This window comes from Scyliorhinus canicula, chromosome 9 (assembly GCF_902713615.1).
Source record: "Scyliorhinus canicula chromosome 9, sScyCan1.1, whole genome shotgun sequence".
Lineage (NCBI taxonomy): Eukaryota > Metazoa > Chordata > Chondrichthyes > Carcharhiniformes > Scyliorhinidae > Scyliorhinus > Scyliorhinus canicula.
This window is the reverse complement of record NC_052154.1, coordinates 104465660-104537748: the sequence shown is the minus strand read 5'-3', so window position 1 is coordinate 104537748 and position 72089 is coordinate 104465660. Positions and strand designations below refer to the sequence as shown.

The following is a 72089-nucleotide window of genomic DNA, read 5'->3' as shown; positions in this document are numbered from 1 at the left end:
GTAGTGGAAAGTTGCTGTGGCTTTGACTTGCAATACTCGGCAAAGTGATTCCGTTTGCCATAGTTCTGGAAAAGTTTATTAAATGGGAAGCGCATGCTTTTTTGTGGGTACTGGCTGCTGCAGTTTATGGCCTTTCCATGGCCTTTCTACTCACTGTCTCTGCCATCTCCTTCAGCCCCATAATCACCGGTCTCTGCTCCCTTCATGCAGGCCTCTCAGTTTTAATCATTCCACCGCTCTGGAATTCCTTCCTGAAACATCTGTGTTTCTCTACATGGCACGACTTTGTCCTCCTTTCAGATGCTCCTGTAAACCTTGGGGCTCTTTTTTTCATGGTTTGGGGTCAAATTCATATTGTTAACACCCCTGTGAAGTGATTTACTATATTCAAGGTGCTATATAAATGCCCATGTGTAATATCCATGAGGCCATTCTGTCCATGAGGGACAGACTGTCGGAAGTGTGAATAATGGAGGCAGATCACACTGTCAATCAGTGTATGATGCTGATCCAACGCCAGTGCTATTATCATGGATCAACGATCTAGTGTCCACTGTCTTCATCTTGACATGATGTGGAGATGCCGGTATTGGACTGGGGTGGGCACAGTAAGAAGTCTTACAACACCAGGTTAAAGTCCAACAGATTTGTTTCGAATCACTAGCTATCGGAGCACTGCTCCTTCCTCAGGTGAATGAAGACGTAGGTTCCAGGAACATATATATAGGCGACATGAATCCCACCCCGCTGCTCTGGCGCCGGTGCCGAATTCTCCGACGCCGGTTTTCAGGCGGGGGCGGGGATCATGCCACGCTGTTGACAGCGGCCCCTGGCATTTCTCCGGGCACCGATGGGCCGAGCGGCCGCCCGTTTTCGGGCAGTCCCATCGGCGTTGATTAGACATCGTCCATGCCGGCGGATCTGGCTTTGAGGAAGGCTAGCGGGTCCTCGGGTGGCGCGGGGGGATCCGGCCCTACGGGAGGGGGGGCTGGCCCACGATCGGGGCCCTCCAATCTGCGGGTGGGGCTGTGCCGTGGGCCCACTCTTTCCCTCCGCGCCGGCCTCAGTGAAGCTCCGCCATGGCCGGCGCAGAGAAGAAACCCCCTGCGCATGCGCAGGGATCACGGCAGCTGTTCTGTGCATGCGTCAGAACACGCTGGCGGTCCTGCGCATGCGCCAACTCGTGCCAGCCTGTGGAGGCCCTTCGGCATCGGTTGCCATGGCGCCAAACCCTCCAGTGTTGGCGTAGCTCCCGGAAGAGTGGAGGATTCCGCAACTAACGGGCGACCCGACGCCAGAGTGGTTTGCGCCGCTCTTTCGTGCCAGTACGGGCCGCCCCGTCGATTTCGGGAGAATCCCAGCCTATGTCTTTCCAGATCCAGAGATTGGGGTAACCCCAGGTTAAAGAGGTGTGAATTGTCTCATGCCAGGACAGTTGGTAGGATTTCGCAAGTCCAGGCCAGATGGTGGGGGATGAATGTAAAGTGACATGAATCCAAGGTCCCGGTTGAGGCCGTACTCATGTGTGCAGAACTTGGTTGTAAGTTTCTGCTCGGCTATTCTGTGTTGTCGTATGTCTTGAAGGCTGCCTTGGAGAACGCATACCCAAAAATCAGAGGCTGAATGCCCTTGACTGCTGAAGTGTTTCCCGACTGGAAGAGAACATTCCTGCCTGGCGATTGTCGCACAATGTCCGTTCGCCATTGTCACATGGTCTGCATGGCTTCGCCAATGTACCACGCTTCGGGACATCCTTTCCTGCAGCGTATGAGATAGACAGTGTTGGCCAACGCGGTACATACTCGTGCGACTTGGCCAACATTAAATGTTGGAGCAGACTCGATTGGCCGAATGGCCTCCTTCTGCTCCCACGTCTGCTGGTCTTATAGATCCATAAGTGTTCTCATGGAGCTGGCCAACACATCACACTGGATTCCAAGCTCTATTCAAAGATCTGTGCATTATTAGTGTTGGACTCCTTTCTGCTCCTTGAAGCTTTCTCTTAGCTTTGGCAAGGTATTGTGGATTTCATTGTCTACCAGTTCCCAGCCTGCCCTATCAAAATTTTCATCTGAGTCCTGCACAGTAACCTAACCCTCTGGCGACATGGCATTTACTCCCCTTGCCCTTGCGGATTCTCCGTACCTCGTGTCTCACCACATGCGGATCCCCCACTCAAAGCAATCCCCTAAGGCACACATGGGGTGGGATTCTCTCAGCCCAGACCAGGCCGGAGAATCGCCGGGCCAGACGCGAATCGCACAACGCCGCCCCGACGCCAGTCTGCCGATTCTCGGAGACGGAGAATCGGCGCCATTGGCGCCGGCGCGGTGCTGGTTGGGGGCCACTCTATGCGCCCCCCCCCTCCCCGGTGATTCGCCGCCCGGGATGGACCGAGCGGCCGTAAAAAAATCCGAGTACTGCCTGCGCCGTCCACGTGTGGTCTTACACGGCGGGACCTCAGCGTCCATCCATCTGGGGATGGCCTGGTGGGGCGATGGGGGGGTCTGACCCGGGGGGGGGGGGGGGGGGGGGCCTCCGCTGTGGCCTGGCCCACGATCGGGCCTACCGACGGCGGGCCGGCCTCTCGGGCTGGGGGCCACTTTTGTTCTGCGCCGACCCCTGTAGCCCTCCGCCATGTTGCATCGGGGCCAGTGCAGAGAAGGGAGCCACCGCTCATGCCACAATCGCGCAGGTCACACTGCGCATGCGCGCATTGGCGCCGGTCGCACTGCGCATGCGCAGACCTGCGGCGCCCATCTGACGCCGCTATCGGCAGCTGGATTGGCATGGGTCGCTCCAGTGCCATGCTGGCCCCCTGTAGGGGTCAAAATCACTGCTCCTGAGACTATGTTGACGACGTCGAGAAACGCGACGGCGTTTATGATGGCGTCAACACTTAGCCTCAGGATCAGAGAATCCTGCCCATGGTGGTCAGTATCTGAGCTGATGACTGTGAGTATAAGGTTGTGTGACAGAGTTCCTTCATCAGGAAACTTCTCTTCCTCTCTCATCTGCTCCTCTTCCTCCACTATACCCAGTGAAACTGTGAAATGTGGAAGGGTAGGATGCAATGATGGTGAGTATCTGGGAGGGTGAAAGGTAAAGCTGTCGAGAGGACCCCATATCGGCTCATTGCATGTTGCTACCTATGTCTCAACTGGCCTCAGCTCTAGCTCATGTGTCTTCTTACATCATTGCTATGGGCGGTGCTGTATTTAGCCCCCTTTAGGTACCAGATTCTTCCACGACAGTCGCACCTGCTGATTTGAAATTTAGCCAAGCCACACACGACAGTTTAGAGTCAGGTTTATAGCTGTCCATTGTGTCAACATAGTTAGATTTGTGGTTTGTTAAGCAGAGGGTGAAGTGTGTGCTTCCATTCTTGGGAAACAATATTTGAAATTGCTTGCGCCATGGCGGTGCAGTGGTTAGCACTCCTGCATCACGGCGCTGAGGACCTGGGCTTGATTCTGGCCCCGGGTCACTGTCGGTGTGGAGTTTGCACATTCTCCCCGTGTCTGCATGGGTCTCCAACCCATAACCCAAAGATGTGCAAGGTAGGTGAGTTGGCCATGCTAAATTGCCCCTTAATTGGAAAAAGAATTAATTGGGTACTCTAAAATTTTAAAAATAAATTTGAAATTGCACTAGCTGATCTTGACCATTCCTATGAGACCATTGAGCTGGTGTTCAGGGTTTGAACCCTGGCATTAATCTCCACAGCCATCTGCTCCCATTCCCTTCAGAGAGTCTATCTGGAGGAGCCTCTTGGTCCCTTATAAATACAGCACATCTTCTGTTCTTTCTTGACCAAGACTTCCAGTGCAACTTTGGGAGATCTTGGAATCTGCCAGAGGTGCCAGAGATAGACGGCCTCACCCCCTATGAGGGACAGACCCTGGAAATCGCGGGGTTGTCTAAGGAGAGAACAGTCACTGACAGCGAGGTTGGCCTGAACCACAGTGGTGAGGACCCACTGCCCCTTCACCCAGATGACCTGTCTCAAGTGAGTTGTTCATGTCACACAAAATATCCTTTGCTCTCACTGACCACATGTCCACTTTCTCACAGGATCACCATCTGATTGGGCCAGGCCATCAGTAGGCGCCACCCCCCCCCCCCCCCCCAACCCGGCCACTCAAGGGCACATCTCTGAGGAGAGTTCCAAGGAGACCACCAGCAAGGTGTCACAGTTATCACCTGCACCTTCCACCAGTGCAGAGACACACACCATGGTGGGCGACATTAGTGGACAGGCTTCAGGGACACAATCTGGTGATCACTGCACATTTGTTGATGCACATCAGGTGGAGACAGGAACATTCAAGGCAGGCAGAAGTTGGAGATCTGCTGGATCCCAGGACTCAGCCAGATCCCAGTCAGATGCCGAGCCTCTGGACAAGGTTCTCCCAGAGCTGATGCAGATGATAGGACACTGTTGTGACATTCAGGAGGCGATGATGGTGACATTCTAGTGAGTCCATAGCTGATTAGAGGAGTCCCAAAGGGTTTGGGTACAGAAGATGGTATTGACAATGTGTGGCACTGAGGCAAACATGGTTAGCATGGCAGCCACAGTGGATAGCCTGAAGCACAATGCCACATCTTGAGTGGCATGGTTCAGTCTGTGACAACCATGACTGAGGACCCAGTCACTGAGGAACTTTGCTGAGGGCCTCAACACCATGATACAGACATTGGGGAGCGCCAGGACTGGCAGAACCAAATGACTGAGGAGCCTCTGGACCTCAATCCAGTTGTCCCTCCATCCCAGGTGGATTCCCAGGGTCCGAAGGGCACCAACAGGGAGGAGGAGGTGCTGGAGGCCAACCCAGGGCTTGCCACCAAGGAGACAATGGCGGTCATCAGTTCTTCCAAAGCTCTCCCTCCTGACACGGGTGCATCTCAAGGGCAGTGGGCAGAATTGGGTGGCACAATGCCGCCTGTAACACTGGTAAGTCAGCCGGGACCCTCCAGGGATAGGTCCTCCAGAGGATGCCCGTCAAGGACCTCAAAGGCCACAGGGCCTGGAGCTTAGACACAACACCGGCAAATCTCTCATCTACCGCATTCCTTGCACTTGCCCCCACAGCAGTGTTTACCTTAAGCCTCCCAAGGTTAGCGTGACAGTCTGCACCACAGTATTCTTTACTTTTGCTCCCTTTTCAGAATACGCCTCATGAACCCCCACAAGTCCCACGGGCCTTCCTTGCAACTTTCAACACGCTGAACAAATGTGTCCCAACTTGTTACAATGGTAACACCTTCCAAGTCTCATCTCCAGCCTCAGTACCTTCTTTCCTGGTCTGAGAAGGAGAGCTCAGAGGATTCCCAGCTATTCACTCCCTACCTTGACTACCTGCCTTCCTCTCATTCTCCCACTTCCTATCCTTTTCAAAGTTATGGGGTGATGGAACAGAGGTTTAAATTTATGGATGAGCTCAAAATCGTCAGCCATAATTGCTGCTTGCCTTGCAGTTTGAACCCTCTGATCTTCAACATGGGTTGTTATTACACAAGGTAAGGAATTCTTACACTCCTCTAAGAGAATGACCTCTCTCAGAGCCTCATAGGTAGTCTCAACTCCAATGCTTGTACCAACCTATTAAAATTGTTCTGCTTCACGCTTTCAAATTCTGCATAAGTCCCAGCTGTCTCCTTAAATTCTGAAAATTTTACTTATGCTTCGGAAGCCAATTCATCTGCATCCAGGATAGCCTTATTTACTGTCTCATAATTCTTAGACTACTGCTCTGTCAGGTTGGATAAACTTCCTGTGCCCACCCCGTCAATTTACTCTGCAGGGGGAATGTCCACTTTGCTTTTGGCTGCTCCATTTGGGTTACTATTTTCTCAAAAGCCTAATGAAACGTTTCTACTTCCTTCTCTTCAAATTTTGGGAGAGCCTGTATACATTTAAACATATCACCACTGAGTTCAGTTCTAGGTCAAGTTCCCTCTAGGTTCTGGCAGCTTCCCACTCAGTTCAGTACCCTGAGCTGGAACTCTCTCTCCCTGTCTCTAGCCTCTCTCGCCCTGTCTCTAGCCTCTCTCTCCCTTTCTCTAGCCTCTCTCTCCCTGTCTCTAGCCTCTCTCTCCCTGTCTCTAGCCTCTCTCTCCCTTTCTCTAGCCTCTCTCGCCCTGTCTCTAGCCTCTCTCTCCCTGTCTCTAGCCTCTCTCGCCCTGTCTCTAGCCTCTCTCTCCCTGTCTCTAGCCTCTCTCTCCCTGTCTCTAGCCTCTCTCTCCCTGTCTCTAGCCTCTCTCTCCCTTTCTCTAGCCTCTCTCGCCCTGTCTCTAGCCTCTCTCTCCCTTTCTCTAGCCTCTCTCTCCCTGTCTCTAGCCTCTCTCGCCCTGTCTCTAGCCTCTCTCGCCCTGTCTCTAGCCTCTCTCTCCCTTTCTCTAGCCTCTCTCGCCCTGTCTCTAGCCTCTCTCTCCCTGTCTCTAGCCTCTCTCTCCATACTCCCAGGAAGCCTAAATCCTCTGCAATTCACATACCGCTGCAACCGGTCCACAGCAGACGCTATTTCCCTGGCCCTACACTCATCCCTGGAGCATCTCGACAAGGACTCCTACGTCAGACTCCTATTTATTCACAACAGCTCGGCCTTCACCACCATAATCCCAGCCAAGCTCATATGAAAGCCCCAAAACCCAGGACTTGGCTCCTCCCTCTGCAACTGGATCCTCGACTTTCTGACCCACAGACCACAATCATTAAGAATAAACAACAACATTTGGGGCAGCACGGTAGCATGGTGGTTAGCATAAATGCTTCACAGGTTCCCAGGTTTGATTCCCGGCTGCGTCACTGTCTGTGCGGAGTCTGCACGTCCTCCCCGTGTGTGCGTGGGTTTCCTTCGGGCGCTCCGGTTTCCTCCCACAGTCCAAAGATGTGCGGGTTAGGTGGATTGGCCATGCTAAATTGCCCGTAGTGTCCTAAAAAGTAAGGTTAAGGGGGGGGTTGTTGGGTTACGGGTATAGGGTGGATGCGTGGGTTTGAGTGGAGTGATCATTGCTCGGCACAACATCGAGGGCCGAAGGGCCTGTTCTGTGCTGTACTGTTCTATGTTCTATGTTCTATGTTCTATGTTCTATGTTCTATCTCCCCCACAATAGTCCTCTCGATACTGGCCTCCCTTCAAGGCTGCGCACTTAGCCCCTTCTATATTCCCTATACAGACACGACTGAGTGGCAAAATTTGGTTCCAACTCCATCTCCAAGTTTGCTGACGATACGACCATAGTGGGTGGGATCTTGAACAACGGCGAGTCAGAATACTGGAAGGAGATAGAGAACCTTGTGGAGTGGTGCATCAGCAACAAGAATCTCTCCCTCTTTGCCAGAAAAATTAAAGAGCTAGTCATCGACTTCAGGAAGCAAAGTACTGTACACACCTCTGTCTGCATCAACAGGGCCGAGGTGGAGATGGTTAACAGCTTCAAATTCTTAAATGTGCACATCACCAAAAATCTGTCCTGGTCCACTTACATCGACCCTACGACCAAGAAAGCACAACAGTGCCTATACTTCCTCAGGAAACTAACTCCATCGGACAGGAGACACGTAAGTCTGAGAGCACGCAGTAACAGACTCAAAAACAGCTCCTTCCCGCTGTTACCAGACTCCTAAAACGACCCTCTTATGGACTGACCTAATTGATACTACACTCCTGTATGCTTCAACCGATGCCAGTGTCTATGTATTTGTATTGTGTACCTTGTGTTGCCCTATTATGTATTTTCTTTTCTTTTCATGTGCTAAATGATCTGTTTGAACTGCTCGGAGAAAAATACTTTTTACTGTACCTTGGTACACCTGACAATAAACAAATCCAATCTTACCCTTTCTCTTTCCTCTCTCTCTCTCTTTCCTCTCTTTCTCTCTCTTTCTCTTTCCACTCTCTCTCTCTCTCACTTTCTTTTCTCTCATTTCCTTTTTCCTCGCTCTCTCTTTTTCTTTTCTCGGGTTGGATTCTCCATTTCTGAGACTAAGTGCTGACGCCGGTGTGGGAACAGTGCCGTTTTACGACAGGAGAAATGGCGCAACAGCTGCACCAATTCAGCTACTCTAAATGGGCTAGCACCATTGCCACGTGGAACGCAATCAATTCCATGCAAAACGGCGCCGGATTTGCCGGATCTATGATTGCCGCACATGAGGCTCATACGCCGCAGCCGCAGTTAAACGATCCATCCCCCCACACACACCATCACTGTCAACAAGATGGCTGGAAGGAGAGACGCACCACGGTTTAGGGACGCTGGGCTGGAGACCCTCCTGGACACTGTGGAGGAGAGAAGGATGACCCTATACCCTGACCCGAGAGGAAGGCCTCCAGGCACCACCATTCGCCGTTCCTATGCGCAGGTGGCAGAGACAGTCAGCACCGTGGGCAACGTTGCCCAGACTGGCATGCAGTGCTGGAAAAAGCTCCACAGCCCCCTCAGGGTGGCCAAGTTGAGATGACACACACCCGTCCCACACACCCGTAACCCTACCTTCTCTCCCCCCCCCTCTGGGGGACGGCCGAACCCCCAACTGCCCCATATGCCAGCACCCATGCCAGCCCCCATGGCCAGATGCCCTGACCACTGACACCATAATCTACCCAACCCCTGGGCTGCATGTTTGTCTCCCCCGCACCCCCGCCACCCAGGAAAAGGCCGCACACAACCGCCGGGAGCGGCAGAAGACTGGACGGGGGGCCACCAGATCTGCGGCACCTCATCATGCCCGAGCAGAGGGCACTGGGCATGGTCGGCAGCCCGGAGGAAAAGGAGGTCACCGAGGTGGAGGTCGGCAGCGGGCAAGCAAGTGCGACACTGCTTAGTTGCGGATCCTCATGACACATGTGGACACCCGCCCCCCTCACACCCCATTCAACTCACACCCCTCACCCTCCTCAGCCCATACACCCCTCACCCCCCTCAGCCCACACCCCCCTCAACCCACACACCCCCTCACCACCCCCTCAGCCCACACCCCACTCACCCCCGTTGTACCTTCTAAACCACAGTGTGTCTTTGACCCGTATACGATGGACAAATGACCACACAAGTTGTTTAATACAATAATATTTTACTACGCACATACAATGTTAATATTAATCAATCACAAGTTGAACTCTAAACTAACACACAAAAAAGACCTTAGCTTAACCTCCAGGTGACTGGCAAGTGCAGAGCAGATATGGCCTTATCTGGAATCTGTCGTCTGGCAGTACTGGATGTCTGTTTCTGTTTGTCTGTGTCCCCGAGTCTGGTCCCTCTGTGGATGGCATGGATATGGTGAAGGTATCACCGTTGTTGCCATTGGTGGTTGAGAGAGCGAATGGCAGGGTAGACTCGAAGGCGCGAATGACCTCCTCCTGCTTCTATTTGATATGTTTCTATGCAAAGTCTGGGCTGCAGGTAGCTGCAGCCTGCCTGTGTCTCTGTGTTGCCCAATTTCCCATCGATCTTTGCAGGCGGCCATTATAGATGACCACACACCCCTCTTCGTGACCCTTAATGTGAAGCGTGGTGGATCACAGACTCATACCAATATCTGCCCTGCATCCCCAGTCACCTGTCCATCAAGTAAGCCCCTAACTCTACATGCACAAATCCCTAACACATAATTAACAAAGACAATATACATTACACAATGGACTTAATACGGTTAGAAAAATGGAAATGTCCTTACTGTAATATAAATTTGGCAGTCAAATACAAAGAAGGAAAAATATCCTAAACCTAATACAAAATTGAAAAAATACTTTCTGGTACAAATTCAAGAAAATATCGACAGTAGTGAAGACAGTAAGCAGGCTGGCCTTAAGAATTTACAATTTTATAAAGGTCAGATACAAGCCAACTTGGATACTTAGTATTAGTCCCCGGAGATCTTTAGTTTGGCTGGATTAAAGGGATCTGTGCAGTAAACATGGGTCCCATGTCCTGGCACTTCGTAATCTTTACTTTCCATCTACGGAATTGGATGAGGTAGATTACGGTAAACAGGAATAGGATGTCAGCCAAATGGGAGAGGAGTCGAACAATGGGGTGTCTCTGAAGGTTAGAGCCTCAATCCCAGGAACCATCCCACCAAGTGCTGGCCTTGAGTTCTGCATCTGTCAGGTGACATCCTGGGTTTGCTGTCTCTGGGAGATCAAGCATATTTTCTGTTATTATTACACACCTAATGTCTGCGTTCATTCTATCATGTTGTCATTATCCGTGACTCCCTCCCTTTTCTTTTTTCATTTAAATATGTTCAAACCCATCACAGCCTTCTCTTGGCTGAGGCTTGGAGTGGTTGGAATCTGTCTTCGACCACTTCCTTCTTAACGCAAACATATACTGGTTGGGGTTTGGCTTAACCAGACGAATTTCAGGGCGGCCAGTTGTATAAAGTTTCGTCCTGGGAGGTTTGAACTGAGGACAGGGGCTGAATTGTAGGGCAGCCCGATTCCTTCATAGCAGCAATCACCATAGTGTTGTTAAGTGTAAATAGAATGTGGGATCGGTCCAAAGGGACCTCTGTCGAAAAGTGAAAAGGCGGACGAGTTGTGACCTGAGTCACTGAATACATTCTTCATCCCACAACCAAACAATGAGGTGTGGGACAACGGTTTTGGTTTGAGACCTGCCCATGTGTTTGGTACTTTTCAGTAGCGATTTCAGATAGTGAGAGTCGGAGGGAAAGAGGGGTTAGGGGGTGAGAGAGGTGTGTGTGGGTGATGAATGTGTGGGGTCCCCGGGTAGGGCGGAGGAAATGTCTTTACTCCACTACCCGAGTGTGTTGAGAACAGGACGATTGTGTATCCCTAGGAAGGGGCTACTTCTAGGTGGTTGGAACCGTCAGCAACGCAATGGCGATATGTCGGGTTTCCAATGACAGCTAACAGGACGAGGATGTGTGGTTGGTGAGGGACTACCTCCTAGTCTGTGATAGGTGGGGTTATCCCCATGCACAGCGAAGGTGAAGCTCGGACTCTGATTGGGGGGAGGGAGAAAATGGTCAGGGAGTGAATATAATCATGGGTTGATCCCCGTGAAATACTCTAGGGGGAAGAGAGCAGGTACTGTACATACCAATTTCTCTGAGTAGTGGAGGACAATCGTGGAGTTGTGTGGCAGGCACACGATGTAGCCTGTTATCCGTGGACAGAAAGACGGCTCTGCACGAGTGCTTATGATGAAGGTGCTCTCAGAGTATGACCAATGAGAGGTGAGGGACAGTTAGAATTGCAAATAACTGCAGGGAGGAGAAGAAGGGATGGGGAGACTATATTATTTCTTATGCCCGAATAATGCTCGTAGTCTTCCAGTTGAAGTAAATGCTTTATTGAGGAAGTTTATTCTCTCTCCAGAGCTTAAACTAGATGTTACATGAACATGATTGATTAAGAACTACACCTGTGCTGAGCTGTCTCTGTGTCTTGTCACTAGCTGCTGTTCCTGTGAAGAGAGTGATCCTGGCTTCCATCTGTTTATTTATACATCTCTAATGCTCCTTCTAGTGATACTTAATTGTGGTGTATTTACATTAACCCCTTGTGTACATGCAGGGATGCAGATCACTACAGGGATGAGGGTGAAACAATGCACAAACAAAGAAGACGTCCGTGAGTAGAGCACAGATGATGGGGCCGTTTCCATCAGGAAATCTTCCGATTGCCACCACCAGGACACCACAGAATGCTTGTGCTCCACACACCCCAGAACACTGCGCTCCGCAGTTGTTCTTGTAATACCCCCATGATAGGTTCATCCATGGAATAATCTACATCCCCTGGTCGCCAGACCTGCGTCTGCCGGTTGCTTGCGTTCATTGGGTTCAGGGTTACCGTAGTCAGGTTCTCGAATCCTTCAGCTACTCTTATCAAGCATCTGGCATGGTCACATGTCCAATAGGGAGATTGGGGAGTGAGTGGTTGTGGGACGGTTGCGTTCCAGGTGTAAGATAGCTGACGCAAGGCTACTGGGCGAGTGGGGGATGTCCTGTATGTTGCACCAATCATGCAGTGTGCAGAGGTCAAAGACGTCATGTGGCTCTTCTGAGTCCCTTAGATCCCTTAGATCCAGCAGATCGCTTTGTTCAAGTTCAAGTTGGGGGTGGGATGATGTAGGAGGAGCAGTGAGGGACGGCTCGTCAGATCAGGGGTGGGGCGGACTGGGGGGGCGGGGTGTCATCTTATCTGGAACCGACCAGTCTTGCCGTTAGCGTACGCTATTTTGTAAACTGAGGGACTCACCTTATCTAAAATGGTGTCGGAACCAGAAAATTTAGGGGATAGGAAAGAGCTTGGGTTGTACAGGGAGATCTTGACTTGCTGCCCGACCATATATTCTAGGGTGTACCTATTTGTCGAAGTAGGCTTTACTCTGCTACTTTCTAGCGCCTAATCAGACAGCAGCCAGTTGTGCAGCTTTAATATTTTCGGTGATCTGCTGTACTGCTTTCTCGTGCAGGAGATATAGCGGGGCCGGCCAAATCTGCTGTACTGCTTTACCGTGCATGAGATATAGCGGGGCCGGCCAAATCTGCTGTGCTGCTTTCTCGTGCATGAGATATAGCGGGGCCGGCCAAATCTGCTGTACTGCTTTACCGTGCATGAGATATAGCGGGCCCGGCCAAATCTGCTGTACTGCTTTACCGTGCATGAGATATAGCGGGGCCGGCCAAATCTGCTGTGCTGCTTTCTCGTGCATGAGATATAGCGGGGCCGGCCAAATCAAGTCCCAGTCAATATTCTATCCCCTTCATGAGCCTGTCATGAGTGTGTGAGGGGTAAAACCGGTGGAGCTGGAAACTGTGTTCCTGATTATCATTAATAATAATCACTTATTATTACATCTTCACTTATCGTCATTAGGGTGAAAGGAAGTTTTGTATCCCAGATGATGCTGTTTTGCTGCACAGTTTTCCAAATTATAGATTTTAAAGTAAGGTTCATGCGTTCTACAATGCCGCTAGCCTGGGGATGGTCTGCGTTGTGGAAATTCTGTTTGATCCCGAACATAGACATGGCATTCTGCATAACCCGGCCTGTGAAGTGAGTGACTTGGTCTGACTCTACACTGCAGGAGAGACCCCAGCGTGTGAAGATTTGGTGAACAAGGATCTTGCCGGTAGCTTTGGCGATGTTGGTGCAGGTGGGAACTGCTGTGATCCATTTTGTGAAGATGTCAATGATAACCAGGACATATTTCAATCCATTTCTGCATGGTAATAGTGGACCAATGTAATCCACCTGGAGATTCGTCCAGGGACCCTCTACAGGTCGAGTGTGTCCTAACTGTCCCTTCCTGGCCTAACAATCGGGATTATTCTGGGCGCAAATGAGCAATCCTCAATGTAATGTGTGACATCCTCCTTTAGTTCTGGCCAACAACATAATGTTTTCAGGTGGTCCGTAGTGGTCGTAGTAGTCTCTGTGCCCTGGTGTCCGTGTCCGTCATGGAATTGGTATATGTGCTGGTTTATGTCCTGATTAAAGACCACATAATTCCTGCTCTTTAAAATGAATCTGTCAGCTCGTCCTTCCATTTACTGTAGGGGGCCGGGTAATTGCCATTCAGAATTGGTTGCAAGGAATCGTCTGTATGTTGGGACTGAGCTAGGTCGGCTATGTTAGTTTGGAATACGTTAACCGTATTCATCGGCTCACCTCCAGCTGGCTGCCAGACCTGTTCGTTACATGCACCAGCTCTGGCTTGGGCGGCGTCTTTGCAGTTGCCAGGTGGAGAGGTGTGGTGATGGCTCTTCACCTCAACTATGCTGTAGATGCGGCCAGTGGCTTCTTATATTTTGGTGTGCGTTTCCCGTGCACTTCGGTCAAGTCTTTCTGATGCACGATCAATCATTACTGAAGCGAGATTGTAGTCCAATTGAAGGCTTTAATGAACAAGTAGTTACCCCAGCAGCTCCAGTACAGAATGACTGCTGTGGGTGAAACACAGACTCTTATGCTCCGCCTGCTGGGCGGAACCAGCTGGCAGGTTCTACCATTCATACTACAGTATAAGATGCATCCCAGCTAGGTACCGCGATACCCCTAATATACCTTACCACACTTTCCACCAAGTGTGCCCTACCGCCCTTGGACCTGTCTCAGTGCCTGATCAAAAGTCTGACAACATGGGCCAACCTTTCCCTTTGATATATCTCCATACTACCCCCTCCCATATGGGATACCTCTTTGCTCCTGTCTTCTGCATCTCTACATCTCTACCTGTTGTCTGAGCTGCCATATTTACTTTTGGGAACAAGTGGGTAGAGTCGATTGGACAGTGGGTATGGCTTGTGGCTGTGTTCCAGCCTTAATCCCTCTGAATTTGCATGAAAATTTGCAGAGTTTACCCTTTTGCTCCCTTGTTAGGTGTGCATGCAGTTAGTACACCCTTCCAAAATTTGGTCATTTGTCCAATCCGGAGTTTACACCTGTGGTTTCTTTTTGATTTTTAAATAATCCTCAAGAATAGAGACCTTTATATTCCCTTCGATTTTCTTGAAATCCTGGCCATTACGTGGGTCAGTTGCCTTCTTAATTCGAGCTCAGGCTAAAACTCCAAGAATATAGGTCGTGTGGGATCTTTCGGAGTAACAATTGTTACTTCCAGCCGAATCCCACCAGAGTCACCAAATTTGTTGTACCTTCTGTTTTTTTTAACAAACAATTTTTAATGAGGTATTTTTGGCATAACAAATAACCACAGTACAAAAAAACAATAGAGTACAAAGAACAGTAATCAAAAAACAACCGCCGACATCCGTCCCTCCAAGTCCCGCCTATTTAACCCCCTACTCTATACTACCCTAGCCCCCCCCCCCTTGCTGACGATTAATTCCCTGCGAAGAAGTCAATGAATGGTTGCCACCTCCGGGTGAACCCTGACATCGACCCTCTCAAGGCGAACTTGATCTTTTCCAGGCCGAGAAAGTTTGCCATGTCGCTTAACCAGGCCTCTGACTTCGGAGGCCTAGACTCCCTCCAAGCCAGTAGTATCCGTCACCGGGCTACCAAGGAGGAAAAGGCCAGAACATCTGCCTCTCCCTCCTCCTGAACACCCGGGTCCTCCAACACCCCAAAGATCGCAACCCCGGACTCATTTCCACCCTTGTCTTCAATACCCTGGACATGCCATCCGTGAACCCGTGCCAATATCCCCTAAGTTTTGGGCATGCCCAGAACAGATGGACATGGTTCGCTGGTCTACCCGCACATCTGACACACTTGTCTTCCACCTCAAAAAATCTACTTATCCGGGCCACTGTCATGTGTGCCCCGTGCACCACCTTAAACTGGATCAAGCTGAGCCTTGCGCATGTAGCGGTTGCATTGACCCTGCTCAGCGCCTCTGCCCATAGGCCGTCCTCCATCTAACCCCCCAGTTCCCCCTCCCGCTTACGCTTCAGCTCCTCTGTATGTGTCTCCTCCGCCCCCATTAATTCCTTGTAGATGTCCGAGATGCTCCCCTCCCCCACCCATCTCCGAGACATTACTCTATCTTGAATCCCTCTTCGTGGTTGGAGTGGGAAGGATGGTACCTGCCTGCGCAGAAAGTCCCGCACCTGTAGATATCTGAAATCATTCCCTGCTGTCAACCCGAACTTCTCCTCCAGCGCCCTTAAGCGAGGAAAGCTCCCTTCCAGAAACAGGGCCCCCATCTTCTCAATCCCCACCCTTTGCCATACCCGAAATCCCCTATCTAAACTCCCCGGAGTGAACCGATGATTGGTGCATATTGGGGACCAAACCGACACCCTCACTGCACCGACAAATCTCCACTGATCCCAGATCCTCAGGACTGCCACCACCACGAGAATATCTCGCTGGCGGGAATGGCAATGGTACTGTTATCAGCGCCCCTAAGCTGGTGCCCCTGCATGAGGCCGCTTCCATCCACTCCCAAGCTGCCCCTCCCCCCACCACCCACTTCCTTATCATCGCAATATTGGCCGCCCAGTAATAATTACCAACATTTGGCAGGGCAAGCCCCCCTCCCCCCGATTCCTCTCGAGCATCACCTTTTTCACCCGTGGGGACTTACCCGCCCAAACAAAGCCCAGAATGATTTTGTTGATCATCTTAAAAAAAAAATATGAAAATCGGGAGGCATTGGAACACAAATAAAAATCTCGGCAATATTGTCATCTTAACCGTCTGCACCCTCCCCACCAGTGACAGTGGGAGCGCATCCCATTTCCGAAACTCGCCCCTCATCTGCTCAACCAGCCGGGACGAGTTCAACTTGTGTAACTGGCCCCAGGCATGCGCCACTTGCATCCCCAGATATCTAAAGCTGTCCCTCACTAACCTGAACGGTAGCTCTCCCAGCCGACCCTCCTGACCTCTTGCCTGGACTACATATTCAGTTTGTATCCCGAATACCAGCCAAATTCCCCCAGAATCGTCATAATCGCACTCATCCTTGCCCCTGGATCCGCCACATATCGGAGTAAATCATCCGCATACAGTGATAACGTATCCTCCACCCCCCCCCCACCCCCCCCCCCCCCCCCCTCCCCGCCCCCGAACCAAAGCTCTCAGAGCAATTGCCAGAAGCTCTATGGCTGACGCAAACAGCTGCGGGGAGAGGGGACATCCCTGTCTTGTCCCCTGGTACAGCCTAAAATAGTCCGAGGTTGTCTTGTTTTTCATTACACTAGCTTCTGGAGCCTGGTACAGGAGCCTGACCCAGTCGATAAAGCCCCGACCAAACACAAAGCACCCCAACACCTCCCAGAAATAGTCCCACTCTACCCGGTCAAACGCTTTCTCTGCATATATAGCCACAACTACCTCTACTTCCCTCCCCTCCGGGAGCATCATAATCACGTTAAGCAACCTTCTAATATTGGCCACCAACTGCCTACCTTTGACAAATCCGGTTTGGTTCCTCCATAATCACATCCGGCACACAATCTTCAATCCTGGATGTCAACACTTTGGCCAGCAACTTAGCGTCCACATTGAGCAACATGATCGGCCTGTAGTACCCACACAGCTCTGGATTTTTGTCCCGCTTCAATATTAACAAAATGGTGGCCTGTGACATCGTCGGGGTCAGCACCCCTCTATTCCTCGCCTCATTAAAAACCTTAACCAGCAACGGCCCTAATAGCCCCAAAAATTTATTGTAAAATTCCACCGGGAACCCATCCGGCCCCGGACTTTGCCCGACTGCATTGCCTTCAAGTCCTCAGAAATTTCTTTGGCCCTAATCGGACCCCCCAACTCACCCACCTGCACCCTGCCCACCCTCGGGGAAAGCCAGCCCGTCCAGAAAGCATTTCACCCCCGAGGGGGGCTCCGAGAGGTAAAGTCCGCTATAAAAATCCCTGAATGCCCTATTTAGCCGCGCCGAATCCCCTACCAGGTTCCCATCCCCGTCGACCACCTTATCGATTCTCCTGGCCGCCTCCCTCTTCCTCAACTGCTGTGCCAGCATTCTGCTGGCCTTCTCCCCTTATTCATACAGCGTCCCAGTCGCCTTTCTCAGCTGCTCCACTGCCTTGCCCTTGGACAGTACCCCAAACTCAGCCTGCAGCCTCCAACGCTCCCTTAATAGTTGCACCCCTGGGGTCACCGCATACATCCTATCTATCTGTAGGATCTCCTTGATCAGTCGGTCCATCTCTGCCCTATCCGTCCTGTCTTTGTGAGCTCGGATTGAAATCAACTCCCCTCTCACCACTGCCTTCAGCGCCTCCCAGACCACCGCTGCTGAGACTTCCTCCGTGTCATTGACTGCAGGTAGTCCAGCACACACTTCCTTACTCTCTCACACACCGCCTCATCCGCCAACAGGCCCACGTCCAATCGCCACTGCGGGCGCTGGAAGCTGTCCTCACTGACCTGTCGTTCCACCCAGTGTCCGAGATAGTGATGGCCGAGTACCCCGTGTCCACCACCCCCGACAGCAGATCCCTACTCAAAATGAAAAAGTCGATCCGGGAATACACTCTGTGTACATGCGAGTAGAAAGGTTGTCTAAACCTCCGTCTGCTCCATGAACCCTATCACGAACCCTATCAGCTCCTTTACCATGGCTGGCACCTTCCCCGTTTTCGAGCACGACCAGTCCAGGCCGGGGTCGATGACTATTAAAATCCCCTCCCATCACCAGCTTGTGCGAGTCCAAATCCGGTATCTTCCCCAGTACCTTCCTAATGAAATCAACATCGTTCCAGTTTGGCGCATAGACGTTAACCAATACCACCTTCCTCCCCTCCAGTTTACCGTTCACTATGACATAACGGCCCCCCCCCATCCAAAACAACACAGCCCGTCTGGAATTGCACCCGCTTATTAATTAAAACCGACACCTCTCTCGTCTTAGTATCCAGCCCCGAATGGAAGACCTGACTGACCCAACCCTTCCTCAGCCTAACTTGATCTGCCACTTTCAGGTGCATCTCTTGCAGCATCACCACATCCCCTTCAGAGCCCCCAGGCGCGTGAACACACGGGCCCCTCATGACAGGCCCATTCAGCCCTCTAACATTCCAGGTGATCAGCCTGGTTGGCCCCCCCCCCCCCACCCCCGCCGATCAGCCATCCCCCTTTTTGGGCCCGCACCCCCCCCCCCCTCATGCGTCGAGCCACCAACTGCCCACCTCCAGGCAGCCTCCACCCCAACTTCCTCTCCATCCCCAGTCCCAAGTCCCTCCCTCGTCAGCAGAATAGCTCCCCCCCCCCCCCCAGCAACATCACTCTATAGCCCAACCCCTGCCCTGATTTGAACCAGTATACACCCCCCATCGTGCTTCCGTGGACTAGCTCACCAAGCTAGCCTAGTGGCCCTCGCTTCCGGCACCACAAAGTCTCCCACCTATTGTTCCCTACTTCCCCCCCCCCCCCCCCCCCCCCCCCCCGCCGCCCATCGAAACCACTTCCCTCATCAAACCAAGACCGAGCAATCTCCTAATTACCATAGGAGACAGCCCAAGACAGACAGATACCCCCACAGCACACCCCTCAATAGTGCAAATTAAAGTAATACAAAATAAAACATAGAATGCCCCCACCAACCCCTCCCCATCAAAACACCATAAAAAACCCCAACAACGACCGAATATCTTTTACTCCCCGTCTTCACCCAAACTTCAAAGACAAACAAAAAAGAAAGGACAACAATCAAAACAGAAATACATCGTTCAAACAAGAGAACAGAGAAAGACGCTGCCGCTTAAGTCCGAAACAGTCCTCAGTTCTGCGCCAGACCCTTCTTCTTGGCAAAGTCCATCGCCTCTTCGGGTGATTCAAAGTAGTGGTGCTGGTCCTCATGGGTGACCCAGAGGCGCACCGGGTAGAGGAGCCCAAATTTCACTTTCCTCTTAAACAGGATCTCCTTCACCTGCCTGAAGCCTGCCCTCCTTCTGGCCACCTCCACACTCAGGTCCTGATAGACATGAGAAATCTGTGGAACCGGACCACCATCGCCCTTGGGGGGGGGGGGTTCCTTTGGCCGCGGCTTCCTCGCTATCGCCCTTTACGCCCTGTCCACTTCCAGCGGCCGGGGAAAAGCCCCCTCCCCCAGAAGCTTCTGGAACATATTTACCACAAAAGCGCCCACATCAGCCCCCTCAGCCCCTTCAGGGAGACCGACAATTCTCAAATTCTGTCGGCGCGTACTGTTCTCCAGCTCTTCCACTTTTTCTAACAGCCTCTTCTGCTGATCCTTCAGCATTCCCACCTCCAGCTCGACCACCAATTGGTGCTCCTCCTGGTCCGCCAGCACATTCTCCAACTTCTGGATCATCCGATCCTGGGTATCCAGCCTACTTTCCATCCGATCAATTGACTCCTTTATTGGGTGGAGACAATCTCGTTTCTGTCTTGCGAAGCCCTCTTGAATGACCTGCATCAGCTCCTCCATCGATGGCTGGGCCATCGCAGTGGGGGTCCGAACCTCACCCACGTTAACTTCGGCAGCCACTTCTATCCAGCCCTTGCTTATCTTTCTGTTTCTTCCCTTACGATCCCTTGGGGTTCTCCGTTCCATGCACCACTGTGTGGATCCAGTACTTAAATGCCCGCACTTTCCAAATTAAGACTCAAAACCACAAAAAAATGTTGAAAAAGGTCCAAAAGACCGGCCAGAGCCGGAGCCATCAAGTATGCGACCTACTCCCTCATAGCCGCCACCGGAAGTCAATTTGTTGTGACTTCTAAATCACAGTGTCTTTAACCTGTGTACGATGGACAAATGACCACACAAGTTGTATAATACAATAATAGTTTATTACATACACAAAGTTAATATTAGTCAATCAAACACACATACCGGTTGATTCTAAACTAACACACAAGAAAGACCTTAACTTACTTGACTGGCAAGTACAGAGTAGATACGGCCTTATCTGGGACCTGTCGTCTGGCAGTGCTGAGTGTCTGTTGCTGGTCGTTGATGCCCCCAGCTCTGGTCCCTCTGTGGATGGTGTGGATGGTCCCCTCCTTGGCTGGGGCAGCTATACCATTGTTGTTGGTGGTCGAGTGAGCGAGTGGTGGATTGTACAGCACATTTTTTCCCCTAAAGGTTTTGCGCGCTTTTGTGTGGTCCCAGGTAGATGTCAATAGATTGATCAGGGGCACCTTGATGGCTGGGCGGGTCCCAGTCGGCCATGGCCATTAGTGTCGAGGAAAGCGGGCCTTCCTAAATAAGGAAACCGATGCCATCAAGTCTGCCACATATTGTTAGTTTCTACCTGGAGCCCATTGTCCTGCAATGGCCTTTCAACGGCCTTTTGCCTGTGTCAGTTTCTCCAAAGTTCTGGCTGCCGCCTTTGTATATTTGCCAGCTGTCTATGTTCTGTCTTTGACAAAATTTCCCATTGACCTTTGCAGGTGACCATTTAATATGGCCATACCCCTCAACCCCCCCCATCCTCACCCACCCCCCCCCCCCCTCACCCCCACCCCCTTACCCCCACCCACCCAGCCCGCTGTCAAATGATACATGTCATCTTGTGACTTACAGGACCTGCTGGAGATGGAGTCGGTCCATCCGGAGCCCCCGCCCCCAGCAGTGCCAGAGCCGGTGCCCCCCAGACAGACGGGAAGAGCAGCCCAAACACCAACCCTCCACCATCTCAGACACTATCACCTCTGTTGGGCACATTAGTGAAGAGGCTCCAGGGACACTATCTGGCGTGCACCACACATCACATCCGGTATAGCAGGTGGAGGTAGGAGCAGCTGAGGAGCCGGATGGTCAGAGGACAGTCCGGCCCCAGGAACCAGTTGCCGCCCAGACGGGTCCCGGGTTCCGGAAACATCCAGTCCCAGCCACAGTGGAGATGCAGTCAGACAGCCAGGGGCTACAGAAGGGGATGACGGTGGATATCCAGCACCTGCAGGCACAGGTGAAGGAGTTCATCCACGTGCAGAAGCAAGGTGCCAGTCATGCGTGCCACTCAGGTCGACACCGCATGGGTGGCGTTCATGGTAGACAGTTTCGGCTATGGGTCAGCGTGTGAAAGACCTGGGGTATCCTGTGCAGGTGGAGGCGGAGGCCCAAAACGGGGTTGCCCTTTCAAAGGCAGTCATGTGCCAGAGCCACCTGGATATTGCAGCGGCACTCCTCAGCATAGCCCAGTCACAGCAGGCCATGGCTGGGAACGTCGGTGGCATTGCATAGGCACAGTCCGGCGTTGTGCAGACACTGGGCGGGGTGGTCCAGTCGCCAGCGGCTCCCTGATGTAGATTCACACCCGGCCTGAATCTCGATTTTGGCCTTTCCTGCTATTTACCTAGTATGCCCAGATCCATGCCGGCCGCATCGCAGTGGTTAAATCGTGCCCCAATCTGTGAATAAATATCATCTTCTTGCCTTTTATCAGTGGTCCATGATGGTAAATAGAAGCCGTTTCTAAATTGGTTATTCTTTGTATTAAAGGACACCTGGCTGCTGCCACGAGGTGTGGAGGATTGATCCTGCTGACTCTGCAGTCTGTACAGCAAATGCTGAGAGTCACAGGGGCCTGGGACGTGCCAGAACCTCGCCTTGAATTCCAGTCGAAGTTCACTGTTGCCAAACTGTGTGTGATTTCAGAGATGAGGAATGTGTCAGTGTGCGTGTGGACAGAGAAGGGAAACGCTGAAAGATCAGAGTGCTGCGAGGGGACAGCTTTCCATCCAGTGTGATTTAAGATGAGGATGGCAGTGAGGGTGGTTAGGTCCCTGATGATCTGTCTCTCATTGGCTGTGGGTCTGTGCACAGCTCACAGGCTGAAGAATGATGCAGGTGAGCACATTGATTCTCTGCAGTCAGAGTTTTATCTTATTCCACTCCACTTCTATCGTCCACTCTTCCTTTCCTTTTCAATCTGATTCCCTTTGAAAGGTTCCTCCTGTGGGCTCCGTTATGTTCTTCCTCACTTAAGTTTCTTTTCTGCTATTGTGGGAGGACTGCCAGTCATCTGGGCGAAGGAAATTCCTGACACCACACTCCAGCTGGACCCTGGAAGTGGGAGAGAAGCAGTTCAGGTGGGATCTGTTCCAACGCTGCCATATTGGGGATCAGAGAGAGCCCTCAGTGGCAGACTTTAACGAAACTTTGTATGGGTGAATAGGGAATAAAGAGCCATGTTCTCAGGATAGACCGCAGCTTTCCTGATTTCCAGAGCTGGACGTTACTACCTGTACTGGGTACAGTCGTCAAGGTGCTCAACCGACCTCACAATGTACCGGCTAACAAACACTAGACCCTGCACACACACTGGGAACAACATTCCCAGCAGGATGGAGACAGATTGGATTTTCAAATTTTATATTTGACAATTTGATTTATATCTCATAGTTCTAGCTCAAACGTGAAGTAACGGGTGTCGTACACGCGAGTGAGTAGTATTTTACAGATAGCAATCCAGATGTGAAAAAGAACCAAAAGAGACAAATATTACAGGAAAATAAGGACATTTCACAATAATATTACTGAGAAAGAAGAAGAAAGTCAAACCAGTTCACCCGAGTGTGAACAGACATCCACACTAAGATGAGTGATAAAGCAAAAAGTGCAGAGGATACCGGAAGTCTACAGAGGGATTTGGATAGGTTGGCTAGGGTTTGGCAGATGGAATACAATGTTGACAAATGTGAGGTTATCCATTTTGGTAGGAATAACATCAAATGGGATTATTATTTAAATGATAAAATATTAAAGCATGCTGCTGTGCAGAGAGACCTGGGTGTGCTGGTGCATGAGTCGCAAAAAGTTGGTTCACAGGTGCAACAGGTGATTAAGAAGGCAAATGGAATTTTGTCCTTCATTGCTAGAGGGATGGAGTTTAAGACTAGGGAGGTTATGCTGCAATTGTATAAGGTTTTAGTGAGGCCACACCTGGAGTATTGTGTTCAGTTTTGGTCTCATTACCTGAGAAAGGATATGTACTGACACTGGCGTGTGTGCAGAGGAGATTCACTGGGTTAATCCCAGAGTTGAGGGGGTTGGATTACGAGGAGAGGTTGAGTAGACTGGGACTGTACTCGTTGGAATTTAGAAGGATGAGGGGGATCTTATAGAAACATTTAAAATTATGAAGAGCATAGATAGGATAGATGCGGGCAGGTTGTTTCCACTGGCGGGTGAAAGCAGAACTATGGGGCATAGCCTCAAAATAAGGGGAAGTAGATTTAGGACTGAGTTTAGGAGGAACTTCCTCACCCAAAGGGTTGTGAATCTATGGAATTCCTTGCCCAGTGAAGCAGTTGAGGCTCCTTCATTACATGTTTTTAAGGTAAAGATAGATAGTTTTTTGAAGAATAAAGGGACTAAGGGTTATGGTTTTCGGGCCGGAAAGTGGAGCTGAGTCCACAAAAGATCAGCCATGATCTAATTGAATGGCGGAGCAGGCTCGAGGGGCCAGATGGCCTACTCCTGCTCCTAGTTCTTATGTTCTTATGATCCACTGTACATATTTACAGTCTCTCTTTGGTGGCTGTGTACTTTATTTTGCCAGCCTGCCTCTGCTCTGTTACCCGCTGTTGGTCCTGGCTTGTGCTTGATTGTTTGTTACTATGCCCTCTAGTCCTCTTTTTGCCCTTGGGTTTACCACCTACCTCTCTGCCCTTTGCATCTCGTGGTCTTCTTGTGAGTTTTTTGTGCCCCCCCCCCCCCATCTTCCTTTTGCTAACCATTACTTGCCTGTTTCCAGGTAGTGGAATTTGTTTTGGGCTTGTTTAAATGGCAGTCCCTCCACCTCAGCCCCCTCTCCCTTGCGGGTTCACTGGCAAGATCTAACTTTGTTCAAGTTGAGTTTGTAGCCCGAGAAGACTCCAAACTCCTTCAGGAGCCTCATGATCCCCTCCATGCTGCTTTGTAGTCTGAGGTGTAGAGGAGCAGATCATCCACATTGAGTGCTGCTCTGTGCTTTCTGTCCCCTTTCTGCATCCCCTTCCAATTCTTGACCACTCGAGGGTGATAACTAATGGTTCGATCGCCAGGGCGAATGGGAGCAGGGACAGAGGGCACTCCTGCCATGTTATCCTGTGCAGCTGGCAGGATTAGGAGCTGGTGATATTTGTCCACACGCTCGCTGAGAAAGCGCTGTACAAGAGTTTTGTAATAATAATAATCGCTTATTGTCACGAGTAGGCTTCAATGAAGTTACTGTGAAAAGCCCCAAGTCGCCACATTCCGCCGCCTGTTCGGGGAGGCTGGTACGGGAATTGAACCCGCGCTACTGCCTTGCTTTGCATTACAAGCCAACTGTTTAGACCACTGTGCTAAACCAGCCCCATGGCGGTTACCCAGACGGTGAAACCTGCTCCGAGCCCAAACCGCTCCAGGACCTCTGAGGTACTTCCCGTCGACTCTGTCGAAGGCCTTTTCTGCGTCCAGGGTGATGATCTCCCCGGGTGGGGTCATTATTACGCTCAGCAGGCGCCTAATGTCTAGTCTTAACAAAGTCCATCTGATCCTCTGTCATCACCTCTGGCATTCAATTTGGCTGAGAACTTGACCAGTATTTTTGCATTTACATTGAGCAACAAAATGGGTCTGTAGGTCAGTCGAGTCTTTGTCTTTCCTGGGTATCAGCAGGTTTGAGGCTTGTACTACTGTTGGTGGAAGCGTACCCATTGCTAGCGAGTCTATGAACATCTCCCGCAAGTGCGGGGCCAGTGCTGGTGCGAATGTTTTGTGGAAGCCCACTGGGAATCCATCTGGTCTCGGCGCCTACCCACCTGCAAGGAGTTAATACTCTTCATGACTTCCCCCAGTTCTGGTGGTGCTTCCATACCCGTCTCCTATCCTCCTCCATGACTGCATGTCCAGTCCATCAAGAACTGCTTCATTTTCGAGTCCCTGTAGGGGGCTCAGAGGTATACAGCCCCCGGTAGGAGGTCTTGAATGCCTTGTTGACCTTTTTAGGCTAAGTTACTAGTCTGCCATTGTTGTCCCTGATCTGAGCTATTTCCCTTGTGCTGCCTGCACGAGGTCGGGGCCTTGGAGTATCGCTGGTCCACCTCCAGCATGAAGTCGACCAGTTGTTGCCTCGCCCTCCCTATCCTGCCTGTTTCTGTGTGGTTTATAAGCAATTGTCTCACCCCTCATATCACCCTTCAGCGCCTTCCAGAACGTGGAGTGCGAGACCTCCCCATTCTGGTTGTTGGCGATGTACCCGTCTATGGCCTGTGATATTTTCTTGTGAAATTCCTTATTGGCAAGGATAGCTGTGTCCAAACTCCATGGGGGACACTGGACACAGCCCATCTCTAACCACAAATGGCCACAGTCACCGTACTCCCTATGAGGCCGTGCCCCTATGCTCCAGGGTTTCCCTTTGTCCAGGGGCCACGCAACATGGCCATCAACTGTGTGTACCCCCTCTGCATGAGCCCCTGCACTCCAGTGTTTCCCTTTGTTTGGGAACCCTCCAAGTGGCTATTTGTGGTGCCATTTTGCTCCATGTCGCCATGTGTGGCCTGTTGTAGCCAGCCTAGAGCCCTTCCTCCGCTTGTCCCTCTGCTTCCCCTATGATTCTATGTACTCCCTCACTTCCCCCCATCCTTTGTTGTCCCCCTTAGCTATCTCCCGCTGGTGGTGTGTACTCCCCCTCCCCATAGCCAGGTGGTCTCTCCGATGCAGAAGGTGCGGCTTTGCCCCTCCCTCATTCGTACCTCCTGGTGCAAGCTTTACTTCCAGTGTGATAGCCCCCCCCTTCCTGGAGTTGTTTATGTGCCTACCTCTCACCCACTTTTATCCTCCTCACCTTCTCCTGCTGTCGTGGAAATCATAATAAAGACAAATTCCTCGCGGTTCGATTGAAGGAAATTTATTGACACAAATATATTTATGGAGAGAGAGTGTTCCAGCTGCAAAAGCTAGTGCACTGCACTCTGAGTTATGCAGTCGAAAACCATTATATTTATAGTGTGAAATAAACAACTTTGAAGAGATAGAACATAGAACATAGAACATAGAACAGTACAGCACAGAACAGGCCCTTCGGCCCTCGATGTTGTGCCGAGCCATGATCACCCTACTCAAACCCACGTATCCACCCTATACCCGTAACCCAACAACTCCCCCCCTTAACCTTACTATTAGGACACTACGGGCAATTTATCATGGCCAATCCACCTAACCCGCACATCTTTGGACTGTGGGAGGAAACCGGAGCACCCGGAGGAAACCCACGCACACACGGGGAGGACGTGCAGACTCCACACAGACAGTAACCCAGCCGGGAATCAAACCTGGGACCCTGGAGCTGTGAAGCATTTATGCTAACCACCATGCTGCACAGATAAAGCTTGGGAACATACGCAAGAGGAAATATGAATGTTTTGCTCTTGGTTTAGAAACATTTCGAGTATGCATTTTGTTGTCCTTCGGAAGAACAACTTATCATCATAATAAAGCTTAGTACAAAATACTAAGCAGTATTTAGTTTACATTACTTGACCTACTTACTTTCGCTCAAAAGCAGTGTTAAAATATAGTCAGTATTCCTAGCATGCTTCTAAATTGTTCACTCATTAACTTCCCTTCCATAATTCCCTCCTTGTTGATCTTTTGATCAACACCTTTGAGTAAATGATCGTGTCCTCCGTAGAGAAGGGTGGTTTATAATGTAAGGGGAACGGACGTATGACAGTTCCCTGTGTGTTATGAGCCTGGTAGCAAGGAGGCAAGGCGGCTAGGACTGTTCTCCCATGTTAGTCCAATAAAAATATCTTGCGCAACATCAAAACAGTAACCATACGACAAACAAGATTACAATGGCGATTATAATCCAGAACACAATCCTCTGTCCTAACGATCCTAACCACCCAAAGCCAGAGTCCCATCCCTCATTTTCATGTAATCTTGTCACCTCTCTCCGAATGTGATCCACCAGATTATCAATTTTTCTGAGTTATCAGGGATGTACGTGCAACAGTCACTTCCAATCAGGGCACAAGTGCCTCCCTTTTCAGCTAACAAGAAATCAAGAGCCATTCTATTCTGCAGGGCAGCCACTCTTATGGCAACCATCTCAGTTTCTATATGGTTAACAGCTTCTGCAGTGTTATTAGCTACCCGCTCAAGGATGTCTCACAGTTCGCATAGTTCATATGTATTAGTGGCTATTCCTAATGGTGGTATCATTATTCTTAGCATTTGTGCCCATGTCATAATACTTTGTGTCGTCCTGTGATGGGGATGGTCCTGCAGTTGCTGGACATGATGTACATAAGGGACTACCTATCCCAAATAGTAGGACACAGATAAAATGCGTGCCGTTATATACGGTCAGGTTTCCTTTACTATCAGTCATCATTAGTCTAATCGATCCCTTTCCCAGGAGCCTCCGCTAGTTTGATTTTCAACTCCTGACCAACCAAAGATGAATAGTCCTTTAGCTGTAAGGTGGAACATAGGGGGATGCGAATTCAAGGTCTGATCACATTAACTCATGTCTACTGAGTGGGTCCCATATGTTTTATGATTCTTAAAGCATATACTTCCTTTTGGGACTCCAGTATAATTGGGATGGATCAACCAGGGCGGTTGACTTGTTACATTAAACCTAAGCCCCCACCATTCCTCAAACCTATTCATATCGTATCCAGCTAATCTCCAATCTGACATATTCTGTGTATCTTCAACACGTCCTGTACTATTTTGTCTTAGAGCCCATTCTGCTATCTCTTTACTGGTGAATGGGATAGGTCGCACAGGGAAGCCCTCCCCCGAGCATCTGGGAATTTGTGTACAAACCCAACAACTGAATTTATTTCCCCTCTCTGCGTATGAGTGAGACATGCATATTAAGGTGTTAGTATGCAGTTTGCCCTCTACATGATGTTGGATTAATATGATAATATAAAAACATCAACGCCAACATTCTCTTCAGGTCAGCGTTTCGCTCGTACTCTCAATGTTCCATATGATGTCATTTACACGAATTGCATGGATCCCATCTGGCTTTTCTTTTACTTTAACGGCTGTTCGGGTTGTTAGGGACACTTGGTAGGGTCCTTTCCACCGAGGAGAAAAATAATCTTTGTGCAGTGCTTTCACATATTCTTGATCTCCGGCTTTAAAGGTGTGTATTTCCCTCTTTTGGATGCATCTGAGCCTGTAGCACCTTTTCATATATTTCTTTTTCAGCGGTTTCACACATGGCCTGAGCATGTTTTAGTGATGCCGCATCTGCCCATATTAAGGCTACTGCCGCTGGGGTCATTGGGGGTTTAGTTCCAGTTGTCATGGGTAAGAGGCGACTGAGGTGATGGGGAGGTCAGAGGGCAGTAGGGTGAGTGTGAGAGGGTTAATGGGGTGAGAGGGTAATGGGGTGAGAGTGAGAGAGTAATGGGGTGAGTGTGAGAGGGTAATGGGGTGAGTGTGTGAGGGAAATAGGGTGAGTGTGAGAGGTAATGGGGTGAGTGTGAGAGGGTAATGGGGCGAGTGTGAGAGGATAATGGAGTGAGTGTGAGAGGGTAATGGGAAGAGTGTGAGAGAGTAATAGGGTAAGAGGCGAATGAGGTGATGGGGAGGTCAGAAGGCAGTAGGGTGAGTGTGAGTGTGAGTGTGAGAGGGTAATGGGGTGAGAGGGTAATGGGGTGAGGTCAGAGGGCAGTAGGGTGAGTGTGTGAGAGTAATGGGGTGAGTGTGAGAGGGTAATGGGGTGAGTGTGTGAGGGTAATAGGGTGAGTATGTGAGGGTAACAGGGTGAGTGTGAGAGGGTAACGGGGTGAGTGTGTGAGGATGAGAGGGTGAGTGTGTGAGGGTAATGGGGTGAGTGTGTGAGGGTAATGGGGTGAGTGTGTGAGGGTAACAGGGTGAGTGTGAGAGGGTAACGGGGTGAGTGTGTGAGGGTAACAGGGTGAGTGTGAGAGGGTAACGGGGTGAGTGTGTGAGGGTGAGAGGGTGAGTGTGTGAGGGTAATGGGGTGAGTGTGAGGGTAATGGGGTGAGTGTGTGAGGGTGAGAGGGTGAGTGTGTGAGGGTAATGGGGTGAGTGTGTGAGGGTAACAGGGTGAGTGTGAGAGGGTAACGGGGTGAGTGTGTGAGGGTGAGTGTGTGAGGGTAATGGGGTGAGTGTGTGAGGGTGAGAGGGTAATGGGGTGAGTGTTTGAGGGTGAGAGGGTAATGGGGTGAGTGTGTGAGGGTAATGGGGTGAGTGTGTGAGGGCAATAGGGTGATTGTGTGAGGGTACTGGGGTGAGTGTGTGAGGGTAATGGGGTGAATGTGTGAGGGTAATGGGGTGAGTGTGTGAGGGTAATGGGGTGAGTGTGTGAGGGTGAGAGGGTAACGGGGTGAATGTGAGAGGGTAACGGGGTGAGTGTGAGGGTGACGGGGTGAGTGTGTGAGGGTGAGAGGGTGAGTGTGTGAGGGTAATGGGGTGAGTGTGTGAGGGTGAGAGGGTAATGGGGTGAGTGTGTGAGGGTAATGGGGTGAGTGTGTGAGGGTAATAGGGTGAGTGTGTGAGGGTAATGGGGTGAGTGTGTGAGGGTAATGGGGTGAGTGTGTGAGGGTGAGAGGGTAACGGGGTGAGTGTGAGAATGTAATGTGAGTGTGTGTGAGGGTAATGTGATGAGTGTGAGAGGTTAATAGGGTGAGTGTGTGAGGGTAATGGGGTGAGTGTGTGAGGGTAATAGGGTGAGTGTGTGAGGGTAATGGGGTGAGTGTGTGAGGGTAATGGGGTGAGTGTGTGAGGGTGAGAGGGTAACGGGGTGAGTGTGAGAATGTAATGTGAGTGTGTGTGAGGGTAATGTGATGAGTGTGAGAGGTTAATAGGGTGAGTGTGTGAGGGTAATGGGGTGAGTGTGAGAGGGTAATGGGGTGAGTGTGTGAGGGTGAGAGGGTAATGGGGTGAGTGTTTGAGGGTGAGAGGGTAATGGGGTGAGTGTGTGAGGGTAATGGGGTGAGTGTGTGAGGGCAATAGGGTGAGTGTGTGAGGGTAATGGGGTGAGTGTGTGAGGGTAATGTGATGAGTGTGTGAGGGTAATGGGGTGAGTGTGTGAGGGTAATGGGGTGAGTGTGCGAGGGTAATGGGTGAGTGTGTGAGGGTAATGTGATGAGTGTGTGAGGGTAATGGGGTGAGTGTGTGAGGGTAATGGGGTGAGTGTGTGAGGGTAATGGGGTGAGTGTGAGAGGGTAATGGGGTGAGTGTGTGAGGGTGAGAGGGTAACGGGGTGAGTGTGAGAGGGTAACGGGGTGAGTGTGAGGGTAACGGGGTGAGTGTGAGAGGGTAACGGGGTGAGTGTGAGGGTAACGGGGTGAGTGTGAGAGGGTAACGGGGTGAGTGTGTGAGGGTAATGGGGTGAGTGTGAGAGGGTAATGGGGTGAGTGTGTGAGGGTAACAGGGTGAGCGTGAGAGGGTAACGGGGTGAGTGTGTGAGGGTAATGGGGTGAGTGTGTGAGGGTAATGGGGTGAGTGTGTGAGGGTAATGGGGTGAGTGTGAGAGGGTAATGGGGTGAGTGTGTGAGGGTGAGAGGGTAACGGGGTGAGTGTGAGAGGGTAACGGGGTGAGTGTGAGGGTAACGGGGTGAGTGTGAGAGGGTAACGGGGTGAGTGTGAGGGTAACGGGGTGAGTGTGAGGATGTAATGTGGTGAGGGTGATGTGAGGTGGAGAGAGGAGTGCAGCTCTAAGATATGTTGCTCTGAGGGAGAGCAGTGCAGGAAAATGCTGGAAAAGGGGGTGCGGGGATGGCATTTTTAAACGTTGTGCCACTCACCTTTCCAACTCGCCTGAGGACCCGGATCAATCTGATTCCCTGTCTCCTGCTTGCAAGGACCACACGAATAATGCTGGCCACCTCAGTCACGTCCATCCATACCCACTTGTTCGGAGAGATTGTCCACTTCCTCCATCTTTGGTAAATTACTGCTATACCTCCCATTAATGGCAGTGAGAGTCAGAGAGCCCAGGGCTGCCTTGCCAAGTCTCCCCTCCATTGGTATGGCTACTGCAGCCTTATCTGTAGGGGTTGGACTTTTATTCCCAGGTCTTGATCAGGCATGGGGATGAAATGTCCCTCAGGGAGGCAGGACCCAGAGAGAGAGATGTTGGTGAGAGTAGCCAGTGATCAGGTTGCCTCTGGGACTCCTGCCCATTGACATTGAAGGACTACTGTGGGCAGTGCCCACAGCTGGGTGAGCCAATCAAAGAGCCTGAGGATGTTAGTGACTGACAGCCTCCCAGGGGAGGTAGCCACTGCCAATGTAGGTGTGGGAACGAGATGGCACCTCGAGGAGGAGCCAACCTCTGAATATGGCAGATAGTTAATCCACAACAATGCGGAGGTGTACCCCTTAACAGGCTGTGGCTGCAGTCATGATCCTTTCGTTACCATGGCAGTAGGGTCAGGGGGTAAAATCTGCTGACTGCCACTGGGATGGTATGCACAGTTCGTGTTTACAGGGGAATGTGGGAGGGTGGGAAGCTGGAGACATTGCCAGCTGGAGAGTTCCATGCATCAGCTGAGACTCATTAATACACATTTCCATTGATCTAGCTGGTGTCCTGACTGTCACTGGCCACCTTCCCTAAAACCTTAAAGAAAATATACCAGTGGCAGGAAGAAGCCAGCCGGAAAGCATGGAATTTCCAGCCCGCACATATCCTCATCCCAATGAAAATTCCAGCCCGAGTGATCAGCCCTTGTCAACCATGTTGGGATTTCTCTAATTAGAACTCAACTGGAGGCAAGCTGATGGGAGTGCCGGGAGGCTGGATGTTAATGGTATTAATCCAGGAAGAATCCTCAACAAAGACATTCAATCGATAATCAGATTCCTAACTGGAATATGGTCCCACCGTTTTGACTATGTAAGATTCCGGCAGTGCATCCATCGTCACTGACTGTTTAAATGTGAACTTTAAATACTGGCTACCACTCAATAATATTCAGCACTGACATTATTTATCGACTCAATCTAATCATCAGTTACTCACACATTTCATTTTGGACTGTATTTGTATTTGTCCACAATGTGCAGATGCTATATTAGTAATTCTGAGACTCTTGACGCACAATAGATGTGTGTGTGTGGAGATGTGTGTGTGTGTGTGTGTGGAGATGTATGTATGTGTGTGGGGATATGAGGATGTGTGTGTGGGAATGTGGGGATGTGTGTGTGGGAATGTGGGGACATGTGTGTGGGGATGTGAGTGTGGGAATGTGAGGATGTATGTGTGGGGATGTGAGGATGTGTGTGGGGATGTGAGGATGTATGTGTGGGGATGTGAGGATGTGTGTGTGGGAATGTGAGGTTGTGTGTGGGGATGTGATAATGTGCGTGTGGGGATGTGGATGTGTGTGCATGTGGATGTCTGTGTGTGTGGATGTCTGTGTGCGTATGTGTGTGTGTGGGGATGTGTGTGTGTATATGTGTGAGTGTATGCGTGTGTGCAGGTGTGTGTGTGCGAGTGGGGGATGTGTGTGTGTGTGGGGATGTTTGTGTGGTTGTGTGTGGGGATGTCTGTATGTGTGGGGAGATGTGTGTGTTTGTGTCTTGGGGGGATGTGCGTGAGTGTTTTTGTGTGTGGGGATGTGTGTGTGTGGATCTGGATGTGTGGATGTGTGTGTGTGTGTGGATGTGTATATGTGCGAATGTGTGCGTGTGATTGGATGTGGGTGTATGCGTGGTGGACGTGTGTGTATATGGATATGGATGTGTGTGCGTGGATGCGTGTGTATATGGCTATGGATGTGTGTGGATGTGTGTGTATGGATGTGTGTATGTTTGGATGTGTGTATGTTTGGATGTATGTGTGTGTGTGGATGTGTGTGTGTATGGATGTGGATGTGTGTGCATGTGTATGTGTGTGCGTGTGTGGATGTGTGTGTGTGGGTGTGTGTGGATGTGTGTGCATATGGATGTGGATGCATGTGGATGTGTGTGGATGTGTGTGTGTGGGCGTGTGTGGATGTGTGTGTGTGTGTGTGGATGTGTGTGTGCATGAATGTGTGTGTGTGTATGGATGTGTGTCTGTATGTGTGGATGAGTGTGAGTGTGTGTGGCTGTGTGCTTGTGTATGTGCGTTTGCGTGTGTGTTTCGGTGTGTGTGTGTGTGTGGGTGTGTGTGTGTGGATGTGTGTGCGTGGATGTGTGTGTGTAGATGTGTGTGTGTATGGATCTGTGTGTGTGTATGGATGTGTGTGTGTGTGTTTGGATGTGTGTATGGATGTGTGTGTGTGTGGATGTATGTGTATGGATGTGTGTGTGTTTGGATGTGTGTATGTTTGGATGTGTGTATGTTTGGATGTATGTGTGTGTGTGGATGTGTGTGTGTATGGATGTGGATGTGTGTGCATGTGGATGTGCGTGTATGTGTGTGTAGATGTGTGTGTGTGGGCGTGTGTGGATGTGTGTGGGTGTGTGTGTGTGCATATGGATGCGGATGTGTGTGGATGTGTGTGTATGTGTGTGTGTGGATGTGTGTGTGTGGATGTGTGTGTGTAGATGTGTGTGTGTAGATGTGTGTGTGTATGGATGTGATTGTGTATGGATGTGTGTGTGTGTTTGGATGTGTGTATGGATGTGTGTGTATGGATGTGTGTATGTTTGGATGTGTGTATGTTTGGATGTATATGTGTGTGTGGATGTGTGTGTGTATGGATGTGGATGTGTGCGTGTGTGGATGTGTGTGTGTGGGTGTGTGTGGATGTGTGTGTGCATATGGATGTAGATGCATGTGGATGTGTGTGTATGTGTGTGTATGTGTGTGTGGGCGTGTGTGGATGTGTGTGTGTGTGCGTGTGTGGATGTGTGTGTGGATGTGTGTGTGTGGATGTGTGCGTGTGTGTGTGCGCGTGTGGATGTGTGTGTGGATCTGTGTGTGTGCATATGGATGCGGATGTGTGTGGATGTGTGTGTATGTGTGTGTGGATATGTGTGTGTGTGTAGGTGTGTGTGTGTATGGATGTGTGTGTGTATGGATGTGTGTGTGTGTTTGGACGTGTGTATGGATGTGTGTGGATGTGTGTGTATGGATGTGTGTGTGTTTGGATGTGTGTATGTTTGGATGTGTGTATGTTTGGATGTATGTGTGTGTGTGGATGTGTGTGTGTATGGATGTGGATGTGTGTGCATGTGGATGTGTATGTATGTGTGTGTGTGTGTGGATGTGTGTGTGTGGGTGTGTGTGGATGTGTGTGTGCATATGGATGTGGATGCATGTGGATGTGTGTGTATGTGTGCGTATGTGTGTGTGTGGGCGTGTGTGGATGTGTGTGCGTGTGTGGATGTGTGCGTGTGTGTGTGTGCGTGTGTGGATGTGAGTGTGTGTGTGCCCGTGTGGATGTGTGTGTGGGTGTATGTGTGTGTGTGCATATGGATGCGGATGTGTGTGGATGTGTGTGTGTGTGGATGTGTGTGTGTGTATGTATGTGTGTGTGTGTGGATGTGCGTGTGTGGATGTGTGTGTGTGGATGTGTGTGTGTGTGCGTGTGTGGATGTGTGTGTGGATGTGTGTGTGTGGATGTGTGTGTGCGTGTGTGGATGTGTGTGTGGGTGTATGTGTGTGTGTGCATATGGATGTAGATGTGTGTGTGTGTGTGGATGTGTGTGTGTGTGTGTATGTCTGTGTGCGTGTGTGGATGTGTGTGTGTGGATGTGTGTGTGCGTGTGTGGATGTGTGTGTGGATGTGTGTGTTTGGGGATGGGAGAGATTATCATGCATCGTGCTAATTGGTTGATATTTGGTTCCAGACCGGATTTGGGGTCCTCGGAATAAAACCCCAGTTCTGTTCCATCGTGATGTTGGGGACACTTTCCTGATGTATGAGGTAAGGTTCCTCAGACTCTGCTGCCCAAGGCACCATCACATAGATACACTTGTTGAAACAAGCTTGCACACTCAGACATGCACACAGGGCCAATGCTCTCGGGTCAGTCTAGATGGTCAGCATCCTGATTGACAGGCCCCTCGCTCAATGATTGATGTTGCTCTAGCAACAGCATCATTGACCTTGTGAAATGCATCATACTCCATCCGTTGTTTTACACCTACTGTGTTGGGTTGGGTGAACTGTTGGACTTGGTGGTGTTTCCCTCTGTTTACGTGAGATGAGTGGTGTGTCGGAGTCATGTGCTGTTTCTGCTTTCTTACTTGACTATGGCTGGGGCCTGGACACAGCTCAGGGTCAGTGCCGTGCTATGCCTCGACATTGACTTTACCTCCCCAGTCACACTCCCCTCCACCTCCTTCCCTCTGGACCACTTTCTCCGAGTCCTGTGTCTTCCCCCAGTCCAATTCCTCCATATTGTCAACAATGGTGCCTGACACCAGGGCCCTTCCCTTCCTGGCCTCTTGGCTGAATCTTCGGCATTGTCCAGGGACTGGGGGGGGGGAACTCTTGCTCCTCAGAGTGGAAGAATGCTGCTTCAGTTTATCCCAACAGGGGAGGATACTTTTATTGATCTCTGTAAACATCTGGCCTCATTGCCAATATTAAAGGCTCCATTTTGTGGCCATAGGCAACATAATGCAGCCAGATGGAAACAATTGGATCACTGCTCCACCTCACACCTGGAGTCTGGCAAATGTGTAAATATCTAGGTTTGATTTTATGAATTGCTTTTGTAATGGAAAGTTATACTTCACGTTGTTGGAGAAAGAATCCTGTTGCAAACTGTGTCTTTGTTCCCAAGTCCTGCCCTGCCTCCAACTCAGTGGCAGTCGATTCAACATTCTGTTCGAATATTAACATCATCCCATCCCTGGAGTTTTGGATGTGGTACAGACTGGGCACCTGGCAGATGGAGGCCTTTCCCCTTCTAACCTCTGGTGGCAGAGGGATACCCCAGTAATTTAGGGTGCATGACCTGGAAGTGGGTTAGTGGAGTTCCCCAAGATTTGGTGGTTGGGCCCTCCACTTCCCGATATTTATTAATGACCTAAACAAGGCACAGTTTCAAAATGTGGAAGGCTTGTGAATTGTGAGGAGGGTGGGGTTAGAATTGAGAGGGACAGAGATATCTTGGCGGAGTGGGCGGACAGGGGGCAGACAAAGTGGGAAGTTATTCATTTTGGAAGGAGGAATGTAGAGACACAATAGGGGGGATTCTCCAGCCTCTCAGCCGCGTGTTCCCGTTCGTCGTGGTGGGATTTTCTCTTCCCGTCACTGTCAATGGGAATCCCTATTGAAGCCACCCCACGCCACTGGGAAACCCACGGATGGGGGCCAGAGAATCCCGCCTCAGCGAACAGTCGTAAAATTCTGGCCAATATAAAACAGATTCTCCATCGGCCAACGCCAAAATCTGGAAAGACGATTGGGCGGAGAATCGGTTTTGACACCGAAATCGTGACGGACGTCAGGTTCACGCCAAATCGCAACTCTCCGGTGCCTCGACAGCGGCGTCCATGCATTCCACTCCGCACGTACAGTAAACACCATTCTCATATCATTAGCGGGCCTGACCCGGTATTCTCTGGGGCCTCCGCGATTCTCCGCGTCCGCTGCGGGGAATTCCCTGTGGCGAAGTTCACTTGTGCTTTTGAAAATCGGGAAACAGGCTGATGAGAGTGCGAGAGGAGGTAGGACACGGAGAGGCGCAACTGTGGGCTGCTGGTCCTGACACTGGCCGGGCTGGCTGGGCTGAGGGGGGGGGGGGGGGGGTGGTTTGGTGACGAGGGGATGGGCCATGGGGCTGGGGTGCCCCAAACAGGACCATGTTGGTGTGTAGAATCGGATGGAGCGAATCCAGTCCGGGGGTGTGTAGAATCGGATGGAGTGAATCCAGCCGGGGTGTGTAGAATCGGATGGAGTGAATCCAGCCGGGGTGTGTGTAGAATCGGATGGAGTGAATCCAGCCGGGGTGTGTGTAGAATCGGATGGAGTGAATCCAGCCGGGGTGTGTAGAATCGGATGGAGTGAATCCAGTCCGGGGGTGTGTAGAATCGGATGGAGTGAATCCAGACGGGGTATGTAGAATCGGATGGAGTGAATCCAGCCGGGGTGTGTAGAATCGGATGGAGTGAATCCAGTTTGGGGTGTGTAGAATCGGATGGAGTGAATCCAGCCGGGGTGTGTAGAATCGGATGGAGTGAATCCAGACGGGGTGTGTAGAATCGGATGGAGTGAATCCAGCTGTGGGTGTGTAGAATCGGACGGAGTGAATCCAGTCCGGGGTATCATCGGCCGTGCCAGCCGGCGTGTCCGATTCTACATATCCCGGCTGGATTCACTCCATCCGATTCTACACACCCCGGCTGGATTCACTCCATCCGATTCTACATATCCCGGCTGGATTCACTCCATCCGATTCTACATACCCCGGCTGGATTCACTCCATCCGATTCTACCCACCCCGGCTGGATTCACTCCATCCGATTCTACATACCCCGGACAGGATTCACTCCCGATTCTACATACCCCGGCTGGATTCACTCCATCCGATTCTACATGCCCCGGACAGGATTCACTCCCGATTCTACATATCCCGGCTGGATTCACTCCATCCGATTCTACACACCCCGGCTGGATTCACTCCATCCGATTCTACATACCCCGGACAGGATTCACTCCCGATTCTACATATCCCGGCTGGATTCACTCCATCCGATTCTACACACCCCGGCTGGATTCACTCCATCCGATTCTACATATCCCGGCTGGATTCACTCCATCCGATTCTACATACCCCGGCTGGATTCACTCCATCCGATTCTACATATCCCGGCTGGATTCACTCCATCCGATTCTACATACCCCGGCTGGATTCACTCCATCCGATTCTACACACACCCCGAACTGGATTCACTCCATCCGATTCTACCCACCCCGGCTGGATTCACTCCATCCGATTCTACATACCCCGGACAGGATTCACTCCCGATTCTACATACCCCGGCTGGATTCACTCCATCCGATTCTACATACCCCGGACAGGATTCACTCCCGATTCTACATATCCCGGCTGGATTCACTCCATCCGATTCTACATACCCCGGCTGGATTCACTCCATCCGATTCTACACACCCCGGACAGGATTCACTCCATCCGATTCTACACACCCCGGCTGGATTCACTCCATCCGATTCTACATACCCCGAACTGGATTCACTCCATCCGATTCTACACACCCCGGACAGGATTCACTCCATCCGATTCTACAAACCCCGGCTGGATTCACTCCATCCGATTCTACATATCCCGGCTGGATTTACTCCATCCGATTCTACACACCCCGGACAGGATTCACTCCATCCGATTCTACATATCCCGGCTGGATTCACTCCATCCGATTCTACGTACCCCGGCTGGATTCACTCCATCCGATTCTACACACCCCGGACTGGATTCACTCCATCCGATTCTACACAACCCGGCTGGATTCACTCCATCCTATTCTACACACCCCAGCTGGATTCACTCCATCCGATTCTACACACCCCGGACTGGATTCACTCCATCCGATTCTACACACCCCGGCTGGATTCACTCCATCCGATTCTACATACCCCGGACTGGATTCACTCCATCCGATTCTACACACCCCAGCTGGATTCACTCCATCCGATTCTACAAACCCCGGCTGGATTCACTCCATCCGATTCTACATACCCCGGCTGGATTCACTCCATCCGATTCTACATACCCCGGCTGGATTCACTCCATCCGATTCTACACACCCCCGGCTGGATTCACTCCATCCGATTCTACATACCCCGGCTGGATTCACTCCATCCGATTCTACACACCCCGGACTGGATTCACTCCATCCGATTCTACACACCCCGGCTGGATTCACTCCATCCAATTCTACATATCCCGGCTGGATTCACTCCATCCGATTCTACCCACCCCGGCTGGATTCACTCCATCCGATTCTACACCCCCCGGCAGGATTCACTCCATCCTATTCTACACAACCCGGCTGGATTCACTCCATCCGATTCTACACCCCCCGGCAGGATTCACTCCATCCGATTCTACACACCCCGGACTGGATTCACTCCATCCGATTCTACATACCCCGGCTGGATTCACTCCATCCGATTCTACATACCCCGGACTGGATTCACTCCATCCGATTCTACCTACCCCGGCTGGATTCACTCCATCCGATTCTACACACCCCGGACTGGATTCACTCCATCCGATTCTACACACCCCGGACTGGATTCACTCCATCCGATTCTACACACCCGGAACTGGATTCACACCATCCAATTCTACATATCCCGGCTGGATTCACTCCATCCGATTCTACATACCCCGGACTGGATTCACTCCATCCGATTCTACACAGCCCGGCTGGATTCACTCCATCCAATTCTACATATCCCGGCTGGATTCACTCCATCCGATTCTACACACCCCGGCTGGATTCACACCATCCAATTCTACATATCCCGGCTGGATTCACCCCATCCGATTCTACATACCCCGGACTGGATTCACTCCATCCGATTCTACACACCCCGGCTGGATTCACTCCATCCGATTCTACATACCCCGGCTGGATTCACTCCATCCAATTCTACATACCCCGGCTGGATTTATTCCATCCAATTCTACATACCCCAGCTGGATTCACTCCATCCGATTCTACACACCCCGGCTGGATTCACTCCATCCGATTCTACACACCCCGGGCTGGATTCACTCCATCCGATTCTACACACCCCGGGCTGGATTCACTCCATCCGATTCTACACACCCCGGCTGGATTCACTCCATCCGATTCTACACACCCCGGGCTGGATTCACTCCATCCGATTCTACATACCCCGGCTGGATTCACTCCATCCGATTCTACACAGCCCGGCTGGATTCACTCCATCCGATTCAACACACCCCGGCTGGATTCACTCCATCCGATTCTACACACCCCGGGCTGGATTCACTCCATCCGATTCTACACAGCCCGGCTGGATTCACTCCATCCAATTCTACATACCCCGGACAGGATTCACTCCCGATTCTACACACCCCGGCTGGATTCACTCCATCCAATTCTACACACCCCGGCTGGATTCACTCCATCCGATTCTACATATCCCGGCTGGATTCACTCCATCCGATTCTGCACACCCCCGGCTGGAATCACTCCATCCGATTCTACACACACTCCGGCTGGATTCACTCCATCCGATTCTACATATCCCGGCTGGATTCACTCCATCCGATTCTACACACCCCCGGACTGGATTCACTCCATCCGATTCGACACACCCCCGACTGGATTCACTCCATCTGATTCTACATACCCCGGCTGGATTCGCTCCATCCGATTCTACATACCCCGGACTGGAATCACTCCATCCGATTCTACATACCCCGGACTGGATTCACTCCATCCTATTCTACACACCCCGGCTGGATTTACTCCATCCGATTCTACATACCCCGGCTGGATTCACTCCATCCGATTCTACATATCCTGGCTGGATTTACTCCATCCGATTCTACACACCCCGGACAGGATTCACTCCATCCGATTCTACATACCCCGGCTGGATTCACTCCATCCGATTCTACATACCCCGGCTGGATTCACTCCATCCGATTCTACACACCCCGGCTGGATTCACTCCATCCGATTCTACATACCCCGGCTGGATTCACTCCATCCGATTCTACACACCCCGGCTGGATTCACTCCATCCGATTCTACACACCCTGGCTGGATTCACTCCATCCGATTCTACACACCCCGGCTGGATTCACTCCATCCGATTCTACATACCCCGGCTGGATTCACTCCATCCGATTCTACACACCCCGGACTGGATTCACTCCATCCAATTCTACACACCCCGGCTGGATTCACTCCATCCGATTCTACATACCCTGGCTGGATTCACTCCATCCGATTCTACACACCCCGGCTGGATTCACTCCATCCGATTCTACATACCCCGGACTGGATTCACTCCATCCGATTCTACCTACCCCGGCTGGATTCACTCCATCCGATTCTACACACCCCGGACTGGATTCACTCCATCCGATTCTACACACCCCGGACTGGATTCACTCCATCCGATTCTACACACCCCGGACTGGATTCATACCATCCAATTCTACATATCCCGGCTGGATTCACTCCATCCGATTCTACATACCCCGGACTGGATTCACTCCATCCGATTCTACACAGCCCGGCTGGATTCACTCCATCCAATTCTACATATCCCGGCTGGATTCACTCCATCCGATTCTACACACCCCGGCTGGATTCACACCATCCAATTCTACATATCCCGGCTGGATTCACCCCATCCGATTCTACATACCCCGGACTGGATTCACTCCATCCGATTCTACACACCCCGGCTGGATTCACTCCATCCGATTCTACAGACCCCGGCTGGATTCACTCCATCCAATTCTACATACCCCGGACTGGATTCACTCCATCCGATTCTACACACCCCCGGCTGGATTCACTCCATCCAATTCTACATACCCCGGACAGGATTCACTCCCGATTCTACATATCCCGGCTGGATTCACTCCATCCGATTCTACACACCCCGGCTGGATTCACTCCATCCGATTCAACACACCCCGGCTGGATTCACTCCATCCGATTCTACACACCCCGGGCTGGATTCACTCCATCCGATTCTACATACCCCGGCTGGATTCACTCCATCCGATTCTACACACCCCGGCTGGATTCACTCCATCCGATTCAACACACCCCGGCTGGATTCACTCCATCCGATTCTACACACCCCGGGCTGGATTCACTCCATCCGATTCTACACAGCCCGGCTGGATTCACTCCATCCAATTCTACATATCCCGGCTGGATTCACTCCATCCGATTCTACACAACCCGGCTGGATTCACTCCATCCGATTCTACATATCCCGGCTGGATTCACTCCATCCGATTCTACATATCCCGGCTGGATTCACTCCATCCGATTCTGCACACCCCCGGCTGGAATCACTCCATCCAATTCTACATACCCCGGACAGGATTCACTCCCGATTCTACACACCCCGGCTGGATTCACTCCATCCAATTCTACACACCCCGGCTGGATTCACTCCATCCGATTCTACATATCCCGGCTGGATTCACTCCATCCGATTCTACACACCCCCGGCTGGATTCACTCTATCCGATTCTACATATCCCGGCTGGATTCACTCCATCCGATTCTACACACCCCCGCCTGGAATCACTCCATCCAATTCTACATACCCCGGACAGGATTCACTCCCGATTCTACACACCCCGGCTGGATTCACTCCATCCATTCAACACACCCCGGCTGGATTCACTCCATCCGATTCTACACATCCCGGGCTGGATTCACTCCATCCGATTCTACATATCCCGGCTGGATTCAATCCATCCGATTCTACACACCCCCGGACTGGATTCACTCCATCCGATTCTACACACCCCGGCTGGATTCACTCCATCCGATTCTACATACCCCGGCTGGATTCACTCCATCCAATTCTACATACCCCGGCTGGATTCATTCCATCCAATTCTACATACCCCAGCTGGATTCACTCCATCCGATTCTACACACCCCGGCTGGATTCACTCCATCCGATTCTACACACCCCGGGCTGGATTCACTCCATCCGATTCTACACACCCCGGGCTGGATTCACTCCATCCGATTCTACACACCCCGGCTGGATTCACTCCATCCGATTCTACACACCCCGGGCTGGATTCACTCCATCCGATTCTACATACCCCGGCTGGATTCACTCCATCCGATTCTACACAGCCCGGCTGGATTCACTCCATCCGATTCAACACACCCCGGCTGGATTCACTCCATCCGATTCTACACACCCCGGGCTGGATTCACTCCATCCGATTCTACACAGCCCGGCTGGATTCACTCCATCCAATTCTACATACCCCGGACAGGATTCACTCCCGATTCTACACACCCCGGCTGGATTCACTCCATCCAATTCTACACACCCCGGCTGGATTCACTCCATCCGATTCTACATATCCCGGCTGGATTCACTCCATCCGATTCTGCACACCCCCGGCTGGAATCACTCCATCCAATTCTACATACCCCGGACAGGATTCACTCCCGATTCTACACACCCCGGCTGGATTCACTCCATCCAATTCTACACACCCCGGCTGGATTCACTCCATCCGATTCTACATATCCCGGCTGGATTCACTCCATCCGATTCTACACACCCCCGGCTGGATTCACTCTATACGATTCTACACACCCCGGCTGGATTCACTCCATCCGATTCTACACACCACGGCTGGATTCACTCCATCCGATTCTACACACCCCCGCCTGGAATCACTCCATCCAATTCTACATATCCCGACAGGATTCACTCCCGATTCTACACACCCCGGCTGGATTCACTCCATCCATTCAACACACCCCGGCTGGATTCACTCCATCCGATTCTACACATCCCGGGCTGGATTCACTCCATCCGATTCTACATATCCCGGCTGGATTCAATCCATCCGATTCTACACACCCCCGGACTGGATTCACTCCATCCGATTCTACATATCCCGGCTGGATTCACTCCATCCGATTCTACACACACTCCGGCTGGATTCACTCCATCCGATTCTACATATCCCGGCTGGATTCACTCCATCCGATTCTACACACCCCCGGACTGGATTCACTCCATCCGATTCGACACACCCCCGACTGGATTCACTCCATCTGATTCTACATACCCCGGCTGGATTCGCTCCATCCGATTCTACATACCCCGGACTGGAATCACTCCATCCGATTCTACATACCCCGGACTGGATTCACTCCATCCAATTCTACACACCCCGGCTGGATTTACTCCATCCGATTCTACATACCCCGGCTGGATTCACTCCATCCGATTCTACATATCCTGGCTGGATTTACTCCATCCGATTCTACACACCCCGGACAGGATTCACTCCATCCGATTCTACATACCCCGGCTGGATTCACTCCATCCGATTCTACATACCCCGGCTGGATTCACTCCATCCGATTCTACACACCCCGGCTGGATTCACTCCATCCGATTCTACATACCCCGGCTGGATTCACTCCATCCGATTCTACACACCACGGCTGGATTCACTCCATCCGATTCTACACACCCCGGCTGGATTCACTCCATCCGATTCTACATACCCCGGCTGGATTCACTCCATCCGATTCTACACACCCCGGACTGGATTCACTCCATCCGATTCTACATACCCCGGCTGGATTCACTCCATCCGATTCTACATACCCTGGCTGGATTCACTCCATCCGATTCTACACACCCCGGCTGGATTCACTCCATCCGATTCTACATACCCTGGCTGGATTCACTCCATCCGATTCTACACACCCCGGCTGGATTCACTCCATCCAATTCTACATATCCCGGCTGGATTCACTCCATCCGATTCTACACACCCCGGACTGGATTCACTCCATCCGATTCTACATACCCCGGACTGGATTCACTCCATCCGATTCTACATACCCCGGCTGGATTCACTCCATCCGATTCTACATACCCCGGACTGGATTCACTCCATCCGATTCTACCTACCCCGGCTGGATTCACTCCATCCGATTCTACACACCCCGGACTGGATTCACTCCATCCGATTCTACACACCCCGGACTGGATTCACTCCATCCGATTCTACACACCCCGGACTGGATTCATACCATCCAATTCTACATATCCCGGCTGGATTCACTCCATCCGATTCTACATACCCCGGACTGGATTCACTCCATCCGATTCTACACAGCCCGGCTGGATTCACTCCATCCAATTCTACATATCCCGGCTGGATTCACTCCATCCGATTCTACACACCCCGGCTGGATTCACACCATCCAATTCTACATATCCCGGCTGGATTCACCCCATCCGATTCTACATACCCCGGACTGGATTCACTCCATCCGATTCTACACACCCCGGCTGGATTCACTCCATCCGATTCTACAGACCCCGGCTGGATTCACTCCATCCAATTCTACATACCCCGGACTGGATTCACTCCATCCGATTCTACACACCCCCGGCTGGATTCACTCCATCCAATTCTACATACCCCGGACAGGATTCACTCCCGATTCTACATATCCCGGCTGGATTCACTCCATCCGATTCTACACACCCCGGCTGGATTCACTCCATCCGATTCAACACACCCCGGCTGGATTCACTCCATCCGATTCTACACACCCCGGGCTGGATTCACTCCATCCGATTCTACATACCCCGGCTGGATTCACTCCATCCGATTCTACACACCCCGGCTGGATTCACTCCATCCGATTCAACACACCCCGGCTGGATTCACTCCATCCGATTCTACACACCCCGGGCTGGATTCACTCCATCCGATTCTACACAGCCCGGCTGGATTCACTCCATCCAATTCTACATATCCCGGCTGGATTCACTCCATCCGATTCTACACAACCCGGCTGGATTCACTCCATCCGATTCTACATATCCCGGCTGGATTCACTCCATCCGATTCTACATATCCCGGCTGGATTCACTCCATCCGATTCTGCACACCCCCGGCTGGAATCACTCCATCCAATTCTACATACCCCGGACAGGATTCACTCCCGATTCTACACACCCCGGCTGGATTCACTCCATCCAATTCTACACACCCCGGCTGGATTCACTCCATCCGATTCTACATATCCCGGCTGGATTCACTCCATCCGATTCTACACACCCCCGGCTGGATTCACTCTATCCGATTCTACATATCCCGGCTGGATTCACTCCATCCGATTCTACACACCCCCGCCTGGAATCACTCCATCCAATTCTACATACCCCGGACAGGATTCACTCCCGATTCTACACACCCCGGCTGGATTCACTCCATCCATTCAACACACCCCGGCTGGATTCACTCCATCCGATTCTACACATCCCGGGCTGGATTCACTCCATCCGATTCTACATATCCCGGCTGGATTCAATCCATCCGATTCTACACACCCCCGGACTGGATTCACTCCATCCGATTCTACATTTCCCGGCTGGATTCACTCCATCCGATTCTACACACACTCCGGCTGGATTTACTCCATCCGATTCTACATATCCCGGCTGGATTCACTCCATCCGATTCTACACAATCCCGGCTGGATTCACTCCATCCGATTCGACACACCCCCGACTGGATTCACTCCATCCGATTCTACACACCCCGGCTGGATTCGCTCCATCCGATTCTACATACCCCGGAGTAGAATCACTCCATCCGATTCTACATACCCCGGACTGGATTCACTCCATCCAATTCTACACACCCCGGCTGGATTTACTCCATCCGATTCTACACACCCCGGCTGGATTCACTCCATCCGATTCTACATACCCCGGCTGGATTCACTCCATCCGATTCTACACACCCCGGCTGGATTCACTCCATCCGATTCTACACACCCCGGCTGGATTCACTCCATCTGATTCTACACACCCCGGCTGGATTCACTCCATCCGATTCGACACACCCCCGGCTGGATTCACTCCATCCGATTCTACACACCCCGGCTGGATTCACTCCATCCAATTCTACACACCCCGGCTGGATTCACTCCATCCGATTCTACCCACCCCGGCTGGATTCACTCCATCCGATTCTACACACCCTGGCTGGATTCACTCCATCCGATTCTACACACCCCAAACTGGATTCACTCTATCCGATTCTACATACCCCGGCTGGATTCACTCCATCCGATTCTACATACCCCGGCTGGATTCACTCCATCCGATTCTGCACACCCCCGGACTGGATTCACTCCATCCGATTCTACATACCCCGGCTGGATTCACTCCATCCGATTCTACATACCCCGGCTGGATTCACTCCATCCGATTCTACATACCCCGGCTGGATTGACTCCATCCGATTCTACCTACCCCGGCTGGATTCACTCCATCCGATTCTACATACCCCGGCTGGATTCACTCCATCCGATTCTACATACCCCGGCTGGATTCACTCCATCCGATTCTACATATCCCGGCTGGATTCACTCCATCCGATTCTACATACCCCGGACTGGATTCACTCCATCCGATTCTACACACCCCGGACTGGATTCACTCCATCCGATTCTACATACCCCGGCTGGATTCACTCCATCCGATTCTACACACCCCGGACTGGATTCACTCCATCCGATTCTACATACCCCGGCTGGATTCACTCCATCTGATTCTACATATCCCGGCTGGATTGACTCCATCTGATTCTACACACCCCGGCTGGATTCACTCCATCCGATTCTACACATCCCGGGCTGGATTCACTCCATCCGATTCTACATATCCCGGCTGGATTCAATCCATCCGATTCTACACACCCCCGGACTGGATTCACTCCATCCGATTCTACATATCCCGGCTGGATTCACTCCATCCGATTCTACACACCCCGGCTGGATTCACTCCATCCGATTCTACACACCCCCGGCTGGATTCACTCCATCCGATTCTACACACCCCCGACTGGATTCACTCCATCCGATTCTACACAATCCCGGCTGGATTCACTCCATCCGATTCGACACACCCCCGACTGGATTCACTCCATCCGATTCTACACACCCCGGCTGGATTCGCTCCATCCGATTCTACATACCCCGGACTGGAATCACTCCATCCGATTCTACATACCCCGGACTGGATTCACTCCATCCAATTCTACACACCCCGGCTGGATTTACTCCATCCGATTCTACACACCCCGGCTGGATTCACTCCATCCGATTCTACATACCCCGGCTGGATTCACTCCATCCGATTCTACACACCCCGGCTGGATTCACTCCATCCAATTCTACATACCCCGGCTGGATTCACTCCATCCGATTCTACACACCCCGGCTGGATTCACTCCATCCGATTCTACCCACCCCGGCTGGATTCACTCCATCCGATTCTACACACCCTGGCTGGATTCACTCCATCCGATTCTACACACCCCAAACTGGATTCACTCTATCCGATTCTACATACCCCGGCTGGATTCACTCCATCCGATTCTACATACCCCGGCTGGATTCACTCCATCCGATTCTGCACACCCCCGGACTGGATTCACTCCATCCGATTCTACATACCCCGGCTGGATTCACTCCATCCGATTCTACATACCCCGGCTGGATTCACTCCATCCGATTCTACATACCCCGGCTGGATTGACTCCATCCGATTCTACGTACCCCGGCTGGATTCACTCCATCCGATTCTACATACCCCGGCTGGATTCACTCCATCCGATTCTACATACCCCGGCTGGATTCACTCCATCCGATTCTACATATCCCGGCTGGATTCACTCCATCCGATTCTACATACCCCGGACTGGATTCACTCCATCCGATTCTACACACCCGGACTGGATTCACTCCATCCGATTCTACATACCCCGGCTGGATTCACTCCATCCGATTCTACACACCCCGGACTGGATTCACTCCATCCGATTCTACATACCCCGGCTGGATTCACTCCATCTGATTCTACATATCCCGGCTGGATTGACTCCATCTGATTCTACACACCCCGGCTGGATTCACTCCATCCGATTCTACATACCCCGGCTGGATTTACTCCATCCGATTCTACATACCCCGGACTGGATTCACTCCATCCGATTCTACACACCCCGGACTGGATTCACTCCATCCGATTCTACACCCCCGGCTGGATACACTCCATCCGATTCTACACACCCTGGCTGGATTCACTGGGATATGTGGAATAGGATGGAGTGAATCCAGTCCGGGGTGTGTAGAATCAGATGGAATGAATCCAGTCCGGGGTGTGTAGAATCAGATGGAGTGAATCCAGTCTGGGCTATGTAGAATCGGATGGAGTGAATCTAGCCAGGGTAGGTAGAATCGGATGGAGTGAATCCAGCCGGGGTATGTAGAATCGGATGGAGTGAATCCTGTCCGGGGTATGTAGAATCGGATGGAGTGAATCCAGCCGGGGTGTGTAGAATCGGATGGAGTGAATCCAGCCGGGGTATGTAGAATCGGATGGAGTGAATCCAGCCGGGGTGTGTAGAATCGGATGGAGTGAATCCAGCCGGGGTGTGTAGAATCGGATGGAGTGAATCCAGTCCGGGGGTGTGTAGAATCGGATGGAGTGAATCCAGCCGGGGTTGTGTAGAATAGGATGGAGTGAATCCAGCCGGGATATGTAGAATCGGATGGAATGAATCCAGCCAGAGTATGTAGAAGCGGATGGAGTGAATCCAGCCGGGGTGTGTAGAATCGGATGGAGTAAATCCAGCAGGGGTGTGTAGAATCGGATGGAGTGAATCCAGCCGGGGTATGTAGAATTGGATGGAGTGAATCCAGCCGGGTTATGTAGAATCGGATGGAGTGAATCCAGTCCGGGGTGTGTAGAATCGGATGGAGTGAATCCAGCCGGGGTAGGTAGAATCGGATAGAGTGAATCCAGTTTGGGGTGTGTAGAATCGGATGGAGTGAATCCAGTCCGGGGTGTGTAGAATCGGATGGAGTGAATCCAGCCGGGGTATGTAGAATCGGATGGAGTGAATCCAGCCGGGATATGTAGAATCGGATGGAGTGAATCCAGCCGGGATATGTAGAATCGGATGGAGTGAATCCAGCCGGGGTAGGTAGAATCGGATGGAGTGAATCCAGCCAGGATATGTAGAATCGGATGGAGTGAATCCAGTCCGGGGCATGTAGAATCGGATGGAGTGAATCCAGCCGGAGTAGGTAGAATCGGATGGAGTGAATCCAGCTGGGGTATGTAGAATCGGATGGAGTGAATCCAGCTGGGGGTGTGTAGAATAGGATGGCGTGAATCCAGCCGGGATTGTGTAGAATAGGATGGAGTGAATCCAGCCGGGATATGTAGAATAGGATGGAGTGAATCCAGCTGGGGGTGTGTAGAATCGGATGGAGTAAATCCAGCCGGGGTGTGTAGAATGGGATGGAGTGAATCCAGCCGGGGTATGTAGAATCGGATGGAGTGAATCCAGCCGGGGTGTGTAGAATCGGATGGAGTGAATCCAGCCGGGGGTGTGTAGAATCGGATGGAGTGAATACAGTCCGGGGTGTGTAGAATCGGATGGAGTGAATCCAGCCGGGGTGTGTAGAATCAGATGGAGTAAATCCAGCCGGGATATGTAGAATCGGATGGAGTGAATCCAGCCGGGGTATGTAGAATCAGATGGTGTAAATCCAGCCGGGGTATGTAGAATCGGATGGAGTGAGCACACGGAAATGAATGCTTGGATACAAACGGACACATATTTGTTTATTTTACAACTCTACTCTCCACTCCCCGAAGCGTCTCCTTCCTCGACCTGCATCCAGGTCAGGGGTTTTATACTTAGAGGCTCTCCCTGTTAAGGGTGGTGCTCTGCCCCATTTACCGGGGAAGTTTGTATTCCATGAAGCTCACAGTGAACCAGATGGTGCACACCCAGTGACCTCCGAAGGGGTTGTCAGAACCCCCCCCCCCCCCCCCCACAAGCCCGGAGAAACGTCCATGTCCAATAGTCCGTCTCGCCTGAAGGCGGTGTTCAAGAACAAAGGATGAGGACTGGCGTTTCCACATGCAGCGCTGCATTGGCAGATGCGGACGTGGGAGGCAGTGCGGCGATCTCCGTTTGTTGTTGGACGTCGATCTCGTAATCGGTCTGTGAAAACTCCACGGCGGGCAAATTAACTTCCTGGACTTCAGTGGCCGGCGGAGCTGGCGGCGGCGGTGGCAATGGTGGCGTCCGAATAAGTGGCACCGGTACGCCTTGGCGTGGCTCCGGGATGCGGACGCGGTCCATGTGGCAAATCGACTCTTTGCATTGTGCCCTCACAGAATAAGAGATCGGCCCAATATGAGCCACTACCAAGCCCAGCATCCACGCAGTGCCCATGCCAAAATTGTTGATGTAAACTGCGGCCCCGGGGCCAAACAACGCAGTGGGGTGCGCCTGCCCGCGTACGATTTGGACCGGTCCTGGCTGTGGAGGACGTTTTCCACAATGTCCGGGTGAGCAAATTCAGCCATGTCTGGAGGTATCGTCCCATAAGTAGTTTGGCCGGTGTAACCCCTGTGGGGTTTATTCCTATAACAGAACAAGAACCAGCTAACCAGGGCCGGGATTCTCCAAAATCGCTGGCAAAGTGTTGACGCCGGTGTAAACACCGGAGTGTTTCATGCTGGCGTCAACGGTTCTCTTGACCCAGCGATTCTGCAACCCACAAAGGGCCAGCACGGCGCTAGCGTGCTTCACGCAGCTCTGGCAGCCGATACAGGCCCCAGCAGTCCGGCCGCGGGTCCGCCCATGCATGCGGTGGCCGGCCGAGGGTTCGCGCAGATGCGCGGTGGCCATTTTCGCTTCGGATCCCGGGCAACATGGCAGAGCCCCACAGCGCCATGGTGCAGAAGAAGATAGGCCCCCTGCCAGAATGCTTGCGACCGCCGATCGGTTGCTCCCGATCGTGGGCCTGGTCGTCGTGGAGGCCCCCCCGGAGTCTGATCCCCCCCCCACCAGGACGGTCCCCACAGCCGCGACGACAAGCTCCCACCAGGCAAACCATATGGGAACCACAGCGGCGGGACTTAGCGGAACTCAGCAGGAACTCGGCCGGTTGAATCGCGGCGGGGGCCTCTTTCAACTGCCCCTGACCGGCGCCACCTCGACCACGCACGTGTGACTGCCGCCGATTCTCTGGTCGTTGGAGAATCGCGCCACACCATCGGACCCGATCGCGGGCATTCTCCGCCCCCATGCCGATCGTGATTTCGGCGTGGAGGCTCGGAGAATCCCACCCCTGGTCTCCCAAGTCCCAGCAGTCTGCTTCTTCATACCCCGCTTGAATGTTTGGACCAACCACTCAGCCAACCATTAGAGGCCGGGTGATACAGGGCGGTCCGCACGTGATGAATGCATCACGTGGTCATGAAGGCCCCAAACTCAGTAATGGTAAAGGCTGCCCTGTTGTCAGGGACTAGTGCTTCGGGAATGCCTTGGTGCTGAACGTTTGCCACAAATGCTCCACAATAGCCTTCATGGTGGTGGCCTGCATCCGGTGGGCATTCAACCACTTTGAGTGGGCGTCCACTATGATCAAAAACCATTGTCCCTGGAAAGGTCGGTTGAAATCGATGTCGGAGGTGAGATCACGCTGGCGCGGCCCCTCCCGTGCCTGCAGTGTTGTTGCCTTCTAGTTTTCCTGGCACAGCCCACGACAGTGAGCCAATTTCCCAATGTCCGTGTCGATCCCAGGCCACCAGATATAGCTACAGGCCAGCATATTCCTGGGTGTCTGTTGTGGAGGTCCTGCTGAAGGGGGCTGCACCCATGTCTGGAACGACCACCCGAGTCCCCCACAGGATGATGGCATTCTCTCGCTATGTTCTGGGGTCATAGAACATAGAACATAGAACAGTACAGCACAGAACAGGCCCTTCGGCCCTCAATGTTGTGCCGAGCAATGATCACCCTACTCAAACCCACGTATCCACCCTATACCCGTAACCCAACAACCCCCCCCTTAATGTTACTTTTTTAGGACACTACGGGCAATTTAGCCTGGCCAATCCACCTAACCCGCACATCTTTGGACTGTGGGAGGAAACCGGAGCACCCGGAGGAAACCCACGCACACAGGGGGAGGACGTGCAGACTCCACACAGACAGTGACCCAGCCGGGAATCGAACCTGGGACCCTGGAGCTGTGAAGCATTTATGCTAACCACCATGCTACCATGCTGCCCATAGTATGGGCACTTACTCCGAGGTGTAAACCTTGAGGCATTCCAGCAAAGCGCTCTGCTGGGCCCAATACAGAACAATGTGGCACACATGGGACAACTGGGGTCCGTCTCGGCCCACACCTGTATGTAAGCCGCCGTGACCGGTAGGGAGTCCATAAAATGAAGGACGGTGACTACTTCGCCGGCAAACTCTGGTGTCGGCGGCCAGGTGGGAGAGGGAGGCGGCCCAATGTATCATCACTCCTGGGTGGAGCTCCAAAACATATTCGTAAGCAGCCAACAGTAGGGCCCAACGCTGGATCCTAGCCGACGCTATCAGAGGGATTGCCCGATTCTCTTTATATAGGCTCAACAGCGGTTTGTGATTGGTTAAAACCATAAACGCGTGACCACAGACATATTGGTGAGACCTGTTCACACCAAAAAATGTCAGCCAGCCCCTTGATGCACTATCAATTACGACGAGACGAGTGTAGAGAGTAATCGAGGCTTTATTGTGCAGAGATGTGGAGCCTCCCAAAGCTGCTGCCGAAATGGCTGCAGCTCGGAGAGCCCACACATTTATACTCCGTCTACTGGGCGGAGCCATAAGGCAGGGATCTACCCCCGTACCTGTAGTACAGGAGCCTTACCGTAATACACTCGTATGCAGTATATACAATACAACAGTGGTGACTACCACATTCACCCCCTGGTAAAAAAAGTCAAGCGGGGGTGGTGGAAACTATTTACATACAGGTGGTTTAAAATTTAAGAAATAGGTTACAAATTTAGACGGTCGGGCGCCTTGATCCGGCGTTGCGAGCGCCGCAGTTGTGGTGGTGATTCAGGCGTCGATTCAGTCATCGGTGACTCCGGGAGCGTGTCGACCTCATCTTCATCCAAGGGTGGGACCAAGGGGAGGGTGGATCATCCTGGAATGGGGGCTGTGGTAGGGTGCGCCGGGGGGAGGGAGGGTGGCGCCGGGGCAGAGGGGGGGCTGCGTGGGGACCTAACTGGTGCCAGGTCCCAGAGGGAGACTGTGTCTTGGCGGCCGTTAGGGTACGCTACATAGGCGTACTGCGGGTTCGTGTGGAGTAGCTGTACCCTCTCAACCAACGGGTCTGCCTTGTGGAGCCAAACGTGCTTGCGGAGGAGAATGGGTCCTGGAGCTGTCAGCCATGTTGGGAGCGAAATCCCGGAGGTGGACTTCCTAGGGAAGGCAAGGAGACGTTCATGGGGAGTTTTGTTAGTCGCAGTGCACAAGTGCGACCGAATGGAGTGAAGTGCGTCGGGGAGGATCTCCTGTCAGCGGGAGGCCGGGAGATTTCTGGACCGTAGGGCCAGCTGGACGGCCTTCCAGACTGTCCCATTCTCCCATTCCACCTGCCCGTTTCCCCGGGGGTTGTAGCTGGTCGTCCTGCTCGAGGCAATGCCCCTGTTGAGCAGGTACTGGCGCAGCTCATCGCTCATGAATGAGGATCCCTGGTCGCTGTGGACGTAGGCGGGGAAGCCGAACAGAGCGAAGGTGGTGTTGAGGGCTTTGATGACGGTGGCAGACGTCATGTCAGGGCATGGGATGGCGAAGGGGAATCTCAAGTATTCGTCGACTACATTGAGAAAGTACGTGTTGCGGTCGGTGGAGGAGAGGGGCCCTTTGAAATCCACGCTGAGGTGTTCAAAGGGGCGGGAGACCAGGCGCGCACGGTCTGGCCAGTAGAAGTGCGGTTTACACTCCGCGCAGACCTGGCAGTCTCTGGTGATAGCCCTGACTTCCTCGATGTAGTAGGGAAGATTGCGGGCGATCCCTGGGTGACAGAGATCGTCGTGCAGGGTGCGGGGTCGGTCCACTTGTGCGCTGGCACATGTACCTCAGGATAGGGTATCAGGGGGCTTGTTGAGCTTACTGGGGTGATACAAAATCTCGTAATTGTAGGTGGAGAGCTCGGTCCTCCACCTCAAAATTTTATAATTTTTGATCTTACCCCGCTGTGTGTTGTTAAACATGAAGGCAACCGACCGTTGGTCAGTGAGGAGAGTGAATCTCCTGCCGGCCAGGTGATGCCTCCAATGTCACACAGCTTCAATGATAGCTTGGGCCTCCATTTCAACAGAGGAGTGCCGAATGTCGGAGGCATGGGAGTACTGGAAAAGAATGCCACGGGCCTGCTTGCCTGGTTGAGGGTGGCGGCCAGAGCGACATCTGATGCATTGCTCTCGACTTGGAAGGGTAGCGTCTCGTCGACTGCATGCATCGCGGCCTTGGCGATGTTGGCCTTAATACGGTTGAAGGCCTGGTGAGCCTCAACCGTTAGTGGGAAAACAGTGGAGTGAATGAGTGGGCGGGCCTTGTCCGCGTAGCTTGGAACCCAATGGGCGTAGTACGAGAAGAACCCCAGGCATTATTTGAGGGCCTTGGGGCAGTGGGGGAGGGAGAGTTCCATGAGGGGGCGCATGCGATCGGGGTCGGGCCCTAGAACTCCGTTCTGAACCACGTAGCCGAGGATGGTTAATCGGTCCGTGCTGAACACGCACTTCTCCTTGTTGTAGGTTAGGTTGAGGAGTTTGGCGGTGTGGAGTAATTTGGAAAGGTTAGCGTCGTGGTCCTGCTGGTCGTGGCTGCAGATGGTGATGTTGCCCAGGCACGGGAAAGTGGCTCGCAGTCCGTACTGGTCAACCATTCAGTCCATCTCCCGTTGAAGATCAAGACCCAGTTAGTGACGCCGAAGGGAACCCTAAGGAAATGGCAAAGGCGGCCACCTGCCTCAAACGCAGTGTACGGGCGGTCCACCTTGCGAAGGGGGAGCTGGTGGGAGGCAGATTTCAGGTCCACTGTCGAGAAGACCCGGTACTGTGCAATCTGATTGACCATATCAGATATGTGTAGGAGGGGGTACACGTCAAGCTGCGTGTACCGATTGAAGGTCTGAGTGTAGTCAACAACCATCCTGTTTTTGTCCCCAGTTTTCACCACTACCACTTGGGCTCTCCAGGGGCTGTTGCTAGCCTCAATAATACCTTCCCGTAGCAGCCGCTGGACCTCAGACCTGATGAAGGTCCTGTCCTGGGCACTGTACCATCTGCTCCTGGTGGCGATGGGTTTGCAATCCAGGGTGAGGTTCGCAAACAGGGAAGGTGGGTCGACCTTAAGGGTCGTGAGACCGCAGACAATAAGGGGTGGTAGCGGCCCGCCAAATTTCAGGGTTAGGCTCTGGAGGCTGCACTGGAGGTCCAGGCCGAGTAGCAGGGCAGCGCAGAGGCTGGGGAGCCGGAAGCCACTGAACTCTACGCCCTGGATGGTGAGGGTGGTGGTGCAGTACACCCGGATCTCCACGGAGTGGGATCCGGAGGCCAGGAAGATTCTCTGGTTAGTGGGGTGGACCGTGAGGGAGCAGCGCCTTACTGTATCGGAGTGGATGAAGCTCCCACTGCTCCCAGAGTCCAGAAGGCAGGAAATCTTGTGCCCATCGGCCTTCACTGTTGTCGACGTGGTTGCAAGGTTGTGCGGTCGTGACTGGTCAATCATGACGGAGGCCAGACGTGGCTGGTCGGCGGCGGTTGTAGGCGATGAGCGGCCCGATGAGGTGTCTGATGAGCAGGGGTCCTGAGGTGGGGAAGATGACGGGCGCACATGTTGTGAGGGGAGCAAGATGGCAGTGACCACAGGCCGCCGAGGTCTGAGGCGAGAAAGATGGTGGCGCCCGCGGGTTGCACATTGGGGGTGCTGGGGCAACCGCAACGACCGAGCAGGCCTGGCACACAGCAGCAAAATGTCCTTTCTTACCGCAGGCCTTGCAGAGCCCGCTCCGTGCCGGGCAGCATTGTCAGAGGTGTTTTAACTGTCCGCAGAAGTAGCACTTGGGTCCCCCGGGGTTGTTTGGCTGCCGCGTGGCGCAGGCCTGGGGTTGGCTGGGGGAGGTCACTGGTGGGGTGCACAGTAGGGTGTTCGTTGGCGGGGTCCAGGAGGGGTGGGCCGTGCGGTCTCCGGCATACGCCTGTATATTGCGTGAGGCGACTGTGAGCGAGAGCGCTAATTTCTTGGTCGCCGCAAGGTCGAGGGTAGCCCCTTTTAAGAGTCGCTGGCGGATGTAGGCCGATCCTATGCCTGTAACGAATGCAACTCTAAGTAGCAAATCAGAATGTCCAGCAGCCGAAACGGCCTGGCAATCGTGGAGAGGAGGTGACTGGCGTAGATTTTGTTGGTCTGCTGAGTGTAGTTCTCCTTCAGTAGCGCCATGGCCTCAGCATATGTCGGCGCGTCCCAGATGAGGGGCAAGATGTCTGAGCTCAGCCGCGTGTAAAGGATCTGGAGTTTCTGTGCCTCTGAGGGTGGTTCAGTCGCAGATCCGATGTATACCTTGAGGCAAGATAGCCAATGTGCGAAGGCCGACTTGGCGTTGTCTGCTTGAGGGTGCAGCTGCAGGCGATCAGGCTTGATGTGGATATCCATCGTTTTAAAATCTCTGCTTAATAAATTGATGCACTAACAATTACGACGAGACGAGAGTAGAGAGTAATCGAGGCTTTATTATGCAGAGGTGTAGCCTCCTGCAGCTGCTACCGAAATGGCTGCAGCTCGGAGAGCCCACACATTTATACTCCGCCTACTGGGCGGAGCCAGCAGGCAGGGATCTACCCCCATACCTGTAGTACAGGGGCCTTACCGTAACACCCTCGTATGCAGTATACAGAATACAACAGTGGTGACTACCACACCCCTCCTTCTCAACCTGTGCGTGTTTTCGTTCCACGTCAGTGAGCGTTTTGGGACATGAATGCGGTGGGATGTTCTGAGCCATCAGCTATACCATAAGGCGAGGACACGCCCCACCCCGTAATGGGATGCATTTCAGGCCAAAATTAGTGGCTTGAAGGGGTCAAATGGATTAACAGGTTTTTTAAATATAAATTTGGAGTACCCAATTAATTATTACCAATTATGGGGCAATTTAGCATGGCCACTCCACCTAGCTTGTACATCTTTGGGTTGTGGGAGCGCAACCCACGCAAACACGGGGAGAATGTACAAACTCCACACGGACAGTGACCCAGAGCCGGGATCGAACATGGGACCTCGGTGCCATGAGGCAACAGGGCTAACCCACTGCACCACCGTGCTGCCCATGGATTAACATTTTTGAGGAATACAGTCATTTCTTCACCTCAGAGAACTCTTCATGTTGTGGCTGAGCCCATTCCCAAGTCCTGCCTCCGCTGAGCTTGACGTAAAGGTCCTCGCTTCAGGGGACCGGGTACGGTCTAAGCGAGAGATGCGGTTTACCGTCATCTTGTATTCGCCACATAAGCATACAGAACCATCAGGCTTTAGCACGAGCACCCAGTCAATGAACTAAATGGGGTAGATAATGTTCATGCTCTCCAAGCGGTCCAGTTAGGCATCCACTTTGGCCATAAAGCATACGGTACTAGTCGGGCCCAGAAATAGCAGGTTTGCGCCAGAGGGTCCACGCATACGTCACCGGGACCATGGAGGTGCCTGCAATGTCCAACAGCTCCCCAATATACATCGCCAGCTCCCATTAGTGTCACGGAGGACCAGCGTGGAGGCCAGATCGGATTTTGTCAAATGTGCAGCAGCTGACTACGGAGACCACCACACCAGTATCGAGTTCCCTTCATATGAATGCCCATTAACCAACAGTGTCACCTGGATTGGGGCCCCCCTCGGTGCAGTCATGCAGTGTAGTTGCTGATAGAAGTCATCCTCATCCTCCACATAGTATGCCCAGTCACAAGGAAGAGGGGGGGGGGTTGCATTGGGAGGGTCGAGGGGGAAGGTGGGGTCATCACGCGGCAATCTGGGGCCTAGGCCCCGGTGCCCCGTCGGCTGCCTGTGACCATGTTGGGAGAGCTGTCTCAGTGGCGTGCCCGTGCCCTCCATCACTGCAGCATGAACCCCAGTTTTGGGCGTCCCGTTCCATGGGCCTTTGGAAAACCGGCCGGTGCTCATTTGGTTGTCCCAGACTTAGGACCACCATCCCTTGCATTCCTTGCTCCATGAGCTCACGGGAGATGGCTATCTCTACCATCCACTGCAGAGATAGGTGAGCTTCAGCCAAAAGCTTTCGCTGGGTCGCCATGTCACGGATGCCGCAGGTTTGGCAGAGATTTGTTTAAGGTAGGCCTGAACTCACAAGTCTTGGTGAGCTTTTGTAATCGCATCAAAGAATCACTACTGGAGTCCCCAGGAGCCTGGGTAGCCACATGAAAGTGGACGATAATCGTGGGGGGTTCAGGTTAAAGTCCGCCCCAACCAAGGCTACCAATTTGGTGCAAGGGTGCGACTCCAGCTCCTTTGGGTGGGTCAAGCTCTTTATGATCCCATACATAGGCCCACTGACAGCCGGCAGTAAGGTCAGTTTGCCGTTCGTATCCGACAGTTGCATTCGTCCTGTAAAAGTACTGCTTACATCTGATACACTGGGGCCAGTCATCAGTACTCACATCGAACGTCTCCGACTTCCCAATATGTGGCATCTCGGTCGCCAGAATAGAGGCCACAGGAAGCCTAAACGAGGTGGTCCGGGTTAGTAGTATGCAGTGCACACACATCCAGACACTCACATGCCTTACACACACACAAACCTATACAGACACTGCACATTGTTTCTAATCAAATAATCATCTAATGCCTTCTTGAATGCCTTGATTGAATGTGTCTCCACCACACTTCCAGACAGCACATTAATAAACTCTCCAATCTATCCTCAAAACTGAAGCTAATGTCCAGGGCACCACCATCACTATTCCCAGATACGTCCTGTCCCATTGGCAGGACAGACCCAGGAGAGTTGGCAACACAGTGATGTAGAAGTTGAGTGAGAGTTGCCCTGAGAGTCCTGAACATTGACTCTGGACCCTGTGAAGTCTCATGGCACCAGGTCAAACATGGACAAGGAAAACCTCCTGCTGAGTACCACGCCATCAACAGTGTTATCAAGCGGCACTTACTCAGCAACAACCTGCTCACAAACGCTCAATTTGGGTTCCACCAGGGTCACTCAGTTCCTGACCTCATTAAAGCCTTGCTTCAAACATGAAAAAAAGAGCTGAATGCCAGAGGTGAGGTGAGAGTGACTGCCCTTGGCATCAAGACAGCATTTGATTGAGTGTGGCATCAAAGAGCCCAAGGAAAACTGAGTCAATGGGAATCAGTGGGAAACTCTGCTAGTTGGAGTTGTACCTGGAACAAAAGAAGATGGTTGTGGTGGTTGGAGGTCAATCATCTCAGTTCCAGGACATCATTGCAGGAGTTCCTCGGGTTAGGGTCCGAGGCCCAACCACCTTCAGCTGCTTCATCAATAACCTCCCTTCCATCATGCGGTCAGAAGTGGGGATGTTGGTTGATGACTTCACAATGTTCAGCTCCATTCACGACCTCTCAGATACTGAAGAAGTCCATATCCAAATGCAGCAAGACCTGGACAATATCCAGGCTTGGGCTGACAAGTGATAAATAACAAGCAAATAACAGATCCTTCCCTGAGGAAGGGTGTTCTTGCGAAGGTTTACCAGACTGATTCCCGGATGGCGGGACTGATGGATGAGGAGAGACTGAGTTGATTATGATTGTATTCGCTGGAGTTCATAAGAATGAGACGGGATTTCATAGAAACCTATAGAATTCCAATAGGACTAAACAGGGTAGATGCAAGAAAGATCTTCCTGGTGGTGGGTGTGTCCAGAACCAGGGGTCACAGTCAGAGAATACGGGGTAGACCATTTTGACAGAGATGAGGAGGAATTTATTCAACCAGAGAGTTGTGAGCCTGTGGAATTCATTAACACAGAAAGCAGTAGAGGCCTAATCATTGAAGGGCTGGATTCTACGTTCCTGCATCTAAGTGCTGATGACAACGGAGGATCCGTGGAGTTCCACGACGGAACAATTGGTGCCACCGCACCAATTCTGCTACCAGTGAGGGGCTAGCACTGGCGCCGTGTGAAACACCCGCGGAACAATATGGTGGGAGAATCGCCGGGTCCGTGCTGGACACGCACAGGGCTGGCAAGCTGCAGTCATGCATATACATACACCCCCCACACATGCACCAATCGTGCCAGAAAAGATGGCGCATGTTGTTCTGGACTGCATACCCGTCTACCCCGACCCTCCAGCCCACCTCTAGCCACCCCCCCCACTACTCTCCCCAACCCTGGCAGAAACCCCCCAACCAACAGCATGACTGTTGGCAAAGTATGGCGGTGCTGGATATACTGTCCGTACGCTCTCTCTCTCTCTCCGCAACCGCCAGGCTCACGACTGTTGAGACCACACATGGACCGCACCATTGGGCACTCGGCCCATTGGAGGTGGAGGATCGCGGGTGGGCCCAATAATGATATGCAAACGCGGTTGCAACTGGAGGGGGTGGAATATCGCGACTGGGCATCAAACTGGCGCCTGCCACAATTTCAGCGTCGAGAGCTATTCTCCGGCCAATCACTGTTCTCGATTTTGTCGTCGGGCAACGGAGAATGACACCCTGTATATTTACGTCTTCAAGAAAGATTTAGATATAGCGTTTGGGGCGAAGGGGATCAAAGGATATGAGGGGAAAGCGGTGTCATGTGAGAGTACCTTTAAGAAATGGGTGTTTATTACTGCAGTGATGTCAGAGAGTAGGTGGAGCTGGGCTGTCTGTTAGCTTTTTACTTTTGTTTTAGGCTGTTTGCTGCAGGGTGTGTTTTAGCTTCATTTTCAGAGCCGGATAGCTGCAGTCACAGCCAGAAGGTGTATGAGTCTCTCTCTCTGTGCTCTAAAGACTGTAAATCGATCCTTTGGTGATTTAAAATAATAACTGCTCTCAGTAGTGACTTTAACCTGATGTGATTCTGTTTAAAGGTTTTTTAAAAGTCTTTTGGGTGTTAAAAGGACAGCTTAAGGATTACTTAGTGTTGTATTCTTTGGAGGTTATATTTGAATTGATGGTTGCTACGATGTTCACTATGTTTTAAAAAGGTTAATTTGAGTTCATAGAATAAACATTGTTTTGCTTAAAAAAATACTTTTTCATTTCTGCTGTACCACACCTGTAGAGTGGGCTGTGTGCTCCCCATGCCACAATCTATTAAAAGTTGTGGGTCAGGTAACCTCCTGATACACTTTGGGATTCTCTAAACTCTGGCCCATAACAACGGGAATACGCTATTGAGTTTGATGATCAGCCATGATCATAGTAAATGGTGGAGCAGGTTCGAAGGGCCGAATGACCTCTTCCTGCTCTTATTTTCTATTCTTCTACGTAACATTTGCGCCACACAAGTGCCAGACCATCTCCAACAAGAATCTAACCATTACTGCTTGACATGCATTGGCCTTACCATTGCTGAATCCTCCATAATCAACATCCGGGATATTACCATTGATCAGAAACTGACCTGACTAGTCACATTAATACTGTGGCTACCAGGGCAAGGTTAAAGGCCAGGAATCCTTCAGCGAGTAACTCACCTCTGACTCTCCAAAGTCTGTCCACCATCTACAAGGCACAAGTCAGGGGTTTGATAGAATACTCTCCACTTGCCTGGCTGAGTGCAGATTTAACATCACTCAAGAAGCTCGACACCATCCAGGATAAAGCAGCAGCTTGATAGCTCCACATTCCACAAATATCCAAACGCTACACTACCAACGAACAGTGGCAACCATGTGTACCATCTACAAGATGCACTGCAGGAACTTATCAGAGCTTCTTAGACAGCACCTTTCAAACCCACGGCCACTGCCATCTAGAAGGACAAGATCAGCAGATACTTGGGAACTGTTGCTCGTTCTGGGTGAGTGTGTTTTACACTCAATTGGCTCTGTTTTATTCCTTAGCTCTAGAGTCGCCAGGTATCCTTATGATACCACCACGAGCTTCAAGTTCAAATCAATGATTCAATACACCAGTTAGTAAGTTCAAACAAGACACGTTTATTATTACACAGTTATTTACTACTCATGCATATAACACTAACAGACTAGGCTACTCCTACCACTAACAGGCCAATACTTATCTGGAATAAGGGAACTGCCGGATCAGGGAACAATGGCCTCTTGCTTTGTCCTGGATCCGCAGGCTTGGTGTGGACTAAAGGGGTCAGGAGTGTCTACTCTCGTAGCGTGCGTTGTATGACACTTACTTGTCAGTGTAGCAATTGGCCGGCCTCTCCTTCTCACGTTCACGGTCCTGGAGAGCTGCTGCACAGGTGTTCTGCTGGGAGGGCCGACTAAGAGAGAGGAGTGCTGGCTGAGAGAGGCTGGCTAAGAGAGAGAGCTGGGGTCAGGGTCTCTGTCTTATACTGTTTTGGGTTTCGCGCCCATCTGGGCGGACCCTCTATAAACTTGCAATCGATTGGGTCTCTTCCCAATCGATTGATTTGAATTTCCCCAATAACGGGGCTGTTCCTTGATCACTGGGCGGTTCTTTCCACCTTATTTGTGTCCTTTGTTTCAGACTCCACTGGCGCCGAGATGTCTGACCTTCTATAGAATCTTTCAATCTCTTCTAATTGTTGTGTCCATTGTGCCTGGGAATCACCGGGAATCGCTCACTTAATATGCGCAGCTCATTAGTTACAACGCTGTCTGGTTTCTTTAGCAGCTAGAATACAGGGGATTCTGCAAACTGCTTGACTCTTTGCAACTGTCCATTTTTCCCTGTAACCTTTGCGTTCTTCCATTTTGTGTGAGGAAGTGGCCAACCCAGGTGGCTAGAGAACCCCATCACCTGGAGGTTTCCCTCCAAGTCACTCACCACCCTGACTTGGAAATATATCGGCGTTCCTTCGGTGTCACTGGGATAAATCCTGGAGCTCCCTCCCTAACAGCACAGTGGGTGTACCTGCACCTCAGGGACTGCAGCAGTTCAAGATGGCAGCTCACCACCACCTTCTGAAGGACAACTAGGGATGGACAATAAATGTTGGTCCACTCAGCAATGCCTACATATAAAGAATTTATTTTTAAAATGGACGCACACACGTACACACATCAGTAGACTGACAGACACAGACACACAGGTAGACAGACAGTCACACACAAACAGACACACACATACAGAAACACAGATGGGCAGACAGTCACACACAAACAGACACACACACGCACACAGGCAGATAGAAAGTCACACACAGACACCCATGCACACACAGACATACAGGTAGAAGTCTTACAACACCAGGTTAAAGTCCAACAGGTTTGTTTCAAACACGAGCTTTCGGAGCACGGCTCCTTCTTCAGGTGAATGGAAAGGCATACAGGTGGACAGACAGTCACACACAAACAGACACACACAGACACACAGGCAGATAGACAGTCACACACAAACAGACACACACACAGACACACAGGCAGATAGACAGTCACACACAAACAGACACACACATACAGAAACACATATAGGCAGACAGTCATACACAAACAGACAGACAGTCACACACAAGCAGACACACACACACACAGACACACAGGCAGATAGACAGTCACACACAGACACCCATGCACACACAGACACACAGGCAGATAGACAGTCACACACAGACACCCATGCACACACAGACACACAGGCAGATAGACAGTCACACACAGACACCCATGCACACACAGACACACAGGCAGATAGACAGTCACACACAGACACCCATGCACACAAAGACACACAGGCAGATAGACAGTCACACACAGACACCCATGCACACACAGACACACAGGTGGACAGACAGTCACATACAAACAGACACACACACGCACACAGACACACAGGCAGATAGAAAGTCACACACAGGCACCCATGCACACACAGACACAAAGGTGGTCAGACAGACACACACACGCACACAGACACACAGGCAGATAGAAAGTCACACACAGACACCCATGCACACACAGACATACAGGTGGACAGACAGTCACACACAAGCAGACACACACACACAGACACACAGGCAGATAGACAGTCACACACAGACACCCATGCACACACAGACACACAGGCAGATAGACAGTCACACACAGACACCCATGCACACACAGACACACAGGCAGATAGACAGTCACACACAGACACCCATGCACACACAGACACACAGGCAGATAGACAGTCACACACAGACACCCATGCACACACAGACACACAGGTGGACAGACAGTCACATACAAACAGACACACACACGCACAGACACACAGGCAGATAGAAAGTCACACACAGGCACCCATGCACACACAGACACAAAGGTGGTCAGACACACACACGCACACAGACACACAGGCAGATAGAAAGTCACACACAGACACCCATGCACACAAAGACACACAGACAGATAGATAGTCACACACAGACACCCATGCACACACAGACACACAGACAGATAGACAGTCACGCACAGACACCCATGCACACACAGACACACAGGCAGATAGACAGTCACACACAGACACCCATGCACACACAGACACACAGGCAGATAGACAGTCACACACAGACACCCATGCACACACAGACACACAGGTGGACAGACAGTCACATACAAACAGACACACACACGCACAGACACACAGGCAGATAGAAAGTCACACACAGGCACCCATGCACACACAGACACAAAGGTGGTCAGACAGTCACACAGACACACATACGCACACAGACACACAGGCAGATACACAGTCACACACAAACACCCATGCACACAAAGACACACAGGCAGATAGACAGTCACGCACAGACACCCATGCACACACAGACACACAGGCAGATAGATAGTCACGCACAGACACCCATGCACACACAGACATACAGGTGGACAGACAGTCACACACAAGCAGACACACACACACAGACACACAGGCAGATAGACAGTCACACACAGACACCCATGCACACACAGACATACAGGCAGATAGACAGTCATACACAGACACCCATGCACACACAGACACACAGGCAGATAGACAGTCACACACAGACACCCATGCACACACAGACACACAGGCAGATAGACAGTCACACACAGACACCCATGCACACACAGACACACAGGCAGATAGACAGTCACACACAGACACCCATGCACACACAGACACACAGGTGGACAGACAGTCACATACAAACAGACACACACATGCACAGACACACAGGCAGATAGAAAGTCACACACAGGCACCCATGCACACACAGACACAAAGGTGGTCAGACAGTCACACAGACACACATACACACACAGACACACAGGCAGATACACAGTCACACACAGACACCCATGCACACAAAGACACAGGTGGACAGACAGTCACACACACACAGACACACACAGGTGAGCAGTCATACACAAACAGGCACATAGGCACACACACAGGTGGACAGACAGTCACACACAAACACACACACACATACTGGATCTGATTCAGGAGAATTTAAGTGGAGCAAATCTCATTTGGAGAACATTTAGCAAACAGTAATCATTGTATCATCAGGTTTAGATTAGCCACAGAAAAGAACAAGGAGCAACCTGGAGTGAGAACACATGATTGGAGGAGGGCCAATGTCAGTAGGTTGTGAATGGATCAGGCCAAGGTAAATTGGAATCAAATATTGGCAGGAACAACTAGTACTTCATTGCCAGGATGCTGGGAAGGAGGAGATGGTTCATGTACAGCCGAATTACATTCCCACAAAGGGGAAAGGTAGGATAAATAAAAATGGAGCTTCCTGGATGAGGAATGAGACAGAGAGTAAAGTGAAGTAGAGAGAGGGAGAATTCACATGAAAAGCAGGTTGAACATAAACCATTCCGAGGGGAAGGGAAAAGGATAATAAGAGGGTCAAAGAGAGAGAGTATAGGAAGACACAGTCAGCACAGAGCAAAGGAACTTTGAAGGTCTTCTATTTTATAATCTGGAAAATCAATTGATTCATACACATGCTCACCAAAACACACCTACACTGACCCACATACACTCAGACACTCACACACATACACTCATGCAGACACTCACACACACTCACACTCACTCAGACACTCACACGCACACTCACTCACGCAGACACATACTCACACAAAGACACACATTCACACAGACGCACACACACAGATGCATACACTCACATGGACACACACTCACATACACACAGACATACCAGCCTCCCCGTACCAGCCTCCCCGAACAGGCGCCGGAATGTGGCGACTAGGGGCTTTTCACAGTAACTTCATTGAAGCCTACTCGTGACAATAAGCGATTTTCATTTCATTTCATACAGTCACACAGATACACTCACAGACAGATGCACCACTCACACAGACACACACTCACACATACACAGACACACATTCACACAGACACACTCACACACAGATGCACGCACTCTCACACACACACCCTCACTCTCTCACACGCACAGACACACACACTCACAAGCACAGACACTCACGCACATGGACACATGCATGGCAACATACTCACGCACACACACACTCACACACACATGGACACCCACATTGAAACACACATTCACACTCACAGACATACACTCTCATACACAGACACACGCACATTCAGACACACACTCTCACACACTCACACACAGACACACACTCACACACTGAGACACTCAAGCGTGCTCACACTTACACAGACACCCACACACACAGTCACAGACACACACAGGCATACACCGACACAAGCACACTCATACACAGACAAAGGCACACACTCACAGACACACACACCAATACTCACAGACACTCACCGACATAACCACACAGGCACACTTACACACACAGATACTCACAGACACACACTCACAGTCACACACTCACAGACATTAACAGATATACATTCACTTTCAAATTTTTAAAGGACAACTTTTCTCCATTGAAATAATTACTCCCTGTTGGCCTGTATTTCTGTGTGTACCTTTGAAAAACATTTCCTTGGTTCCTTCTATGTTTCTATTTTCAGCCTCACAGTCTGTTTATTGAATGGAAAATCAAAATGCTGATCACCGGCAGCTTCCAGATGGTTCCTTTCACTTTCTCAAACTCAGGCCAGATTTTGTGGTCATGCTTTATTCTTGTATTTGACTGCTGTACAAACATCTGTGACAGTTTGTTGATGTTAGCACTGCAGGAACGCTCCTTGTCCTTAGTATATGTTCTCTGCTGTGTATGAGGTTCACAGCAGCTGCCATGTCACAGCTTGCCCAGCTAGTTGGCAGTAGCAGATCAATGTGGGGTGGGTGACAGCCCCAGAAACAGGAGAGTGGGGAAGACCCAGCTCTGATCAATGGGAACGGGGGATATGTCGAGCCTGCAACTGAACATTCCTGACCTTCCAGCTAATGTTCAGCATTCCTGCATCAGTAAATACAGCTGTGATGCTGGACACAATTTGCACGGTTGCAGATTAGTGGGAGCAGTTCCTGCTTCATATCATTGTTGTTGAAGTGAGTAAAGGCCCAAATTGCAAAATTGGCATAGATAGTTCAGCTCCAGCAAGTACCATCAGACTCAATGACAGCAGCACACACGTCTCAGCCCAGACTGTGAGGAAATGTGTGCTGCTTGTCGGAGAGGAAACTCAGGGTATGAGCCATTATCAGGAACACAGAATGGGAGGGAGCAAAATAATCGGATACAGACACACTCACTCAGACGCACGCACGCACACTCTCACACACACACTCACAGGCTGAGTTCATCTCACTGTTCAGGCTCAGGTCTGACTTAATCTCAATGCTCAAGCCCACGGCTGAGAACATCCCAATGTTCAGGCCCAGGCTGAGATCATCCCAATGTTCAGGCCCAGGCTGCGTTCATCCCAATGCTCAAGCCCACGGCTGAGAACATCCCAATGTTTAGGCCCAGGCTGAGATCATCCCAATGTTCAGGCCCAGGCTGAGTTCATCCCAATGTTCAGGCCCAGGGCTGAGATCATCCCAATGTTCAGGCCCAGGCTGAGTTCATCCCAATGTTCAGGCCCAGGGCTGAGATCATCCCAATGTTCAGGCCCAGGCTGAGTTCATCCCAATGCTCAAGCCCACGGCTGAGAACATCCCAATGTACAGGCCCAGGGCTGAGTTCATCCCAATGCTCAAGCCCACGGCTGAGAACATCCCAATGTACAGGCCCAGGGCTGAGTTAATCTCAATGTTCAGGCCCAGGGCTGAGTTAATCTCAATGTACAGGCCCAGGGCTGAGTTAATCTCAATGTACAGGCCCAGGGCTGAGTTAATCTCAATGTTCAGGCCCAGGGCTGAGTTAATCTCAATGTTCAGGCTCAGGGCTGAGTTAATCTCAATGTTCAGGCCCAGGGCTGAATTAACCCCACTGTTCAGGCCCAGGGCTGACGTAATCTCAATATTCAGGCCCAGGTCTGAATTAATTCCAATGCTGAGGCCCACGGCTGAGTTAATCTCAATATTCAGGGCCGGGGCTGAGTTAATCTCAATGTACAGGCCCAGGGCTGAGTTAATCTCAATGTACAGACCCAGGACTGAGTTAATCTCAATGTTCAGGCCCAGGGCTGAGGTAATCTCAATATTCAGGCCCAGGTCTGAATTAATTCCAATGTTGAGGCCCACGGCTGAGTTAATCTCAATGTTCAGGGCCGGGGCTGAGGTAATCTCAATATTCAGGCCCAGGGCTGAGTTAATCTCAATGTTCAGGTCCGGGGCTGAGGTAATCTCAATATTCAGGGCCGGGGCTGAGTTAATCTCAATGTTCAGACCCAGGGCTGTGTTAATCTCAATTTTCAGGCCCAGGGCTGAGTTAATCTCAATTGTCAGGCCCAGGTCTGAGTTAATCTCAATGTTCAGACCCACGGCTGAGTTAATCTCAATGGTCAGGCCCAGGGTTGCGTTAATCCCAATGTTCAGACCCACGGCTGAGTTAATCTCAATGGTCAGGCCCAGGGCTGAGTTAATCTCAATGTTTAGGCCCAGGGCTGTGTTAATCTCAATTTTCAGACCCAGGGCTGAGTTAATCTCAATGGTCAGGCCCAGGGCTGAGTTAATCTCAATGTTTAGGCCCAGGGCTGTGTTAATCTCAATTTTCAGACCCAGGGCTGAGTTAATCGCAATGTTGAGGCCCAGAGCTGAATGAATTCCAATGTTGAGACCCAGTGCTGAGTTAATCACAGATTTCACTCTGAGTTGTGTCAACATACAGGAGGGTGACGGTGAGGGCGGTGGGAGATGTGCTGCGAGTGGATGGGGGAGCTTTTGGGGCATGACTATCACTGCATCCCAGCATGTACTTGACGTATCACAGCACACTGAGATATTAAATCAATTGATTGGTGATGAGATTCTGATTTGGTTTTCTGTTTTTTTCAGTTCTTGTTAGGCGGCGTGACGATTGATGACAAGAACATCGTGAATTTGAACGATGAGGAATTATCTTCGATGCGTTCAGCGAATGTTTTCCACAGTATTATGAATGCTCACATCCCAAAGACCCCGTCTACTATTCGGAAATGGCTCAATGATCTTCCAAGTTCAGGAGAGTCCTTCGAAATGGACACATTTGAACAACTGCTCTTAGCCTCAGTGTACACAGCCCATCGGGCCAGGAACAGTGACCTGACCGAGAGGCAGGCTTGGGGGGATTGCTTCTGTCACTTGGTGGCAGCTCTAACCCACGATCTCTCAGGGAAGGTAGTGAGGTGTCCAACCTCACAGACCAAGTGACGATTGTCTCTGCAATCATTCAGATTCCAAACCAGTTATATAAGGACATGATTCAGTGAGAATTTGCTCTCTCATATGATGGGAGTTCCCAATCCAGGTTTTTCCAGATGCTGTGATTCCCAAATCCTGACAGTCTACTGCTGTTTCGTTGGCAAAGCAGGGAGCATGTTGCCGTGCAATGAGTTGGTCCACACCACTATGGCAGATACTGAAAGCCAGGCTGTCCTCGCATGGGGACTAGTTATGTTTTCCTAATACACAAATATGTCACCAGAGGTTTGGCCGAGAGTCACAATTCTGTATAATCCCATCTAATGATAAAATGGTACGATGGTTCAAAATATCACCAAAATCGCAAAAGCATCTCATTGGTTGCACAGAGTTTTGGATCTTTTTGAGGAAACATTAACACCTCAGTGAGGGACAGAGACACTGAGTGAGAAACATTAACACCTCAGTGAGGGACAGAGACACTGAGTGAGAAACATTAACACCTCAGTGAGGGACAGAGACACTGAGTGAGAAACATTAACACCTCAGTGAGGGACAGAGACACTGAGTGAGAAACATTAACACCTCAGTGAGGGACACAGTCACTGAGTGAGAAACATTAACACCTCAGTGAGGGACAGAGACACTGAGTGAGAAACATTAACACCTCAGTGAGGGACAGAGTCACTGAGTGAGAAACATTAACACCTCAGTGAGGGACGGAGTCACTGAGTGAGAAACATTAACACCTCAGTGAGGGACGGAGTCACTGAGTGAGGAAACATTAACACCTCAGTGAGGGACACAGTCACTGAGTGAGAAACATTAACACCTCAGTGAGGGACACAGTCATTGAGTGAGAAACATTAACACCTCAGTGAGGGACACAGTCACTGAGTGAGGAAACATTAACACCTCAGTGAGGGACAGAGTCACTGAGTGAGAAACATTAACACCTCAGTGAGGGACACAGTCACTGAGTGAGGAAACATTAACACCTCAGTGAGGGACAGAGTCACTGAGTGAGAAACATTAACACCTCAGTGAGGGACAGAGACACTGAGTGAGGAAACATTAACACCTCAGTGAGGGACACAGTCACTGAGTGAGGAAACATTAACGCCTCAGTGAGGGACACAGTCACTGAGTGAGAAACATTAACACCTCAGTGAGGGACGGAGTCACTGAGTGAGAAACATTAACACCTCAGTGAGGGACACAGTCACTGAGTGAGAAACATTAACACCTCAG

At 51.3% G+C, this 72089-nt stretch overlaps 1 protein-coding gene across 1 annotated transcript; it reads left to right on the top strand.

Annotated features, from left to right (window-relative positions):
- The first annotated feature begins 22060 nt into the window (after positions 1 to 22060).
- On the top strand, positions 22061 to 71199 carry LOC119971587 (protein FAM180A). The gene is made up of 3 exons (XM_038807357.1): positions 22061 to 22239; positions 35143 to 35219; positions 70494 to 71199. Exons 1-3 carry the CDS (start codon positions 22146 to 22148, stop codon positions 70845 to 70847), a joined length of 525 nt encoding a protein of 174 aa, XP_038663285.1. The 5' UTR covers positions 22061 to 22145; the 3' UTR covers positions 70848 to 71199.
- The last annotated feature ends 890 nt before the right edge of the window (positions 71200 to 72089 follow it).

Bases quoted from the DNA above. Each gene is read 5' to 3' on its own strand.
- LOC119971587 (XM_038807357.1), top strand. From the start codon at position 22,146: ATGAGGATGGCAGTGAGGGTGGTTAGGTCCCTGATGATCTGTCTCTCA. The intron at 22,240-35,142 runs GTGAGCACATTG...ATTTGGTTCCAG, and splicing joins CAGGCTGAAGAATGATGCAG to ACCGGATTTGGGGTCCTCGG. The intron at 35,220-70,493 runs GTAAGGTTCCTC...TGTTTTTTTCAG, and splicing joins ACACTTTCCTGATGTATGAG to TTCTTGTTAGGCGGCGTGAC.